We start from the raw sequence: 70,221 nt of genomic DNA on the forward strand, positions 1-70,221 counted from the left end.
GAAGAGTATGTTACATATACCTAGGTGAATGTTTATGTAAGTAAATAGGGAACTAATTAATTTCCACACTTGTGTTTGATGTGTTTTGGTGAGTAAATATAAGGTATTATTTGGTATATAAGTTATGGTTTGTGTTTGGAATGATTATAAATGATTTTGATATGATTTGGAAGTGTTTGAAAACATAATTTTTAGGTCCCCTGTCCTAGGTCTCGAGACATGTGAAGTGTGTCTCGAGTTATACAAACTTCGAAGCTAAAAATCTACAGTAATTGAGCCATGTCTCGAGACATAAGCCCTTTTGTCTTGAGACATGCACTAACTTGTCTCGAGATAGGACAACATTAAAGCTAAACTTCTACAGTGCCACGGTAATGTCTCGGGACATATAGGCCTTGGTCTCGAAACATACAAACCTACAGTTAAGAATTTTTATTCGAATTAAATAAGGCTTGAAACAAATTTTATATCCAATTAACCTTTATTAACAACCTAATTGTATTCAAAGTGTAAAAAAGTCTTGAATTCACTATTAAAAGTTCAATTTAAAAGTGTTTGAAATCGTAAATGTATGTTTAGTGTTAAATTAACATTCGTTGCATGAGTTCACTCGAGTAAGGGGTGCTAGATAAGCATAATACAAAAAAGGATAGGGACTTACAATAAGCTGAACAAAAGAGAAAAGTAAAAGAAAAGGAAGACACCATCTTCCCGAAAAAAAAACTAGCACGACCACTATTGACAACTCCCGTGGAATAACCACACCATCAAAACCTTCATGAAAGACCTTATTATTCTGGGATAAAATTGAAGAAGGAGTCAAGAGCTTAACAAGGAAGGAAAGGGAAGAGAGATAAAAAAAAAAAAAAGTGGTTTGTAGTGAGCTCTTAGCTACCTAACAAATTAAAAAAAAAATTGTGTTTGAGAGTTTAAGGAAAGAACCTTACAATGAATGCCAAATATAAATATATCGCTTAGGTTTTTTTATCAAGTTCAAAGAAGAAGTATAGAGTAATTTAGGGAAATATGTCATTATTTTTTATATGTGTTATTGAATCATAATAAAATTATTATATTTTGTTAAAATATATTTATTATACTTTTGCATGTATTGCATATTTAACGTTATTACTAATCTTAATTATTATTTAAGTGTTTGTTGAAATGGTGTTGCGAGTGTTGCAAGTCAATTCAACATCAATTCGACAGGGAATGTACTACTAATTCAAAATTTAAACAATAATTTAATATTATTATATAGTGTTTTATCTTTTAACATTTATATAAAATCTGTAAAAGAAAACTAAACCCATAATAAATCTAAAAAACATATAAATAGTGAGATGTAAACCTAAAATATCGAGTATTTGAAATCTTAAAATTAACATTTTAACCAAACACTCATTATTGTTTTATAAAACCTTTTACAGAAAATTTGTTTTTGACCATATCTTTGGTTTGCCATAGTTATAAATGATATTTTTTATTACTTTTAATATATATTCGTCACACATATTTACATATGCCCTAATTACAAATAATGCATAAATTACTTAATTGTGAATTTTTTTAAAAAAAATTAGGGTACAAGACACTTTAGATTTTAGTGTAAAATAAGCGTACCCATATATGATTTCAAGAATGCTCACCTACCCTTAAAGTTTGGAAAGAAATTTGTAAACCTCTTTTAACATTTACTTATTAAACAAATTTTAAATGACCAGACAATTATACCATTGTTTTTATTTCTCTATGTATTTTCTATTTAATTTATTTATTTCTCTATTTAAAATAATAAAATTTAATTACATATTAAAGTACTATGTAATTAAATATATTTGATTTCAATTAAAATTAAATATTTCAAATTTATATTTAAATAAGTTATATATTAACTTTGATATAAATTAATTAAATTATTTGTATAAAAAATTATTTGCAATTCACTGGTTGAGATTGTGGATGACAGGGAGCACATATGGTTGTATTAATATTAAATAATTTGTTGTACTTATTTTGGTAAGATTTATCATTTTAGCACGTTGAACTTACTAAGCTTCAATGAGCTTACTTGTGTTATTTTTTGTTCTTGTAGAAACTTTGAAGGTTGGATGGTCAGATCGGCACTCAAGTCACACTATCCACTCATTTTCAGTAGTTTTTGGAACGTTCATTTCAGATTATATGGCATGTAATAGGCTTGTATATCATTATTATTGTTTTGATATGTAAATTGTTATAGTATGATTTTTAGTACAAGTAGTTAACCTAATATGATTTGTGAACTAAGGAAGATGTTTTAGTGCAAATATATGGTATGTGTTAATGGAATGTTGTGATTGAGGTGCCTATGTTTGGCATATTGGTTGAATGTTTGATTGTGTGATTTAACATACTTTGAATGATAGTTCTTTTTGTTGTAAAATTGTATATACTTTGAATGATAGTTCTTTTTGTTGTTCTTTTTGAATGTTAGAGTCTAAGTAAGCTTGAAATGGTAAACTTGTTGTTTAAGGTTCATTTTGAGTTCACACAGCCTGAGACATGGGCATGTGTCATTTGATGAGTTCTTTAGGGTGCAAGTCAGTAAGTTACATAGCCGTGTGACCCTACTTAGAGAGTTACACGAGTGAGGACACGGGTTAGGACATGACTGTGTATCCTTAGTTCGATTTGTTACACAGGCATGCGTTTCAATAGTGTGAGGCACATGGCCTGGCCACACGGCTGTGTGACCCCTGTTTTGCAAATTTTGCATTTTTTACTAAACTTTCTAAACTATTTCAAATTGGTCCCAAATTGTTCCTAGGTTATTTTTAGAGCCTTGAGGGCTCAATTTAAGGGCAATATGCATGTGTATGGACGATTTATTACGTGTTTATAATATTGAATGGTATAATGTGTAAATGTTTCTGATTGTTTATTAATACTCTGTAACCCTAATACAGTGACGGAGACGGGTTAAGGGTGTTACACTAACACACGGCCTAGCACAAGGAAATGTACCCTACTTAGTGAGTTACACGGGTGAAGACACGGGCTGGGACACGGTCGTGTGACCGCTATTTCTAATTTTTGCTACTTTTCCCTAACTTTTCGTTTTGTTTCAAATTAGTCCTGAATTGTTTTTAAACTATTTTAGGGCTTTGATGGCTCGATTTAGGGAATGTATGTGATTTATCGGTTCATGATATATTTAAGTTATTGAATGTTATGATGTTTAAATGTTTCCGATTGTATGGTAATACTTTGTAACCCTAATTCGACAACAGAGCCAGATTAGGGGTGTTACAATAAATTATATATTAACTTTGATATAAATTCATTAAATTATTTGTATACAAAAATTAATTAGTTAAAAGCTCAATTGAAAAGAAATTGATTAAAATAAAAATAAAAAGACTCATTTTAAAATTAACTCTATGATTAAATTAAATTTCAAAGATTTAATAAGTACTTACATAAAAATGGTAAATTACACCATTAGTTGTTAAACTATGAGTAAGTTTTTGTTTTGGTCACTTAACTAAAAAAGTTACAATTTGATCACTGAACTATTCAAAAGTTTTCATTTAAGTCTTGGTTGTTAAAATCGATGCTATATGACTTCCTTTTTTGCATTACTTACACTAATCGAAAGCTCTCTTTTCCCTTTTCTTTTACAATTCAATTTTTTTCATGAAACAATTTTAGATGTTATGAATCTACAAATCAAAATCCAAACAACTTTTTTTCCAATTTTCGACATTGACTGTCAGATTGATTTGGATTTAAGGTATGTTCTTCTACTTGTCAATGGATACTGATCAACCGTATCAATTGTCAAAGCATTGCTTAGAGCTCGCTAGTGAAACTTTTTTTTTTTAAAAAAAGTTAACAACTTAGTGACTTAAATAAAAACTTTTGAATAGATCAATGACTTAAATAAAAACTTTCAAATAGTTCAATGATCAAATTGTAACTTTTATTTTTAGTTAAGTGACCAATATAAAACTTACCTATAATTTAATAACTAATGATGTAGTTTACCTAAAATTATTAAAATTATTAATATATATATAATTATGATTCATAATGGTTTTAAACAACAATTTTACATCCAATTACGCTTTATCTTAATGGTATGTTTATTGCTATTCTTAACTTATATTTATTCTAATTTATAATTATAATTGTAGGTGTAACTTTAAAAAAAACTTACATATATTAATTAAAAATATATTATCCATAATAATTTATAATTATATTTAATAATTAAAATATTTTATAACTAATTATAAATTTATTATGTTAATTAATTTTTTATATTTACTTCCTTTCATACGAGTGTAGCATCATATTTCCTAGTATTTGTTTTTTAATAAAATGCTTAGAATTACCAATAAACACCAACTCAATAACGCGCTTCAGCGCACTCGAACCCATGTCCTCCTGCATTGGCAACAATATTGATGTTAACTGAATTAAGACTCAATCAATTTTAATAAGAAATTATTAGATATAAATATTGAAGATAATTTTTTTTTTAACTTGCAAATTTTATTTTAGAAAAATTGGGCTTTGATCCGCCACGTTAATAAAATCAAGTCGATTTAAACCCTATTAAGCCCATATATAAGTTAAAACAAAGCTAGGGTTTTGTCTCCCCCTTGTTCGCATTTTCTTAAGAAGAACAACTTTCAGCGGAAACAGCCGCTTCCTCCAACATGGTTAGCTTCTTCCTCTTTTTTTGAACCTCACTTCGCTCACTTGGACTTGTTCCCACTCTTTACTTATTACTTCAGTTCTCATATTTCCTTTTGTTTGCTTTAAATTATCTTTTAAGATTTGTTTGATGAGTTTGTTGAATCACTGTATACTTGTACATATTTCTATAAAAAATTGAAAAAAAAAATGTTTCTTTTGTTTTTATAACGCTGATTTTGGCTTCTGGGTATTTTTGGGGTTATTTGCAAAATTATATTTGATTTTTTTGTCTGGTTAATATCTTATTACTGTTGTATGGCAATAGCAGCTTTATACTTCTAAATATTGTTTTACATGTGATGGAGAAATAAGAAGTTTAGTTGCTGAAATTGGAATGTTAGATCAAATGTTTGTTGTTGATTTCGTGTTATGGTATTTTTAAAATGGTTTGGGTTTCTTTGATTATTGGTTTATAATTGAGTTTTTTGAATGTGTCAACTCTCCTTTGTTTTAAATTTGGGTCCATATATTGTTTTTAATGTGAAAATTCTTGTGCTTTAAACAATATAAATTTTGGCTTTATTTAAAGTTTTCTTCTTACAGGCTAGAGGGTTGAAGAAACACTTGAAGAGGCTCAATGCTCCCAGGCATTGGATGCTTGACAAGCTTGGTGGTGCATTCGTATGTTGTTTTCCCGAGCTTTCTTTTGGCTTCCTTACCAGTCTGATGCTGCTTCATTTTAATTTTGTGTTCATTGTATTTGTTAATGCAGGCGCCAAAGCCATCGTCTGGACCCCACAAGTCGAGGGAATGTTTGCCACTTATTCTCATTCTGCGAAACAGACTGAAGTATGCTTTGACATACAGAGAAGTGATTGCTATTCTTATGCAAAGGCATGTTATGGTAGATGGGAAGGTTAGGACTGATAAGACCTACCCTGCTGGTTTTATGGGTATGTGGGACTTGCCATTGTGAATTAATTAAAGTACTTGTATTTTTATTCATATTATAAAGTCATATAAAGTAGGCTCTAGTATCTCAGATCTCTGCATTTCTTAGTAAAAGCCATTGTTGCTCTTCCTCTGCATTTTTCTTGAAATACCTGTATTGATGCATATATCCGGGCATGGGTTTGGGGATAAGACCTCCCAAATACATGTAAAATTTGGAAATATTGAACATACTTGTGTCAGAGAGGCATACTCGTAACTAACACTCATATTTGAGTCTGACTAAGTAGCTAAAAGTATTTTGCACTGGTCCAGGGTTCACTATTTTATCCTAGGTTTTGAAATTCATGGGTTATTACTGGTACCATGTACTTCACTCACTGAATCTTTTGGCTGAAATTCATGGCTCTTAACTGTCCCTTGTTTCTGACTACCAGATGTTGTGTCAATTCCCAAGACAAATGAGGACTTCCGTCTCCTGTATGACACTAAAGGTCGTTTCCGCCTTCATGCCATCACTGGTGATGAGACTAAGGTTTGTATTAATGGGACATTAGTTTGTTATGTTTCATGTTACTGTTCGATCTTCAGTATCTACTTTTACCCTGTTGTTGTCTTATAATGATTTGACATAGTTTTGTTGAATTAATACTCCGCAGTTTAAGCTCTGCAAAGTTAGGTCTGTCCAATTTGGCCTGAAGGGTATTCCATACCTGAATACCTACGATGGACGCACAATACGCTACCCAGACCCTTTGATCAAAGCCAACGACACCATCAAGCTTGACTTAGAGAGCAACAAAATTGTTGATTTCATTAAGTTTGATGTTGGGAATGTTGTCATGGTCACTGGTGGAAGGAACAGGGGACGTGTTGGAGTGATTAAGAACAGGGAGAAGCATAAGGGTAGCTTTGAGACAATCCATGTACAAGATGCTGCTGGACACGAGTTTGCAACTCGTCTAGGCAATGTCTTCACAATCGGTAAAGGAACAAAGCCATGGGTTTCGCTTCCCAAGGGCAAGGGTATCAAGTTGTCGATCATTGAGGAAGCGAGGAAGAGGCTTGCTGCTCAGGCTGCTGCTTAAACCTATCATATCTGGAGTTTTTTTGTCGAAAGACTTGTTGGATGAATGCTGGCTGGTCCTGTCCTAGCTTTTGCAGGGTTTATGGATTTGCTTTTTATTAATGTTTTTCTTTCTATGAATTTAGTTTAGTTACTCTTTGGTTTATGTTATATTTTAACTATCATTTATCACATTACAGTTCTATCTGAAATCTATTGTTTTACTTGGATTCGTCCTTTTCTTTTATGATGAGTTCCTTTATGCTAAGGCTGAGGCATGGTTTTTGAAACTGGACCAGTTGGTCGGCCTGAAAACTGTCCTGCACACGGGTCTGCAATGAGAGAGGAATCGGTTCATACGTGAACTGGTAAAAAATTGACCTGGTATTTTTATTTTCTGGTCCAAGTATATCCTAGCCCGAAACCCAAAAAAAGATTTTCAGCCCAAATAACTTAAAACCGGCCCAAAGTATTTAGCCCAAAAATCTAAAATTATAAAACAAGAGAAAAAAATAAAAAGTAAAATAAAATTAAAGGCAGGGGGTCGGGTTCTCTGCCTCTGCCCTGCTCTACTGGTTGCTCTCCTTTTCTCAAATGAAAATCTGAAATAAAAGAATTGAAAATTCCAGACTTAAAGAGTAAAGGAGGGGAGGGAATGGGATTTTACTTTGTAAATGAGAGTGAGGAAGAGAGAGCTTCTTTTCCATTAGTATAGACTAAATTTTGAAAAAAAAAATTCCACTTTCTCCGCCTCTTTGGTAATTCTCTATCTCTTTTCTTCCTCTTTCCCTACTGCCAAAGATAGTGTTAAAAGTTAGTGTTAAAAGTTTTTCTTTCGGTCTCTCCTACCTTAACTAGTGGTTGAGGGTTTAATTCTCACTCTGGGTATAGAGCAACTTTAAAATTTGTAATCAATATCTACCTTTTAATGGGCCTATGAAATGTAGAAAATTAGTTACTGAGATCGCTCCGATAAATTCTTTGAGAAAAAAAAAAACTTCCAGCTTCAGATTAATTTTTGTCAAACAAGGATGCATAAGCATTAAACAATCACTTCTATGAGTAAATTAGCGGAGCAGAAAAAAAAATCTAAGTAAAAAAATTATTAAATATTTGGGTCCAATCATTTATTACGACATCAACAGGCTTTGTCCATACACAACAGTTTCATTTACCTCCAACGAGGGAATGTTTCGGCAAAGTTGCCTTCATGGCTAAATAGAACAACAAAGAAACATAGTGACAAAATTTTGAACAACTTGTACTATTGTGTCTCAAAATTTCACATCAGTTGTCCATGTACCTTGCACACTGGGGTGTTTGGTTACATGCCTTGTCTTCAATTTCACCACCTTTCTTCCCAATGCGTTTCTTAGTCTGGTTGCATAAAGAAGGATATCTTCAGGAGTCTTATTCTTCACGCATACCACCCGCTCGTTTTTGTTCTCTGAGAAATTGGCAAGTTATATGTTTTAAACGGCTGAAGTGATTTTGGGAGAAAAACATGCATGTTCACATAGATATGGCTAAAAACCAATGCATGCGTGTATGCATTGTCTGAAACTCATCCAAGAATAACTTACTGTAAAAGCCCTTCAAATGTGGATGCTGCCCACGAATGAGCTCAGTAACCACCTCGAGCTGAGGGTTTTTCTCTTTAAAAGTCGGTAAGTCCGACTCCATAAATGCCCTGGCATACCAATGTCAAAATTACCATGAAATTGAGAGTGATTTTGGAGAATTCAGCATCCATTTAAAGGAGAGGAACCATATTTGTACATGCTTCTCGTTATTATTAATTATAACAGTTGAACTTGAGACTACCATGGCATGAGTCGAAACCAAATGTTAACAAACCATCCTATGGCCTTGTTATATACCTTACTTGAAAGGCATCTCAGTATTGTATCATTAAGTCATTAAAAAACTTATTCATGTGATAACGACTAGCAAAAGCAGTCCATTAGATCTTACCATCCCTGCAACATATTATTTTCAAGAATTCCTAAAGTCAATTCCCTCTCCAGCAAGGCCCAGAATACCCTCAGTCACAAGACAAAAGAAAAGGGTGGGAAAAGTGCTTCTCTCTTTCTTTTTATTTTGGTCCCAAAATACTTCAATGGACGATTAACAGCAAAGTTCAAATTTTCACTACTCTTTCACCAGGTAGCAGTGACCATCAGTGCATACACATGTAGAGAGATTACTTGAGTACCCTAATGTAACCCGAAGTGCTAAGCATTCAAATGTAGTTGTACAAATATTAAAGAAAGCAGCCTGTCTCAAGATGAAATCCATCATCATTCATGATATCCTGCTTAATCTATGAAATCCCACAACTTTGGTGATCACATATTTAATCACCTAAAACTAGATTCAGATCAGCCATAATATCATCAACTATCAAACCATCACATAATGTGCAGATGAAAGTGACATGAAGCTTAATACTAGCTTGATATAATGGTGTAGAAGCAAATTCATTCATTATTAGCAAATTAGCCAGCCTAAGTATAGTCAGAAGTGGTTCGGTAGTTTAATTTATGTATAGGTACGAGTCTCCACAGTGTAAACAAGGATGATACCTAAAATTGAAATGCAAATCTTAGCACAAACTCTAGGCCAAAAATCAAGAAAACATTTAACAAAAAGGGACCAGCTTTATTAGGCAAACAAAGACATGAAGAACACATTGCAATGTTCAGAAAAGAGAAATGCAACAAACATTGAAATTCAGAAAAGTACTTCACTCAAGAGGTGCCAAGCAAATTTACAAAAATTAATATTAGCCAGAAAGTTAAGAAGATAATACTCGAGGGGTTTATATAAAATTTAACAAGTGGAAAACAAGAAAAGTTGGATCATACCTGATGCCCCTGCTACTCCCTCCCCAATCACAATAGCTTACTATCAGTTTTTTAAGTTGCCAAACTCCTCGCAATGCCATCTGCATTTTCAAAACATAAACAAATTATTAAGTAATTATATGTTTAACCCATTTTTGTTTCTTTCTAAATAGCAATACAGCCAAAAACAAATGAATTACACCCTTTGTTTTTTGCCAAAATTTTCCATAAAATTTAGAATATAATCCTAAGTAAACGAAAAAAAGAAATGAATCCATAAAAATTCAAGGCACACTTCTGTTCCTGTTTCAGTTTGCAATTAAGAAATGAAGTTTCTGTATTTAATCAAAAGGTCTAGCTACATATTTACTCACAAGTGAACAAAGACAACAACTCAGTCGAATCCAAAAACATGAAAATATTGAAAGATAAAAGATAAAAGATCCTTGGAAACCATACAAGTTTGAAGAAAAGAGGAAGAGGATAAAAAAAAAAAATACAACCTTTGAGAGGGATTTGAAATTTCACTACAAGGAGCTGAAAGTTCTAAAAAAGAAAAACCAAAACTCAACTAATTCAATTTATTCAACCCAAACAGATATAGCCAAAAAAAAAAATCAAGGAAAAGGGATAACACCGGTAGCAGCGAAGCGGCAATGGCTGAACCAATGGTCTACAAATGAATAAAGAGTAGAGTAACCAATGGTCTAGAGATGTATGAGTGACTCACCTATGATGCCGCGAAGTTACCCTCAGTTGTGAGTCTCCAAAGTGAAGGATACGGCGAAATTGGCAGAGACAATAGAAAAAAGAAAAAGGAAAAACTAACTCCATAGGCCCAATAACTTGGGTTGAGACATTGTGTCTAACAAGATTTTAAGCTTATTAGGCCATTTCATTCTAATATTAACAAAATTTCGATTTGTTAGTATTGGATTGATTTGGATAATAATTAATTTTTTTATTTATAATTTAAACAATAATTATATATTTTTTAGGTTTCACTAGCAAAAGATAATATAAGAAAAGTTCGAACCATAAACAATAAATGAAGAATTGGACAAAAATCATTAAGTGAGAGGGAGACCACACATTACAATTGTATATGATAAAACTCATATTCGAGCCTTAAAAGTTTAGAAGTTAATTTTTGCTAAGACATCATTAATAAAATGAAAAAAAAAAGCTATTTTTCAAGTTTAAAACAATGAACCAAACCTATGGAATAAATTCAGATGGGTGCAATTATTTTCGATTTAATTTTAATTAAGATTATTTTGCTAAATTAAAAATTAAGTATTAAAAATTAAAGATTAGATTTAATTATCAAAATATTCTACCTTAATCATATTTTTACCCAAAATTTAATCAAACAAATCTTTACCTTTTTTTTTTTTACCTAAGTTAATCGGTGTTCCACATTCATTCAAATTTGAGTTATAAATATAATTACTGGTATAAAATATTTTTGTGGGTATAAACTAGACAGACAAAATTGCAGGAGTCATATATATGATTAACAATTACACTGTACGATAGTGGGAACCCAACCAAATGATTTAAACTCCCTCATCTAACTCAAAATAATCATTTTTTACAAATCCTCCACTGCCACTTTTTGTACGACTTACACGCCACACCTTGAGAACTCCATCAAGGCTCCCGGTGCAGATGGTGCAACCATCTTCAACCTCCTCCCCTGCATGTCCCAAAAATGCTGTCACACATCTGATGGGTCCCCTGTGCCCAACCAAAACGGCTAGACATACATGTTGACCATCATGTTCCCTGCTCCACACCCTGCTAGATGAGTCTGCTGACCCACTGATTACATAGTTAGACACACTGGCTAAACACATGACTGCATGAGTGTGACCTTGGAGCGCACCACCGTATTGCAGTTGGCCCGATGCCCAGCCTTTCAGCCAGTAATGTACATACCCGTCGGTGCAGCCACCGTATAAGACTCCCCCGTCTGCGGTTAGTGTTAGAGTTTTGACGGGTGAGCATTTGGCTGGTAAGGTTACCATGAGTGAATGTGGCCATGCACCTCGGCAAAAATTGCGCCGCCAAACTCTGACGGTGGCGTCATCAGAGGCTGTGTAGAGTATTCCATCGTCGGCCACCACGACGGCGTTGATGGGTTCGGAATGTGCAGGGATGTTCTCAATGCATTTGAAGTCTGATATTCTCCAAACTTTCACGGTTTTATCAACAGATGCTGAGTATAGGATGTTATCTGATATATTGATTGCCAGTGATGTTATTGGCCCCATATGCCTCGTCTGCAAACCAATTGATCAATGTCTGTCAAATTTGTAATAAAATCATATACAAAGTATACCTAAATTATGTAAAAATCACAAATGCTATAAACAGTAAAGGGAGGGAGCAAAATATCAATTTCTGGAACCGTTCATACATTAATTACTCATGCAACTGTAATTTCCTTATTTAAGAACTCACCATATCCATCTTTGAACATAAGTGTCAAACACGAATAATTAAAAAGAAAATAAAAAATCGAAGCAAGCATAGATTGAAACTTGAAAGCTAGCTGATTTTCTTTTCAATCTTCCCAACCATATCTCTCTGTGAACATTTATATAGTGAGAGAATTGTCAACGATGTCTGTTTTTGCAGTATAAATTAGTTGGTGACTACAATTTTCATCAGTGAAATGCCCTAACCTAATATTACTTGCTATAATAACTTAACCAAATTTTCAGAAAGTTAGTGCAATTTAAGGTCATAAAGAAGATAACCAATATCTATAGACAATAAATTGTGTGTCAAAGGTGTGAACTGTGACATGATATCCCCTCCCCCTTCGCCCTTCTTTTTCCATATCATTCTTCCTTTTCTCGGTCAATCAAAGTTCCTAACAACGTTCACATATAAGATCAATGAGCACTCTTTTCCAATTCATTATTCAATTTTATGCAGTATGCCCATCACATTACATGTTTATAGGAAGAAAAGAAACTTTAGATTGGAAATTTCAGTGCATCACATTTAATGCAGAAAGCTTGATATTTCTAAAATCAACTTAGGCAGATAGTAGTTGAGAGTTGAATTTAAAGGGACCCCATTTACTTTCTCTGCTCCCCCATATGCATGCTAAGCATTCACTCTCCCTATCATAAAGAACCCTTCATGTTCATTATTAGCCATGTTCCCCATTTTCAACCAAAACTCACCGGTCAGTTACCCCCACAACAATTCTACTTTAGTAGAATTCGAATGCATCTTGGACACGGGTATGGCTCTTACACGAATATATTCGAATTTTATAAGATTTCTATGTGCTTGGAGGGTCTCTGAAGGCTCAAATCCATTCCCAAAGTATTACACAAACGTGTTCGACGTCAGAGTAAAAGCAACTTAGCTTAAAATTGCTAAAACAAATAAATATCATAAATGCATAGAGCAAGATGAACAGCTAGCTTTAGGACATTACCATTTTATCTTTACTGGAAATGTAGCTCCGGACATAGCCACTGGTCCGGGGTATTGTTGCCAACTTGATATGCTTCAGTGTACCATCCCATGTTCTTCGCCACACCCGAATCTTGGTATCACCATAGGCTGCAAAAACCCTTTCATGGGATACCGCAAGAGCAACAACCGTGGATGCTTTAGTCTTTAACACTCCACACTCTGAAAACTCAGGCAACTTCCAAATACGTATCAAGTTTGTATCGGAGCCAGTGTAAATGATCCCATTCGAGATAGCTATGGATAAAATCTGGCCATCTTTTTTAAGGACCGAAGATAGGCATTTATAGGAAGCATCAAGGCTGATGGTGTGGTTTGAAGGATTGGGGTTGAAAGTGCGGAGAGGTGAGGATAAAGGAGAAGTGTGCAGAGAAGGAGTGCTGTAACGAGGTGGGGAGCAATGGAAACCATTGAAAGAGGCTTCTTTGGTGGAGAGGCTTCTCAAGAAGCATTGACCTGTGGCGTCTCTTAGTGCAAAAGAGTGGTTTGGGGGAGAGTTTGAAGGGTCTAATGAGGCCATCTTTTTGTGATGAGTTGTTTCTCTTATTGCAAAAGATGAGCAGTTCGGAGGTGAGTTGGGGAGTCCATTGAGGCCTTCTCTCTCTCTCCAGTGCAATGCAATTGAAAGAGCTTTGTAAATGATTTCTGTTGTGTGGACCTTATGGCTGTCTAAATGCAAAGAAAATACATTTAGTAGCGGTGATTTCATGATGTGAAAGAATGGTCATCAAATCTGTCGCAAAAACAAATGCTAGTACTGTCTCGAACATGTAGGCAATGTTACATATTATATTGTATTAATGACATTTCCAACTAAACTTCTGGAAAACATAAATCATACAGATTTTTCCTTAAATAATATAAGACTTCTATTCAAATTCTACAAACCCTTAAATTCGAAAAAATATATAATTAAACACACTTAAATAGAGGTATACATGGGCTGGGCTATCCGACCCGGCCCGAAGGCCAGCCCGAAATGTAGGAGGGTTTGGGTAAAAATATAAGCCCGAAAAATGGGCTTGGATAAAAAAATAAGACCCGTTTAAAAAATGGGCCAGGCCTCGGGTAAGGTATTTTTAGCTCGGGCCCGGCCCCAGCCCGAATTCACTAAAGGACAAAAAAATCTGCATATTTTTTTTATTTTTGAATGTTATTTTCTTGTTGTTTTCTCCATATTTTGCTACCATTTTACTATTATGTTGCTATTATTTTGTTGTTATTGTTTGGATATTGTATAAAATTTATTTTATTATTAATTTTCTTATTATTTTAAAGGCATTTGTTAAATTTTTATTATTTTAGAAGCATTTTCTTGTTAAGTTGCATTTATCTTAGTGTTATTTAAGTCTACATATTTTTCAAAATTTATTTTCAATTTGTTGGGAAATTTTTATTTTGATATTTTTAGTATTTTTGATGTATTATATATATTTAAAAATAATATAAAATAATATAAAAAATTAATACGGCCGGGCCGGGCCGGGCTCAGGTTTTAGTATTTTTATCCAGGTCGGGCTTGGGCAAAATTTTAAGCCCATTTTTTGGGCCCGGCTCTAGCCCAATAAATGGGTATGATTTTTTAGTTGAGCCCGGCCCGAACCCGGCCCATGAACACCTCTACACTTAAATTCATAATATTTTTTTGTCACAATAACATTTATGCTGTTTAATAAAACCCAATAAATTATTTCCTAGAGTTTCTTAAAAAAAAACTAATATATGAGTTTCATCTACAGTATGTTGAGTTTTGATAAAGATGGTGGAGTTGGATGATCTTGATACTAAAATTGTGATTTATAAATGTAATATTGGTCATAAAACTTGGAAGAGAATCGGTCCAGAAAAATTTAGGAGTAAGCTTAGGGTTGATCCTAGTATTAGAGGCGGATATAGGGGGCTGGCAGGGGCCTGGTGTAACAGCCCGTTTTTAGTCAAATCGGAACTGTGGTTTCGGGACCACAAATTTGAAGTCAAAATATTTATTTTATTATTATTATTTTAATGTCTACAACATGATAATAAGTTTGCGTGGAAATTTCGTTAAGAAATTTTATTCTTTGAATGCTCAATTCGGTAAAAAGGACTAAATCACGTAAGGTGCAAAATTAAGGTTCTATAAGTTAAAGGTGTTAAATAGTTAAGGAATTTTAAATTAGAGGTCCTTATGTCGTAAATAGACCATTTGAATTATAAGTGGACATAGATAGACATCATTTGGATGATATTAATGGTTTTTCATTAAGGTTAAAATAGTAATTAGCATAATAAACTTAAAATAAATAAAACAAAAAGCAAAGTTAGTGTCCATCTTCTTATTTGTTGTGAATTGAAGGGAAGAAAGGAAAAATTTTAGGGTTCTTCATTCGGCTAAGACAAATTCCTGCAATTAGATCAAGAAAAGTGAAATTCGGATCTAGATCGAGGGAAAACTAAAGTTATCGACTAATTGGCCTGTTTCGTCGTTTTTACATCCGATGTAAGTTCGTATATTATAAGTTTTGATACAAATGTATTTCATATGCTTTGATATTGCATAAATTGTGAATACAAGAATATGGATATGATCGATAGTGATTTGATGATGATTTAACATTCAAAACCCTAGTTGGACCTTAGGAATAGCTTAGGATACTAGTGACATGTCATTAGAGGATACATCGAGTTGGCTTCGGGCCATGATATTAGCACTTCGGGTGCGAGTTATACCGATTTGGCTTCGGGCCATGATATCAATATTTCAGATATAAGCTACCATGATTTGGCTTCGAGCCATGGTATAGGTACTTAGTGTGCGAGACTCTTGAGTATCCGACTTCTATTCCAAATGGTTCATCAGGTAAATGAAAGATGTGATTGAGTATGAGAATGATATGAGATGGTACAGGTACGTACGTGACATTTATAAGCTTTGGTGTGAAGAAACTTGTAAAGAATGTGATTAATATCATAATTGCGTATATGAAAGATTTGTTAGCTAATATATGCTAAATGTTGATATATTCAAATTGTTGATTTATAATCTTGAGATTGAATTAAGTTTATGGTATACGAGCTTACTAAGCTTTATAGCTTACTTTGTTTATTTTCCCATGTTTTATAGTGTTATCAAGCTAGCTCGGATTCGGGGATCGTCGGAGATTGCTTCACACTATCCATCTATCACTTGATACCTATGAATTTTGGTATTTTGAGTATATGGCATGTATAGGGACTTGGTCTTTTGGTATATGTATTTTGGCCAATTGTGTTGGCTTGTAAATATTAGGTTTGGTTTATATATACATAGCCATGTAAGTTGGCTTATAATGGTGATTTAATGATGTATAAAAGTGTGCAAATGACCTTTATTTAAGTTTAGTAATTGCCTTATAAATGCTAGTTATGATAGTATTTGATGCTTGTTGAAAATGGATATGTTGAATATCAAATGGATGATGAATTTATAATTAGTATGCTTATGAGTTTAGGTAATTTGATGCATGTTTGAAAATGACTATATTGATGAATGAAAAGGGTAAAATTTGGTATGTATTTGAATTGCATATTGTGATATGGTGAGTCTTGTATTTGTTGGTATTGAAATGGAATAAATGATGCTTGGTTGAAGTTGATTGATTGCTTATTTATGCCTTGTGTTGGTACCAATTGGTTTGGTGTAGGTGTGTACAAGTTTGGGTGGAAAATTGGCTTAGTAAATAGCCTATGTCTGTCCACATGGGCAGAGACACAGGCGTGTGTCTCAGCTATGTGTAACACACGGTTATGTTACACGGCAATGTGTCCCCTACTGTTGAATTTGAAACCAAGTTAGTATGCTCCACATGGCCTCACACACGGGCGTGTGACTTGGTCGTGTGGCATAAGTTAGTATACCCTACAGGTTTGGCACGGTCTAGCACATGGCTTGGCACACGGGCGTGTATGGCCAATTTTAGGGCACACGGGCTAGCCACACGAGCGTGTGTGTTGGCCGTGTGACCCAAGTCAAAAAGTTACACAGGGTTGGACACGGGCTGGGACACGATCATGTGATCCTATTTTGAATGTTCACATGGCCTGAGACACGAGTGTGTGTCTCTTGGCCATGTGAGAGACACAATAGGGGCACACGGGCATGTGGCCCCTGCACTTTGCAAAAATTTTCTAGGTGTTGAAAAATTTCCTAAGTTTTCGGTTTAGTTCCCAACCACCCTGAATGCATGTTTAGGGCCTCGTAGGCTCGTATTAGGGACACAATGATTGGTTGTGAATGAAATGTATATGATTTGATTATTTGTATATGAAATGTATGTTTGAATGCATTATAAGTCTGATAATGCTCTGTAACCCTATTCCAGCGTTGAATAAGGGTGAGGGGTGTTACACCTAGAGCCTCTAAAATGGAAAATTTCTATTTAGGTCCTTGAAATTTTTAAAAAATTTTAAATTAGTAAAAGTAAAATTATACTTTGGCGCTCCCTAAAATTATAAAAATTTGATTTAATCTTTTAGAAATTATAAAGATATAGACTATAAAAAATTAAAATTTCATTCGACCCCCTAGAAATTTGTTCTACCTTCGCCCTTGCTTAAGATCCCATGGCATGATATTTAGAATCATTGTTAAATTGTCAGATCTGATGTTTGTCCGTTGACAGTGGCAAATTCAAAATTTTTTTAGCGGGTCAAAATTGAATTATAGATTTTTGAGAAGTCAAATATAAAATTGATAATGTATTAATTTATTATTTTTGAAGGAGCTAAATAAAATATTTTATTTTTGGGAGCCAAAGTATAATTTTCCGTATATTAATTTATAATTTGATCATTTAAAGATACTAGAATTACAATTATTCAAAAAATTTTAGGGGGAGGGCTGGCTTTGTATCCGCCCTGTCGGCTGACTAATCTTTGATCTTAATTAGTTCGAGGTCTCGAACTGCTCAGATCTCCTGTCTAAAGGTCTTCATTGCTTTTATGGTGGTTGGCTATTTTGTTATGGAATAGTTTGCCACCAACTCCTACATTGCCCTTGGATTTGTCTCCATATCGGATTCCAGTAAATTTTTTCTGGTAGATAAAGGACAAGTTATCGGGATAATAAATTTATGTTGGCCTTAGATTTGAGTCATGTGTCATATGGTGATTGTTATGACGCTTGAGTCATATGGTGACTTGTCTTCTCTAAGTCCTTAGTGATTTACTATCGAGTTTCTACGAGAACTTGATTTTGTTTGGGATTCCATTGTACCTATTGTTTCAGGTCAGAGACTCACCGCATCAAGATTCTTTTTTTTTTTTTAATGCCTAAGGGTGCCGTTGGTTGAGAAGGTAGTGTGAACGTGTCAAGATCCTTTTTTTTTTTTTTTTTTGCTCCTAATTCATGTGGGGAAGACTGGTTCAAGCAATGAAATCTCTTTTTCTTCGTCATAAAAATTAGGTTTACTAGCTTCTCAAGGCTTGGTCTGGTATGAGATTGTGGTCCTCAACCATTTTTTTTTATTTCGGTAACTGCATTTAAGGTTTTGTTGGCCTTTATTTCTATGAGACTTATCCTCTACTTTTATGAAAAGAAATAAACTTACAAATTTATAAAATTATAAATTATTAATATAATAATATTTTAATATACTAAATTAAAATATAAAAGCTTTAATTCAATTGACATGGTTGTTGATTTAGAAGGATTATGGATAAAATTAGATATTGTATTAAAAAAATTACAATATAAAATTATATTTATATTTTATAAGTTTTATATTTAATTTATCTTATCTATCCACATAATTTTCAATATTATATTATATTTTAAATTAAATTAAAATATTAAATTTGCTAAAAAGAGCTTATCTTAAAATGTTAAAAATTAAAATCTCACACACACAGAAATATATTTTTATTTTTGCATGATTTTATGATTTTTCAGTAGTTATTATTATTATTTTTATCTCCAACACCAGTAAATGGGCATGAACCGTCTATCCTCATCATATAAATGAATTTCAACAACAATACACATCCAAATAAAAAAATAAAATTTAAAGAGATGTCACTTTAGTTCTTCATTTTCTAATATATCACAACCACTATAGAAATGAAATTAATTGAAAGAACCTCTAAAAGTTTTCTGAAAAATCACATATAAATTATAAGAAGAACGAAATAAATAGGAATGGGTGGTTATCATTAAACATTCTCTTAGGGTTTAAATGGGTGGTGCATTTACCTGCGATTAGTATAAAAATAACGGTAACGGTGAGATTAAATAATGTAACGATAGTGTAGTTTGAGATAAAAAGTAAACTAAACGTACAACACCCCACCCTATCGTCTATGTAAACTCACCCTTAATCTCCCCCTAGTCAAAAGTTCTAATACTAAATATATATATAAGATTATTTAATTTTTTATTATGAAATTAAGAACCACGAATATATGTAACATATTTGTTTAATAAATAAATATTCTAATAAAGATGTAATTGTGTATTTTTTAAACTACAAGGACTAGGTGTATTTTATTTATACCTTAGGGATAACTGTTTTTACCCAAACTTTTATTTATTTTTATTTTTAAATTTTATATTTACTTTTAAAGAGTAAATATAAATGTAAGGATTAAATTAACGAAAATTATTTTTAAATAAATTTGTTCTACTTTTTATTTTTTATTTTTATAAATGGTGTGTTAGCAACACTAATGACAAAACTTTGGTCTTGTATACTTGGCAACCACCTAGTAAAGGTTAGTTCAAACCAAATATAGATAAGGCGTCCAAGGGTGATTCAAAAAAAGCGAGTGCAGGTGCTCTTATCCAAGACCACAACAAGGATAGGGTAATTGGAACTTTTCACCACATTCCAAGAGCGGCGAGTGTGGAAGCTAAGTTATGGACTCTTACGAATGGACTTGTGATGGCAAGAGACTTGAACTTAGAAAACTAAGAGATAGAAGTTGGTGCTACTACTATCATATATTTTATGTCTAATGAAAATACTTATAATATCATTTTATCTCATTTGATGGATGGATGCAAGATGATCCTCTATACTATAAATTCTAAATCCTTAAGATATGTATTTCGAGAAAGAAACATGTACGTCAATGTCGTAGCTTGGATGGGGAGTGATTTCCAACCTCTATCTCTTTGGATGTTTTTACTTTTATCACTTATTTTGTCACTCTTTCTCTTTTTCTTTAGTATTTTTCTTTAGGTGTTGTTCCTACTCTCTCTCTCTCTCTCTCTCTCTCTCTCTCTCTCTCTCTCTTTTTGTAAGAGAAGAGTTTATTGGGTCTTAGAGATATATTGTAGACGAGTAGATGAAATATCCTTAAGGAATACGTCGAAGACGCTTCAAACTTAACTTTTATATTTTTCTATTTTTGCTTAAAATCTCCCAACATTCTCTATCGGTTCTCATGATTAACTGAGATGATTATCATTTTGGTATTTAATTGCTGTCTAGATGAGCCCTTCTTTTGAACCGTACTAATGGAATTATTTTTTATTTAGTAAATTTCGTTTCAAGTCTTCGTGACCCTAAAAGTGAAAGTATCAATTGTGGAATCTAGTATATGTAAATTAAGTACTTCTAAAAATGAATTAGAATTAAAATTATATATAAAAATATATCTAAACTATCTTGTTTTTTTAGTCAAAACTATCCTTTTTTTTAATATGACATATGCAAATAAAATGTGATACTATAAAAGGTAAGATATCATGTTATTGACATCGCTCTAACACCTCATAAATCATAACATGCCATGCTACCATTTAAAAGTATATAAAATCTATACTAATAATAAGCCTCAAGTCATTTTCAATGTTTTTAAAATAAAATTTTCTCTTCCTTATCGTTAGAGTTTAAACAATGAACAGATGACTAACCTCCAAGAAATTGATACAAGATTAAGCAAACTTCAATGGCTAAATTCTTGATTTCATTTATAATTCTGTTAATGTTTGTTATTCTGTTAAAACATTGTGTTTTGGTTATTATTAATGAAATGATGCGTATTGGGGAGGGGGTAACTGCTACAGTTAAACTCGTTTTAGATGTTAGTGAGATGGTGCGTATGGGGGGTAGGTCAGGCTGTCTCTTAGTACCGTTATTCACCCTTATTATCCAATCCATTTAGGGGAGGTAGTTAAGCAAAAATACACACAATTTTTCTTCCTTAAATTTCTCTTTCTTTTTTAGTTTTCTTCTCTCAAATTCTCATCCACCCTTCGATCTTCATTCTTCAAATCATCGATCTTCATCAAGCGTGTAACACCCCACACCCGTGCCCTACGCCAGGACAGAATACGAGGCGTTACCACACTTAAACACATGCATGCAATCAATTTCGAGTCATAAGAACTAGGTCCAATTTAAAACTTTTCCTTTTTAATCTAAAAGCTCCTAATATGGGCCTATGTAGCCCAAATCACGCTTTGGAAATATCCTGGGATTAATCCCAACATCTTTGAAAACATTTGAAAAATACTACTTGAAGCAGGGCACACGCCCGTATGGAAGGGCAACATGCTTGTGTGGTCATTATGACATGGCCGTGCTAAAGGCCCGTGTGGGTCACATGGCCTAAGCACGTAGGGACATGCCCGTGCCTCGAGCCCGCGTGAATTAAATTCTAAATTCGAACCTATAGGGGTTTTCACACGGCCTGACACACGCTCGTGTCTATGGCCGCCCGTGTCCCTCACACGGCCATAACACACCTGTGTCTAAAAACCTTGACATTTTGTTTCTGATGTCAGCATCCAATTAGGGGCACACAGCCAAGGCACAAGCCCATGGCCAGAGGCCGTGTCCTCCACACGGCTGAGACACACGGCCGTGTCTCTGCCTGTGTGTTTACTACCATGCATACTGACTTGTAAAAATTTACGTGCAGGGGATACAAGGCCATGCAACACGCCCATGGGGCTGACCGTATGTCACACACAATCTAGACACACGCCCGTGTGTCTACTCGTATGGACAATATAAGGCTATCTACCAAGCATTTTGCCACCCTAAAACACAATATAACTTCATCCATCATACCAAAATCTTACATAACATGATTTCTAAACCAAGCAATCATACCAACAACTTCACATTCATGAAAGACCTTCTTGTATTCATATAGAAACATTCAATATTAGCCATTATTTATGGCCTTAAACAAAATGAGTTAAAAACTAAAGTAAGCCAACACACTTGGCCGATTAACTATGATACAAAACTCAAAAGTCAAGATCCTATACATGCCATAATCAAAATAAAAGAACTAACTATACCAAGTGCTTCAGATGATAGTGTGACTGGCCTCTCCGACATAGGCGATGATCCTCGAGCTACTATGGTGACATTATAAGAAAATGGAAAAGAAATAGGGTAACCATAAAGTCTAGTAAGTTGCATGAAAATAATCATCAACTAATCATCATAAAGTGATATGCACATAACCCTACATAGCTTATTCATGAAAACCATAAATAGACGTAAGTACAACTTACTCGTCACCAGCTAATACAATTCATATTGCACATGTTAAGCCCATATCTCATACATTTCGAATAGGTACCTGTACCACTCATCACATGATCATAAATTTTCTCATTTCGATATAAATCATAAATCTCGTATTGAACCAATTGGAATACTATCAGATACTCCATAGCCCTAACATGGGTTAAGATGCCGACGCCATGTCCCAAACATGGTCTTACACTAGCTCTCAACTATCGGTACCGATGCCATGCCCCAGACAAGTCTTACACTGACACATAACAAGCTGACGCTATGTCTCAGACAGGTCTTACACTAGCTTGTATATCGTGAGGCTGATGCATGTCCCAAACATGTCTTACACTAGCTCTCATACTGTGGCCGATGCATGTCCTAGACATGTCTTACACTAGCACACAAATGACCCAAATGTCATAGCATGAATATCCGGTGATTCCTAAGGCTCAACCGAGAGTTCTACTACTTCAATTCTCATCATGCTTAATCATTTCCACAATAAAATAACTTATTCTGTAACAATTCATTCATTCATACATGATAAAGTGTAGTTGCATTATTTATACACGACTTACCTCGGATTACAAAATGTGGTGACTATTCGGCTTAGTCCGCTAGCTTTGTTTTTCCCCGGTCTAGGCCTAAATTTTGTACTTCTTGATCTAAAATGATAAAAAAATCAATAATTTAATTAGTATGTTAATTTAGATACTCAAAAATTTATAATTGAGAAAAATGACCATTTTGCCCCTAAGCTTTCACTAAAATAACCATTTTACTCCTAGGCCCAAAAATCGATTTTTATCGAATTTCCTTATTAGCCAAGCCTAACCGACCATTTATTACTCTTATGAAAACCTCAAATTTCCAATATTTCACAACATTTCTATCTATTTTACAAACTTTACAAAATGGTCCTATTAGGGTTTTAATGAGAAGTTCTTTCATAAAAGTTGTTCACTCAACAACCAATACTCATTTTCTTCCATAAAAACTCAGGAAACATGACAAATCCTTTCATGGTAAGTCCTTATACTATAAACCATTTCACAAAATAGTCCCCCCAATAGTTAGATTAAGCTTTAGAAGTTTCAAAAACACAAAAATTATCAAGAAAGACTACCAAGAAAACTTACTTGTAAGAGCTTAAGGTTACTGAAAATTTTTAAGCTTTCATGGCTGTTTTCTTGAGGGAAAACCGATGGATAAAGAAAGAGAGAGATGAGAAAATGTCAACTTTTTCCTATTTGTTTTATTTTATTAAATTTTATCACCTAATTTCACCAAATTGTTGACTTTTCTATTTATTTGTCTTCCATGGCCGGCCACCTCTGTCAAAAGGTTCTATTTGCAATTTAAAGACCTCCAATTACGGTTCTCTAGCTATTTGACATCCATAGCTATCAAAATAGGACTTTTGCACTTTATGCGATTTAGTCCTTTTTTCGCAATTAAGCATGAAATCGCTAAAATTATTTCACCAAAATTTTTATGAATTCATATAATCATGCTATAACACATAAAATAACATTTAAAATATTTTCTTCAACCTCAAAATAGTGGTTTCGAAACCACTATTCTGACTAGGCCCAAGATCGGGCTGTTACAAAAGGTATCAGAGACTTGTGTTCCTCATGGCCAATGATGGGGTGACTACTCGATTGCAGAAGGAATTAGAGTCGTTGCAGCATGAGTTGTCCCAGCTTGAGAGCCAATTTGATGCTAAGTTGGATATCAAACTGGATGCACACTTTAAGGAGTTTCGTGATGAAATCAAGGGAGAAATTCGAGGGTGAAATCTATTTTGAACTGCATTCAATTTTTGACCAGTATTTTGGAACACTGTCAAGGTTAGTCCAAGATCGAGGAAAGGGTATTTTGGGCACCCACCACTTGGTTTTCCTCCTAAGGAAGGGCTTGTGGTGTCACTCAATGTAGATCTAAACCATTCAAACATTCATTCTTGCACCAGTTCTGGAGCTATTGTGATTAGGGAATTTCAGTTAACCTATCTTCAATTCGACAGTACTAACTTTTGTGGTTGGTGGTCTAAGTTGGAACAATTCTTTGAAGCTAAGAACGTGGAAGAGATGACCAAGGTCTGAATAGTAATGTTGCATTTGGACGAACGAGCATTGGAATGGCATCATTTTTTTATCAACAACATGGGAGTCTTCAGCGCCTTACATGGGAGGTGTATGCTCAAACTTTTCAAGAGCAGTTTGGATCTCATAGACACTTGGATCCCATGAATGAACTCATGGCTCTTAAGTAAACAAGTTCCGTAGACCACTGTCATGATCAATTTGTGAGTTTATCAAATCAACTACGTTTTCCAGACAACTATGCCTTGAGTGTGTTTGTGTATAACCTTAAACCAGAAATTGGTCAATACTTGAGATTGTTCAAACCTACTTCACTAATAGAAGGGTTTACCTTAGCTCTAGAAATTGAAGATATAGTAAGACCTATACCTAGGAAAAATGCTCCTATGGGTACTGAGTATTCACCTAAACCCATATTGCCTGTTGTTAAAGGATATAACCAGAATGTGTCTTCTAGTTCTCTTAGGGGCTATCATACTGCCAAAAACCCTACCAAAGCCTTTTCTCAGAGTGAGATGGAGGAAAGAAGAAAGAAAGGTCTCTGTTTTTGGTGAATTGCTAAATACACCTTAGGACATAAGTGCATTAAGTTACAATTATTTCAGTTGGTTATTGAAGCTTCAAGTGAGGGGCGTATCAAGCCAAAAAAATCAACTTCTGAGGAGTTCCAAGACTTTCCAGAGAATCTTGAATCTTTCGAGGGAGAAGTTGATTCTGTTTCACCTGTATTGTTATTACATGCACTCAATAGTTCACAGGGCCATAATACAATACAACTGTCAGCTACTATTAGATCATGTGGAGTCATTATTCTTATTGATTTAGGTAGTACCCACAATTTTGTGGATTGTCAATTGATGAAAAGACTACACCTGTTTGTGGATTCTTTTTGCAGACCCAAGGTGATGGTTGCCAATAGAGTTGAGCTCGTAACTCAAGGGGTGTGTAAGTCAGTGTTATAGGAGCCCTAAAGGTACAAGTTCTTTACTAATTTCATGATTCTTCTAGTTAAAGTATATAATTTGGTACTTGGGGTTCAATGGTTACTTTCATTGGGGTATATTATATGGAACTTCTCCTTGTTAACTATGCAGTTCGAGTGTTTGGGCACCACATGCATTCTTCAGGGCCTTTTACCTGGAGAACTAAATGAAGTTATTGGTGCTCAACTATCTAAATGCTTTAGTATCTTGTGGTAGGGTTCCAGTCCTATGTTGTTTACTACTTCTGAGCAAACCACTTTAACACTATTTGATAAAGCCCTGAATAATGATATTGAATTATTGTTAACAAAATTCTAAGATGTCTTTCAGATCCCTACTGGTCTTCCTCCTATTAGACTACAAGACTAAAAAATACCCCTATAGGATAAGACACAAGTAGTCAAGATCAGACCCTATAAAAATCATGCTATTCAAAAAAATGAGATTGAATGACTTATCAAAGAAATGTTCGATACTGGCATTGTGAGGGACAATAATAGTCCTTTTGCTTCACCTATTCTCATTGTCAAGAAGAAATATGATAATTGGAGACTTTGTGTGGACTATAGATAACTTATCCAGTTGACTGTTAAGGACAAATTCCCTATTCCTGTGATTGAGGAACTCTTGGATGAATTGGAGGAAACAATTTATTTTACTAAGCTTGATTTAAGGTCTAGCTATCACCAAACTCGGATGTGGGAAGGGGATGTTCATAAGATAACATTTCGCACTCATAAAAGGGCATTATGAGTTCTTGGTCATGCTCTTTGGCTTGACCAATGCCCCTTTCACCTTTCAATCTCTCATGAATAGTATTTTTAAACCACTGCTTAGGAAGTCAGTCTTGGTCTTCTTCGATGACATCCTCATCTATTCAGCTGATTGATTTGCATATTGGTTTGAACAGTCTTTTAAAGAGGCTATAAAGGATGCAGGATGATGTGATGCTATGCAAAAAGAGATTTGTACTCTGAAGGATAATGACATTTGGTTTATGAAAACACTTCATCTTAGAAAGAAAACACTAGGTAGTAAGTGGGTGTACAAGATTAAATATAATTCTGATGGAAGTATTGAGAGACTTAAAGCTCGTCTTTTTGTTTTTGGTAATCATCTAGTAGAAAGTATTAACTATAATGAAACTTTCACACTGTGGCAAAAATGGTGATTATTCGGGCTTTCTTAGCTATTGTAGCTTTGAAAAATTGGGAGTTACATTAGATGGATGTTCATAATGCCTCCTTGCATGTTGGTCTTGATGAAGAGGTTTACATGAAGCTTCTTCCAGGTTTTTCTCCTAATAAGCTTGGAATACTTTGTCGTTTGCACGAGTCTTTGTATGGTTTGAAATAGACTCCTCGGTGTTAGTTTGCGAAGCTTGTTACTGTACTGAAAGGGTATAGATTTCTTCAATTATATTCTAATTATTCTCACTTTACATACGCTAAGGGATCTGTACGCATTAATGTACTGGTTTATGTTGATGGTTTGCTTATCTCTGAGAACGATTCCGCTGCTTTGAAAACTTTTAAGGGGTATCTCAATTCTTGCTTCCATATAAAAGATCTTAGTGTTTTGAAATATTTTTTGGAGATAGATGCAACTCGTACCTCTTTGGGGTTATTTATTTTTCAATGGAAATATGCACTTGATATTATTTCGGAGGTGGATCTTTTGGGAGCAAAGCTTGCAGGATCGCTAATAAAGCAAAATAATAAATTAGCGTATGCTAAAGGGATATTTTTTTTTATCCCGAGTTGTATAGATGGTTAATGGGTCATTTGATTTATTTGGCAATAACCGGACTTGATTTGGCATACTCAGTTTATGTTTTATCCCAATTTATGCATGAGTCGAGGCAGGAGCATTGGGATGCGGCTCAGCATTTTGTTCGGTACTTGAAAGACTCTCCTGGCCAAGGGATTCTTTTGAGATTTGATAGTGATTTGTCCTTGAAAGGATGGTGTGATTCGGATTGGGCTACTTGTCCGTTAACTCAGCGTTCACTTATTGGCTGGCTTGTCTTTCTAGGAAAATGATGGTCACCAAACTAACTATAATTATGACAAAGGCAAGCTCACCTATCGAATAATAGTATAGCTATGATGAGTAGGGAATATCGTATCGACGAGGACTAAAAGTACTAGTAATTACCATTTTTCTATTATTTAGCTGATAAATTGAAAGAATTGTTTTTAATCTAAATTTACTAATCTAATTTAACTAAGAACGCAACAGAGAATGAAATAGGGAAATAAACGAAGATAACCAATGAGATAGACAATACCCAGGAAAAAATCCACCTAGACTTCACCTATTATTATGAATCTGAATTAAACGATTTATTCACTTGTGTCTTGATCCATAGAAATCCCTAAATTATGTTAATATCTCTTTTGAGAGTAAAAACAACTGACTCTAGGTTGATTAATTGAAATCTCTTTCTAATTAAAACCCCTATTATCGCATTAACTCGATCGATAGATTCCCTTATTAAATTTGACTCTAATCCGGTAGATTTATGTCGTCCTATTTCTAGGATTTCATGCAACTCCACTCAATTATGCTAGATCTACTCTTAAACAGAGACTTTTGCTCCATTGAAATAAGCATATTAAACATGAATTAATATTCTAAAAATATTAAAACACGAAATAAGCATACATAATTAAGAACAAGAATCAAGTATTTATCATGTAAATCAAAGATCAAATAATAAGATTAATCATAGGTTTCATCTTCCCTTGGTATCTAAGGAATTTAGTTCATAATCTGAAATGAAAACCTCTCAAAATTAGGATAACAATAAGACATAAAGGAACTCAATACAACTTCTAAGGAAATTGAATGAAGATTTTCAATCTTGAGGGAGATCTACTTCTCAGTTGAATCTAGTGGCATTTTTCAAGTCTTTTCTTCGTTCTTCTCTGTGTGCCCCCTTAGGTCTTCTTCTAATTAGTATTTATAGACTTTAGAATGCTCAGAAAGCCTAAAAATTGAGTTTTTTCGTGTGTTTGGGAAACAAGGTACGAAACCGACATGGGATGGCACATGGGCATGTGGCTAGCCTGTGTGGCTCAAACGGACGTGTAGCTAGCTCGTGTGGAAATGCCCAGGCCGTGTGGATACTGAAAACAACTTTTTTTGCTCAATTTTAGCTTATTTTTCGCTCCTTTCGCTCCCCTATGCTTACTTAAGTATAGAAACATGAATTTAAAGGATTAGGAGCATCAAATTCACTAATTTGCATAATAAATCATCCAAAAATACATCAAGAATGAGATCAAAAACATGTTACTTTTATGGCTTATCAAATATTCCCACACTTAAGCGTTGCTTGTCCTCAAGCAAAATCCTCAACTCACAATTAAAAATTAATCTTTCTCAACTTGTAATTCTCATCAATAATGTTTCGAAATAATTCAAAAATAATCATACATTGATAATTCAACTAAAAGAGCACTAAAGATTCAAACAATCCAAGTCGACCATTTTTAAAACATGAAAACATAGGTATTTTCCCTTATCTAAGTAATTACCTTTAATTCAAAATTGACAAGAATTGACATCCTTGCTAAAGATTCACTCAAATCACTCAAAGTGTTTAAGGTTCAAGAATAAGTACTCAATAGTCAAACATGAAAAATTATTACCATAGGCTTGTATGAAAATCAAATCTCCACCACTATAAAATGATATGATACACAAATCAAAAGGTCTTTAAGAGGTTGTAATGGGGCTTAGGTTAAGGGTGTCGAAAAAGGCTGAAAAAGTTGGTTAAAATTGAGATCGAATTGATAAATTATCAAACTAGAAAAATAAAAAAAATACTGAATTAAAAACAATTACATAAATTAGGAATTATTCAAGAATAAGAAAATGAGTTTCTTCTCAAAATATGAATTTAACTGTTCAAGCTCAATTATAGAACTAAGTAATAATCAATATATATTGATATTTTCTATTTTTTTACAATAAGAAATAATTTAGCAAATTAAACAAAAAATCATAGTTAGGCAACTAACCAAATCAAATCTCGACAAAAAGGGAGTTGATAAAATGGGAAAAATCTCAACGAATAAAAAAATAAGTTATGGGTTAACATTAATGGGTAAATCAAGAAATGACGGGTTAGGCTCAACGGGGTTGATTAAGGGTTAATTATGTAGGTAGGCTTTCTATGGGATAAGTGGGTTAAAACCTAAGTGCCTTTATCATCTCAGTATATCAAATCAAAGCAAGTTCTAGAATAACAAATCAAATTGACACATTCATAACCAATAATAAAATGAGCAAGAAAAGTGTATGCTCTAAAAGCTCAAAATCTCTCAAAAAATTATGCTTCTTGATGTCAACTCGTAAATTTAAAACTTTAAGATAATACCTCAATTCAGGGAAACAACCTAAAATTTTTAATTCTAAAAATAAACTTATAATGCTTGATTCTCTCATGTCTTAAAGTTTAAAACAACCAATGCAAAAATATCTATGAATTTAATCCAAAACACATCAATAAAAATCACAAATTGATAAAAATTTATTCTAATAGAAGTATGAGAAAATTACTTAAACACAAGATATAATTCAAATATTTTCTAATTATTATATAAATAACCTCCCACACTAAGATGTACATTGTCCTCAATGTACAAACATATATAATCACAGAGTAAACAGAATATCATAAGAGAGGGAGAAAACTAAAACTACCCTGAATATTGGATGAAATCCCCAGAATAGTAAAAAGCGGAATTATAATGAAATCTAAATAGAGAGCATGATTCAAAGCAAACTAAAAAGAAAATAAACACAAATAGTGAAAAATATTAATAGGTTACTAACTCGATTAGAAACAACCATAAAAAATAAAAATATAATTCAAAAAATTAAAGCGACATTAGTTAAAGAAAATAACAATAAACACAAAAATAAAAATAAAAATAAAAATAAAAATAAAAATCAAACAAATAAACTTAATGGTCCTTATCATCAGAAAAATTGATGTCGTGAGTCATCGGCGTTAAGGAGGAGATATGGAGATGCTGACAGATCTGCTGCAATGCCGCGTCAATACTGACGAACCTTTGAAAGCAATACTGCTTGAAGCAAGTGAACCGCTCGGAGAGGTCTGCCAAAGTAGCAGCAGAAAAAATAGGACGGTGACTCGAAGGTGGAGGATGAGGTGGGCCCTCGTGATGGAGAGGAACATCATCAGTGAAGTCTTCGAGTTCATTCGGTGCGTCAAAATGAAATAATCTGTACTGAGGAGGATCCACTTCACGAAGCTACTTGATCATCCTCATATGTGTCATGCTCGATATTCCCTGTGGGGACATCTAGCTGACGAGTGTAAGCGTAGAGGACTACTCCGATGTGTCGAGGAGACCGAAATGTCGAGCAAGTCGAGTCACATAAGGGCTTAAACAGATAGGACCCTTCCTGTTGCGATCTGTCTGATAGCGGAAGGTTAGGGTGATAAAGTATGCTAAATAAAAAATATGCTCGGTGGCCATGCTCTATGAAAAATATGCATCGGTAGTACTGATGATTCCGGTGCTCTCTTTCTTACCAGTCAAAGTGTGAGCTAAAAGGGCATAAAGATACCATATAGCTAGAGGGAGAGAAGTCGCCTTTGAGCGACTCGCGTCATAGGATGGCATACATGCCGTAAGCTCTGTCCAACAACGAAAGGGCAAGTAATGAATGTGCCGACGTAGGCGGAGAAAGTTTTCGGCACTTATAAACTCCTCAGTATATAGTCGCAAAGTAGATCCGAACTCAGGGACACTTATTTGGCGCACCAAGCCACCGAGTCTGAAAGTGATGGTGCCTGGCTCATCATGAGTCATCATGACATGCTGTAGAATAAACGTAGAACAGAACTCCAAAGTAAGCTCCATGTATGTGGGCTCGATGATGGAGAAAAACTGATCCCACAGGGCTGTAGTAATAAAGGCTCGAACGTGATCAACTAACTGGACCTGCTCTAAGACGGCCCAATCAATACATCGGTCTAGGCCAAGTTGTCGCAATAGAAGGAGCTGAAATAATTCCTCCTGGGGACCCGTTGAAAATCAGAGATAAGGGTGGTGGGTCTCGGCGGAGGCGCTCGAGGAGAAGGTCGTACTAGGTGTCTTCCGCTTTCTTAAAGTGGGAACGATGACCTTAGACTTGCTGCTAGTGTTCGTCATGGTGTGCCTGAAAAAGTAAAAGAATTCATCAATAAATAAAGCATCACCAAACAAATAAAGAAGTTGAGAAACAGTCATGTAAATTAAAATACGAACTAAGAATCATCCTAAGACACGCATTAACATTCAAACAGCCGAAACTAGAGAATCGACTCCTAAAACACTATTTATTAAAATCAATTATAAAAAAATAATAATGAATAAAAAAGATGAAATGAAATGGAAAAACTAAAATGACAAGAAACCAATGAAATTCCAGTAATAAGAAAAATAAAATCACATAATATTGAGAAGAATAGAAAATTTGAAATACCAAATTTGGATACTAAGAACAATAATAATATTAAGAGAATAAGTGAGTAAATAATTCAATATAAAAACCCAAAAAAACATTAACTATCATAAGAATCTAAAGTAGTAACAAAAGAATAATTAATTACTAAATAAAAACTAAAAGAAAAGCAAGAACCAAGTATAACCGAAAAGAAAAATGAAATGACTACTACTACTACTACTACTACTACTAATAATAATAATAATAATAACAATAACAATAAAGAAATAAAATAATAACTAATAATAATTATAATAGATAAGAAATAAATAAATAAATAAATAAAAGGGAACGGTAAAAGAGGAAACTAACTGTAGCGGTGGTGGGGGTTGGGGGCGCGACGGTCAACAGGCATGCTGTGGAGTAAAGGCTACCGAGGATGGTGGATGGGGTCGGTTGGGCGGCTCGTCCATGTTGACTGGTGGTTGGACATTGAGAAGGGTGAAGGAGAGGAGAAAAGAGGGCAGCTTGAGGCACGAAGGTGGAATGGAGCTTGGTGGTTGTGTCGTGAGGGAGTGGAGGAGAGGAGAGAAAGAAAAAGAGAAAGGGTGAGGGCTTAGCGCGGCCTAGTGGTCGAGCTTGTGGCACGGGGAAAATGAGGGAGATCAGTTCGGCGGTGAGAAGGAGAAAAGGCGAAAGGAAGGGCAGTCAACGAGAGAGAGGGATGGTGAACGACGACCGAAAAAGAGGGTGATTGTAGGGAGCGACGGCTAGGGTTAAGGGGCTTGGGGAAGAAGACAAAGTAAAAAAAAATTTAGGGTTGGGGGTTAAATGGGGTGACACAGTTGTGTCTAGGCCCGTGTTGGGCTACACGGCCATGTCACACGCCCGTGTGGCTCTCTCTAGACCGTGTGCATTTAAAATACCAACCCAATCTTCATACGACCATGTCGCATGAATGTGTCCAACCTCCTTTGCTTCTCCCATGCCTGTGTGACCTTCTACACGCTCATGTGGCTTGGCCGTGTCTCGCATAGGGCTGTGTGCCTTACCCGTGTAACTTTTTGACTTGATTTAAAAATGAAAAAAAATAGCTTTAGGTTTTACACGATCGTGTCACATGCCCGTGTGGTCTATTTTAGGCCGTATCTCTATTGATTTTTGGAAAAATTAAGTCACAGGATCTACACGGCCAAGGACACGCCCATATGTTTAGGTCGTGTTGGTCATACGGCCAAGGACATGCCCATGTATCCAGGCTGTGTGAGTCATATGGCTATGTCGTCAGGCTGTGTAACTCACTGTCGAACCCCTTTTAGTGCACATGGCCTGGGACATGCCCCTGTGTCCAGGCTATGTAGGTCAAAGATCCATTTTTTTTAAATTTTGAAAATTAATTAATTTTAATAAAAATATATAATAAATTAAGAAAATTAGCAGTGTTAACACTCGGGTTGCCTCTCGAGAAGCACTTATTTAAAGTCTAAGCTTGACTTACCTCGCATTGTAAGGTCACAGTGGTTCGCAAAGTCAAAACTCCTCTTTCTCGCTATCAATTTTATCATCAAGATAAGGTTTAAGTCAAGTACTCTTTACCTTAAATGTGCCGAATTCAAAATGAGTTACCTCGACTGTACTGTATTGGAAGATATTCAGTGCCGTAAAAGGAGTTTCTTCGTTTACATTAAGCTCTAAAATGGCAATTCGAGGATCCGTTTTATCTAGCAGTACTTGGTCCCCAACCTTAAATTGGTTCGTTCCATTCTTATGCTCATCATGGCGTCACTTTGGTTCTACATCATGTATTATCAGTTTCTCCTTGACATGTGTCCTCCATTCGTCTAGTTCATTGATCTGTAGCATTCGTTCTTCATGAGTCATTCTGTTTCTGTCACATGGACTGGAACGTGGCTCCATCATGTTTTTTCAAGGGGTTTCCTGCAGAGAAGTTTGAGTCACAATGTTACTCATATTAACAGAACTCGTATAATCATCTCGATCACTGGATGTCTTAATAGAATCACGAACTTGGAGTGTAATCATGTCATCATCTACACGAAATATTAATTCACCTATACCAACATCAATAATAGTTCTAGCAGTTGCTAAAAACAACTGATCTAGAATCAAAGGTACGTCACTATCCTCTCCATGTCTAAAACAACAAAATCAACTAGGAATATGAATTTATCAATTTTGACAAGAACATCTTCAATAACACCCCTAAGAAATCTAATGGTTCTATCTGTTAATTGAATACTCATCCTAGTTTGTTTGAGTTTCCCAAGACCTAATTGTTTAAACATTTTATAAGGCATGACATTAATATTAGCCCCTAAATTAGTCAAAGCATTATTAACATTTAAACTACCAATTAAATAAGGAATAGTAAAACTCCCTGGATCTTTCAATTTGTTAGGTAGTTTATTTTGCAAAATAGACGAGCAAACTGCGTTTAGCTCCTCATGCAACGAATCATCTAACTTCCGTTTGTTTGTCAAAAGCTCCTTTAAAAATTTTACGGGATTGGGCATTTGTGAAATAGCTTCAATAAACGGTAAGTTAATATGTAGTTTTTTTAAAAGTTTAAGAAATTTACCAAATTGTTCGTTCGTGTGGTTTTTCTTCATCCCGTTAGGATATGGCACATGAGGTTTATATTTCTTACCGACTCATTAGGATTTGCCATACGAGGTTTATATTCCTTATCGACTGATTTTTGTTCATTCTGGCTTACCTCAACCTTACTGTTACTTACCATAATTTTTTGCCTCGGTTCTAGTTCATAACCCTTCTTCATCTCGAAAAGTAATTACATGAAGTTGCTCCCTTGGGTTGGTTTTAGTATTGCTAGGCAAACTACCCTGTGGTCGTTCTAAAATCAACTTCGCAAGTTGATCAATTTGGTTCTCGAGCCCTTGAATCGACGCTTGTTGATTTTTAAGTGCTTTTTTGGTGTCAAGTGTTTCGGAAGCTAGTTTCTAACACCGAGATAAACTTTGTCAACATCGCTTCAAGGTTCAAATTTTTCTCTTGTTGGTAAGGCTGTTGAAAGCTTAGAGGGGGTTGTGCTCTCTGATTTCCTTGACCACCTCAAGAGAAATTGGGATGATTTCTCCAACCTGCATTATAGATATTACTATAAGGGTTATTTTGAGGCCTAGAATTGTTAATTGATTTGTTCGTTCTGTGCTAGGACCGTAGGGTAGACATTCTAGATTGTTCATCCATTCTCCATTCATATCGCACTGCATCATTGGATGTAACTGCGTAGAACCATATAAATTATTAATTTTCTTATTTAATTGTTCTACCTGATTCGATAACATGGTGACCATATCTAGATTGAATACACTGGCTACTCTATTCAGCTTCATCCTCATGACTTGCCACTAATAATTATTCAGTGTCATCTCCTCTATAAATTCATAAGTCGCTTCAGGTGTTTTATTGTTCAGAGTACTACCAGCTGCAACATCGATTAACTGCCTAGTTGAGGGGCTCAAACCATTGTAGAAAGTCTGAACCTATAGCCATAGAGGTAACCCATAGTGATGGCACTTTCTCCATAAGTCCTTATACCTCTCCCATGCATCATATAGGGTTTCTAAGTAATTTGAACTAAGGAAGAGATATCATTCCTCAACTTGACCATTTTAGCCGGTGGGAAGTACTTCAGTAAGAATTTCTCGGCCATTTGATCCCATGTAGTGATTGAACCTCATGGTGAATAATTCAACCACTATTTAGCTTTGTTCCTCAACAAGAAGGGGAACAACTATAGGCAAATGGCATTGTCAAAAACGTTATTAATCTTGAAAGTGTCATAGACTTCCAGAAAATTAGCCAAATGAGTATTTGGATCTTTGTCTTGCAAACCATCAAACTGAACAAATTGTTGTACCATCTGAATAGTGTTCAGCTTCAATTCGAAATTATTCACAGCAATGGTAAGTCTCACAATACTTGATTCAGCCCCAATTAGAGTGGGCTTGGCATAATCGTACATAGTACTAGGAGAAGGATTCAAATTTGCTAGATTTGCAGGATTTGCAGCAACCACAGGAGGTAGTTGATTATTCTGATTATCTTGCATCTCCTCAGTGATAATAACAACGTCCTTTTGCTCGTCTACTATAGTCTATCAACTCTACCTTACTTCTCTACGATTTTTGCGAGCTGTACTTTCAATTTCGCTATGGAATAATAATGGTCCCGGCGGGTTTCTTCTAGTCATAAAGTAAAGGAACCTACTAGAAGCAAATAAAAGAAAAGTTAGAAAACAAAAATTAAACTAAAAATAAAAATATAATAAAAAATAAAAATGGCTAAATTAATAAAAATCGAGTGTTCCTAATATTTTAGTCCCTGACAACGATGCCAAAAACTTGATGGTCACTAAACTAACTATAATTACGACCAAGGCAAGCGCTCCTATCGAACAATAGTATAGCTATGGTGAGTAGGGAAAATCGTTTCCACTAGAATTAAAAGTACTAGCAATTACTGTTTTTCTATTATTTAGTCGATAAATTGAAAGAATTGTTTTTAACCTAAATTTACTAATTTAATCTAACTAAGAACGCAACAGAGAATGAAATAGGAAAATAAATGAAGATAACCAATGAGATAGACAATACCCAAGAAAGAATCCACCTAAACTTCACCTATTATTATGAAACTGAATTAAACAGTTTATTCACTTGTGTCTTGATCCGTATAAATCCCTTAATTATGTTAATATCTCTTTCGAGAGTAAAACAACTAACTCTAGGTTGATTAATTGAAATCTTTTTCTAATTAAAACCCTTATGGATGCATGAACTTGATCTATGGATTCCCCTATTAAATTTGACTCTAATTCGGTAGATTTATGTCGTCCTATTCTAGGATTGCATGCAACTCCACTCAATTATGCTAGATCTACACTTAAACAATGACTTTTTCTCTACTGAAATACGGACATTAAACATGAATTAATATCTTGAAAATATTAAAACACGAAATAAGCATACATAATTGAGAACAAGACTCAAGTATTTGTCATGTAAATCAGAGATCAAATAATAAAATTAATCATAGGTTTTATCTTCCCTAGGTATCTAGGAAATTTAGGTCATAATTTGGAATGAAAACATCTCAAAATTAAGATAACAACAAGATATAAATGAACTCAATAAAACTTCTAAGGAAATTGAATGGAGATTTTCAATCTTGAAGGAGATCCACTTCTGAGTTGAATCCGGTGGCATTTTTCGAGTCTTTTCTTTGTTCTTCTCTACGTGCCCCATTATGTCTTCTTCTAATTGGTATTTATAGATTTTAGAATGCTCAGAAAGCTTAAAAATTGGGTTTTTCTACGTGTTCGGGAAACAAGGTACAAAACTGACATAGGCTAGCACATGGGCATGTGGCCAGCCCGTGTGGCTCAAACAGGCGTGTAGCCAGCTCGTGTGAAAATACCCAGGCCGTGTGGATACTGAAAATACCTATGCTTACCTAAGTATAGAAACATGAATTTAAAGGATTAGGAGCATCAAATTCACTAATTTACATAATAAATCATCCAAAAACACATCAAGAATGGAATTAAAAACATGTTATTTTTATGGCTTATCAGACAATCTCCTATTTCATGAAAAACTAAGAAACGACATACTATTTCTCGTTCTTCTGTTGAGGCTCAATATAAGTCTATTGCTTCCATCACTTGTGAGCTCAAGTGGCTGAAGACCTTATTATTGAGCCTAGGTGTTCATCATCCTAAAGCAATTAGTCAATTTGCGTTGCATATTGCATAGAATCTCGTATTTCACGAGCGTACTAAACATATTGAAGTGGATTGTCACTTTGTTAGGGATGCAATCCATGATGCGTTGATTACACCTTCTTATGTTCTGACCTCCGTATAGTTGGCTGACATTTTTATAAAGGCATTTGGTAAACCGCAATTTGAATATATTCTCAACAAGTTGGGCATTCATGATTTGCATGCTCCAACTTGAGGGGGTGTTAGGATATTATTATGCGATATTATCTTTTAGCAATTTAATTCCTGATGAGATATTATAGGATATTATTATGAGATATTATCTCTTAGCAATTTGATTTCTAATGGAATATTATTATGGGATATTACGTAACTACTACTAAGGTCTATCAATAAAATTTAAGAGATTACCCAAATAGAATGTCCGAGAAGTAACGTTCATGGATTTAATGCATTGTCTTATAATATTTTAAGTGATAAGATTTCTTAGATTTTAAAGATCAATGATATCACTACTCAAGTTTTAACTTTTGATCTCTTAATTTACTTTATTTATCTCGGAACTTACTTTCATATTTCAAACTGTTATAGTATCAAATCAAATCCACATGTGATTAGTGTGTAAATAGGCTAGTGGTTCGGCAGACAGTTACAAGCTGGTATTTGTTATATTTCTGTTAGTAGCAGTTAGACTTGACTTTACTATATAAGTTTATATTGTAAACAGGTTAGAGGTGGAGTTAAAATTTCTTTACCTTGAGAATAATTTTTCTTCTCTGTAGTTCTATTTTTGCTATTTGTTCAGTGTTCTATCATGGTATCAGTCGCTTGGTGATCTTTGGGAATGGCTAACACGCACAGTGCTGAATCCGAATCTATTGAGCCTCATGGCTCAGTGTTCCTTAGTGATCGCGTGGTCACCTCATTTCCTCGACATGAGGTGGTCAAACTGGATGAAGGCTCGTTTGTTCAATGGCAGCAGCAGGTCCGACTGATCCTTTATGGCTACAGACTGTTTGGACTTCTTGATGACTCGTTGGTAGCTCCGGCGAGATTTGTTCAATCCTCCGATGGAGAGCTAGTTGTTAATCCGGCTGTTTCGGTATTTGATCAACAAGACAGTTTACTTACTTCTTGGTTGTTATCGACGATCAGCTCTTTATTTCTGTCCTCTTTCATGGATGTGCACTCTGCTCGTGATGTTTGGATCGTGGCGACAAATTTGTTTGCGGCCGATTCCAGTGCGAAGCAATCACAATTGCGCCATGAGCTTCATTCTCTCCGTAAAGGTAGCCTCTCAATTCGTTCGTATGTGAATAAGATCACAAGCTTCTGTGCTCTTCTTGCAGCGTCGGGATCTCAGATCTCGGAGGATGAACGGACGACGGTTCTTCTTGCCGGTCTTGCCTCTGAGTTTGATGCTATCATTTCGTCTGTCTCTTGTTCCACGAGCGTGCTGTCCTTTCAACGCATCATCGATGCCTTGCTCGAGTGTGAAGCTCGCCAAGTCCGGTTCACTCAGGAGGTGTTGGTTGCTGCGAATGCGATAGAGGGACCACCCCATCCACCCACGGCTGGTCCGTTTCGTGGCTGAGGCCGTTTGTCTGTTCGAGGTCAAGGGCGTTCGTTTCGTCCGAGAGTCCAGTGCCAAATCTGCAGTAGGTATAGACATCTTGCGTAGCAGTGTTATTATCGGTACAATCGTGATGAGCACTCGCCAATCGATGCACCGATGGTTCAACGAGGTGGTTCGGTGTCTGGAATGGTTGGGCGCAGTGATGATCAAAATGATGGTCAATTTGGAGCAAATTGTTTTGGTCAAAATTGGAGTACTTATGGTCAAAATTAGAGGCCATCTGTTTGGCCGAATTATGGCTTTCATAGTAGTCCCCCACGTGGGCCACATGCAGGGAATCCATTTATTTCCCATGGACCTAGGCAGTATGATAATCTTGGCCTAAATTCCTTTGGTAATGGGCGTGAATTTGATAATGGACAATATGCCGTGGGGTTCTAATTTAATAATGAAGCTTTGGGCCAATTGTGTGGTAACATGGATTCTAGGCCACGCGGGCCTAGTGGGTCCACTCGCTTCCGTCCCACTGATGGACAATTTGTGCCTGAGCCCTCTGTCAATTGTGTTGATGTTGATCACTCTTGGCAGACTGTTCGTAAGGCCCCCTGGCGAACAAAACTGCGTGCTCGTGTGTTTAGTGTTACCTTGTCCCCATATGATTCATCTCAATTTGTTGGGCTTCCTCCCAGAATTCCTGAGTTGCACGCTTCTGATTATTCTGGTGCTACCGAGTATGACTCCAATTTTAACTCTACTGATTCTTATGTTCCGATAGGAGGCACGTCCTAGTGTCCGGATTCGGGGGCTACTCATCACGTGTGTCGCAATGCTTCGGATTTGCATGGCACCACTCCGTATACAGGTAATTCATCTCTTTTAATGGGTAATGGGGTGTCCACTCCAATTTCCTCTATTGGGAGTACAACTATCCCTACAACGTAGAAGTTGCTCCATCTCTCGAATGTGCTATGTGTGCCAAGCATTCGGAAAAATTTATTGTCTGTCTCTAAGTTTGCTACTGATAACAATGTCTTTTTTGACTTTCACCCCTCATATTGTGTGATTAAGGACATCCAGACACAGGAAATCTTAATGCGGGGCCAAGTTCGTAATGGACTCTATCAGTTTCCAGCGGGATCGAGCGGTTCTCCATCTGCTCATAGTGCTATTGTTCAACGTTCCTCTACAGCCGATGATGTTTTTAGCTTGTGGCATAAGAGACTGGGTCATCCTGCTCCTAATATTGTAAAGGCCGTCCTTGACAAATGTCATATTACTGCAAATAAAAATCACCTTGATAATGTTTGTGTTGCGTGCCGAAAGAAAAATCTCGTAAATTGCCTTTTTCTTGTTCCAGTACTGAGTATGTTGATTTGTTTGAATTGGTTGTTTCTGATGTGTGGGGCCCGACTGTGGTTCTGTGTGAAGGGAATTTGTATTACGTTTCTTTTGTTGATATGACTAGTCGATTTACTTAGGTGTATCTAATCAATCGCAAATCTCAGAATGTCGAATGTTTCGGTCAATTTCAGAAGATGGTTCGCACACAGTTCGGGAAGTGTATTAAGAAATTTCAAAGTGATTGGGGCAGTGAATTTCGCTTTTTCTTGATCTTGGCCCGTCGAGATTCTTCATCGTGTTTTCGTCCTTTACACGCCCGAAAGCGAATGGTGTCGCTGAGCGTAAACATAGACATATTGTGGAGACTGGTCTTGCTCTTCTGGCCCAGGCTAATCTACCTATAAACTACTAGGGTTATGCGTTCTGTAGTGCCGTCCATCTTATCAATCGCTTACCCACTCCTGTCTTGGCTGGACGATCTCCGTATCAATGTTTGTTTGGTCACGACCCGACTTATGATCATCTCAGGGTGTTTGGTTGTTGTTGTTTTCCGCACTTACGCCCGTTTGGTAAACACAAGCTTGAGTTTCAGTCCCAACCATCTACATTTCTAGGGTATAGTGCACATCATAAAGGTTATTTTTGTCTAACGCTTGATGATAAGATTAGTCTCTCGACATGTGGTGTTTGATGAAGCTCAATTTCTATTTCCGCTCTCGTCTCCTACTAGTGCTCAGCCGTCTCCGGGTAATCCTACGTATGTTCCTGTTGTTCGCTCGTTTACCACTACGAACCCTGGTTTGTTTTTTGCACCTCTACCAGAGGGTACTCTAGGAAGTCCTGCTGGTGATTCAGGGACTGCTGTTCCAGAAGCGACTCCCTCATGGACTAGTATTCGAGACGAGGCTACCGTTACTTCTGTTGTTCCTGCTGAGCATGTCTCTCTCCCACCCATGACTACTACCAATACACATGGTATGATTACTCAGTCTAAAGCTGGAATTTTTAAACCTAAAGCTTTGTGTGCCGACAATATTGAACTTGAGCCAAGTTCTGTTGAGGAGGCTCTTGCTCATCCAGATTGGCGGTCGACTGTTCAAGCTGAATATGATGCTTTGATAGCTAACTCTACCTGGGAACTTTGTTCTCTTCCTCCTGGTCGAAAGGCGATTGGTTGCAAGTGGTTGTTTAAAATAAAGAAAAATCCTGATGGCATAATTAATCGTCGTAAGGCGCGCTTAGTGGCCAAGGGCTGTTCACAGGTGCCTGGCTGTGATTTTACAGAGACATTTAGTCCGGTGGTCAAACCTGCTACCATTCGTGTTATTCTCTCTATTGCTGTCACAAAGGGCTGGCCATTCCGACAAGTTGATGTCAATAATGCTTTTCTGAATGGTGATCTAGTTGATGACGTGTACATGCAGCAACCTCCAGGTTTTGTGTGTCATGGCTCTAGTGGTGAGACGCTGGTGTGTCATCTGACTAAAGCTTTATATAGTCTACGACAAGCTCCTCGTGCCTGGTTTGACAAGTTAAAACAGATTCTTGTTTCTACTGGTTTTACGTTGTCCAAATCAGATGCCTCGTTGTTTGTTTGTTCTACCTCTGATTGCACTTTGTATGTGCTTGTCTATGTGGATGATATTGTTATTACAGGCAGTTCCTCTGGTGAAATAGATAGTTTTGTTCAGCAACTACACAACAAGTTCGCTCTAAAGGATATGGGTGACCTTCATTATTTTTTGGGGCTTGAGGTCAATCGGTCTTCCTCTGGTAGTCTTCACTTATGCCAGCGCAAATACATTCGCAAGCTTCTTACCCGGAGTTCTATGTCTACTGCCAAAAGTGTTCATACCCCGATGGTCAGCTCTTCCATGTTACCAAAGGATGAGGGTGATTCTCTTGCTGATCCAACTGAGTATCGTAGTTTAGCTAGTGCCCTTCAGTATATTGTGTTAACTCGGCCTGATATTGCCTATGCTATTAATAGGGTGTGTCAGTTTATGCATGCTCCCACTAATCTGCACTTGGTAACATTAAAACGTATTCTTAGGTATTTGCGTGGTACACTTTCTTATGGCTTAGTTTTTCGACGGTCTGAGCGGCTCTCGTTGGTCGGTTATGCTGATGCAAATTGGGGGCTTGATTTTGATGATCGTCGGTCCACTACGGGATTCTGTGTGTACTATGGTCATACACCTATATCTTGGTGTTCCAAGAAACAGCAAGTTGTCTCTCGGTCTACGGCCGAGGCTGAATATCGTAGTTTAGCTGCTGCCGCTAATGATGTTGCCTGGCTAACTTCTCTCTTAACAGAGTTAAAACTAAGTTCTGTTGATCCTCCGACAGTGTGGTGTGATAATTCGAGTGTCGTTGCTATTGCAGCCAATCCAGTTCTGCACTCCAAGTTTAAACATGTTGAACTTGATCTGTTTTTTGTCCGGGAAAAGGTGGCAATGGCCAGTTGGTTGTTGGTGAAGTTCCTGCCTATGACCAAGTGACTGATATTCTCACTAAACCACTGTCTGTGTCGTTCTTTACTCAGTTTCGTAATTCTCTTCGGGTCGTTCCACTTGAGGATGTTGGATGAATGTTATAGTATCAAATCAAATCCACATGTGATTAGTGTGTAAATAGGCTAGTGGTTAGGCAGACAGTTACAAGCTGGTATTTGTTATATTTCTGTTAGTAGCAGTTAGACTTGACTCTATAAGTTTATATTGTAAACAGGTTAGAGGTGGAGTTAAAATTTCTTTACCTTGAGAATAATTCTTCTTCTCTATAGTTCTATTTTTGCTATTTGTTCAGTGTTCTATCACAAACTTCATTAATATTTATAAACAGAGACCGGATATTTTCTTTTTGAAAATGTTTAGCTTGTTTGATTTTAGTTCCTTTAGTTGTCTATATTATGGATGTGCGGGGTTTATGTTTCGGTTTGGGGCAGAATTGTTTAGGTATATAAGTTTCCAGCCTGGAAACCCAACTATATGACTACGTTTCACAGGGGGGTGGAATTTTGCGAATTCAGCTTCATCCAAGCCTGACTGGCTGTAATAACAGAAGAATAAAAAGTACAAAAAAAAAGATGAGAATGAAGCTGCGCAGTGGAAACAAAGGAAACAGGACAAGAGAAAAAAAAAAAAAAAAGGGCATAGCCACTCACTAAGTCAGGCTAAAGTTTGTCAACCGAATGGCAAATACTTGTACGTATTTACATGCATGTATGATTAAATATAGTTTTGCAAGAGATTACGATAAATCTGAACGCTTAGAAAAAGGAGATTATTCGGCGCACGTAGGAGAGCAAATAAAGTATTCCATCATAATGAAACTTCAATCCCTGTTCCTATGATTGGCAAGAGAGACAGGTATATATCAAGTTTATTTTGGGTTAGCAAGAAAGCTTTTCTAACGTTAGCCATAGCTTTTTAAGAGTTAAATATATATCCAAGCTTTTCTAGTTGTTCCCTGGATTCCAATGAGAAGGTCAAAAACATAAAATTTTTTACCATAAAGCAGGGAAAATCTTCTTCACAAGATGTGGATGGCAAATTATAGCTAACCTAACCAACTATAAACCACCTTTTTAATAATAATAAATAGCCTTGATTTAGGGTATCAAGTACCACAAGAAGACTCAAAAACAGTTAAACAACGATGGATCTGATAAAATAAAAGTAAGCACCACAAACTCAATTATTTAGAAGGATACCGACCTAAAGATGTAGCCCTTTGTAGCTCTGAAATAAAATACATAAAATATCTATGCCATGCTCAATTATTTAGCTGGGTGATGCACCAAAAAGTGCAGTTTTTGCTTCTTCCATTTTGTTGCAACTGATCTAGCATCAAGGCCAAGGTTGCTGAAGTTAATGATTCAGCTGAGGGTGAAGGTTGCTGAAACGCCCTTGGGCTCCTTCTGGCCAATCCTGTTGCTCCCACCAAGCTTCAGCGCATTGAATTTCTGTCAGTTTGGAAGCATTTGGCAAGATATGTGGAAGGCTTTTTAGATCTTCACATTCCTTGACCAGTATTGTCTCCAAAGAAGGCCATTCTAACGAGGCATCACAGATTGAAGATAAGCTTGTCAAGCCACATAGTTGGAAATTCTTCAAACTTGTAAAGGACGTTGATGCAACTGGACCTTCGGCTTCAATCTCTCTACAGTCCTCAACTTGAAGATTTGTTTCAATAATCTCTTGAATCCCTCTACAGTCCTCAACTTGAAGATTTTTTAGCTGCGAGAGTTGACGAACCATCTCAAGCTTGAAAAGTATTGTTATACTATCACATTCTTTTAATGTCAGAGTAGTGAGCGCCTTAAAGCTCTCCGATGATATCTCTCCCTGCCAGATACTCTCCAATTTTGGTAGCTTCCTTACATGCAGCTCTTCCAGGCATTCGAATGCTATTGCCAAGCTCTTTTCAATACCAGATGCTGAAATTGAATTTCCTGTAAGATTGGCGTCACCGGTTATGATGCTCTTCATTTCAGTACATTCTTCAACCGTGAAAACCTTCAGCTTCTTCAGCTCTTTGAATGCATCAGCAGGAAGGTTGTCTGTTAAGTTGCAAGCTGTGGTGTGACCAATCAGCTCAAATGAAATTGCTCGTTTAAGCACCTCAAAAACAGCCTCCGGGAATCCGTTTCCTCCAGAAAACTTGAGATTCTCTTCAGCTGAGAATTCAAAGACTGTAGACGCCGAACTATCGTCTTGACCAATAGAGATATTGAAAGATCTGAATTTTTTGTCATTTGATTTTTTGTCATTTGATTTTTCGTCATTTGCATTCCATGATTTACTGTTCCGGGTGAACCATACAAAAGACTTCATGTTGGTGAAGTAGAACTGAAGATGCGTCAGTTCTTTCAGCTCCGTGATTTCACTTCCAATTACATCAGCGTTTTCTTGCCAGGTTTTGTCAATAGGGCTGACATGAATACTCGACTCTTCTAGCTTAGAAAGCTTTTCAATAACTTTACAAGGAATTATCTTTCCTTTAGTGTTTTCTCTTTTGCAGTTGAGACACTTAACGCCCATACTACTTTCTGCTGTGGCCTGGTTTTGCTGGGCAGCTTCTTTGAATATAATTCTTAAACATTTTAGATTTCCCAATTGTCCAATCTCACTTGGCAAAGAATAGATCCCAGCATGATGTACAACAAGGATTTGGAGATTTTTGAGAGCCCTTATCTCCCGAGGAAGCTGTACTAACAGATGGCAGTTGTATAGGAAGAGCCCTTTGAGATGTCTTAATCTGGTTATGGATGAAGGAAGTTCTCTGATTTTTGTTTCCTGTAAGCCCAGAAGTTTAAGGTCACGCATGCGTGCAAAGAATTGCTCCGGTAAGTGGCTGGTGTTATTTTCATGAAGTAACAGTGTTACCATCCCTCTACATTCTGGCTTTTTTGGCAGCAAGGACAGGTCCGTACGAGCGAATAGGACTCTATTTCCATGTATCCATTCAAGTTCTTTAATACTTTTACCATTTTCAACAAAGACACGTTCACTTTTTTCTTCATTTGCGATCTTCAATGCTGCCTTCTGGAACCACAAAAACATCTTGAAGTGTTCCGACGTTTCTCCTTTTTGCAGCAGAAATTTGTCCACAAAATCATCCAGTATGGTATACCCTCTATCACGTGCTTCACACAGCCTTTCAGGTTCCAAAAACTGCTCTGTTGACCAGCACTCAATTATATGATCTCCATTGATATTTTCATCTAGAGGGAAAATTGCCCAGTAAAGTAAACAATCCTTATACTCATCAGTAGGAAGCTCCTTATAAACAATTTTGAGGAAGTTGTAATATTCTTGAAATTCCTCCCATCCTTGCATATTAGGACATTGCAGTTGACGCTTCACATCCCGCCACCGTTTAGGGTCGTCCTTTCCTCGTAGACATCTGCCTATTAAATTGAGTATAGGCGGCATGCCACCACACAATCCAATAATTTTTTTTGCATCTGGTCCTTTCATCCTTTCCGAACCCACTGCTTTCCAGAAGAGCATTGTTGCGTCCTCCGGGGACAACGGCTTAAGTGTCATATCGATATCAGTGTGACCAGTATATTTGTCTCTGCATGCGAACACTATTCTTCCATATTCATGGTCAGAATGAATCCCAACTTCCTTGAGATTAACCTCCGACAAAACGTCATCAAGAAACAACAAATATTTTTTTGTCCGTAGCTCCTCAGATATCACAGTTTCTCTTTCTCGATGATGGGTGTCTTCATTCCTTCCTTTGCCTAAAAGATCCCAAATATTTTTTTGTTTGCTTTCTGTTGTTTCAGTGGCAGACAGATAAAAGATGTGGTCAAACCCAAAATCACAAGATTTTTTTACTATGTCACGCACAGTTTTCATCAATGTTGTTTTCCCTATCCCAGCGGGTCCCATTATGCAAATTCTCTTCGATCTACTATCTTTTAACCATCCTAGCAGTTCTTCCACTTTCTCTTTGAGTGATGAATGCATAACTATTGTTTCTTGATTTTCCCACACGCACTTGTGATTTTGACGTTGACGAGTTGGTGTTGGCATTCTGCGTATGTTTCTCAGCTCATTGTACTCTCTCAGCTCATTGTACAGAGAAGTTGCCTCATTTGTGTTCTTCACAATACTTTTTCCAAGCTTATACAAGTGACGAAATGGACATAATCCGCACAAGTATGTGACAGGTTGTTTCTCCACTCTTCCAATTTCGTCTATTCTTGTCGCCACATTTCGAAGCAAGGTATTCAATTCATCCGACCTGCGTGAACTATCAGTATCGCTTTCAATATCCCGCTTTTTATCAACCAGCATTTTTTTGGCCTCCTTAAGCTTATTCCGATTACTATTGATATCCTTTACATATGCATAATTGCGCAATAACCAGTTGCAGCTGCAGCTTAGACAAATTTTTACTACCTCTATAATTGCTCTGTTAGAAAAAAAAATAGTAGAAATGGATTAACACCCTCTTTTGACAAGTTGTTACTACCTCTGTAATTAATCTATTAGAAAAATGGAATAACATTTGTGGCATGAAATTACTTTCTAAGCTTTATTTCTCCCAAATTGCACAATGCTGAATCATTCATTTAACTAAATTATTTAGATCATGGAATTAAAATTTTATTTTGATTATAAATTCTCTATATAATATCATCACTATCTAACTTTTCTAATGGTTAATGTATATTCTTTTAAATGAAAGCTATAACTTTATCAAATTTAGATATTATTTTATAGTATAATTGTTAGAGTTGTATGACCCAGATCTTTATTAAATAAAATAAAATATGATCTAGATCCTTATTAAAAAAATAAAATATGGTAACAAAACAAGGGGATCTTTATAGGGCTTAAGGTCAAGACCGTATAGAACTACACTTCTTCTATTTGACATTAATTAGAATAAGGTTTTTCAACATTTAAATAGATGTATGTAGTCTAAACTCCTCTTCTATCATTCGCTTTTCAATATTAGGGTGCGTTTGTTTGCCTGTATATGATTTTCCGGAAAATATTTTTCTCATTTTACACTGTTTGGTTGCTTGAAAATATTTTACACGGTAAAACATTTTCAGAAACACGGGTAAAATGGGATGCTTTTGGGGAAAATGACTTACGATTTTTTTCCAGTAAGACATTTTCTAAAAGCTCCCCTTGGTCGCTTTCATCGTCTTGCATATTCCTTCTTCTTCATCTGTCCAGGTACTTTCTCCTCCTAGTTCTTATGTCTTATTCTTTAATAAATATTTCATTTTTTTCCTTAGCTTTTCCATATCTTCTCTTCTTAGGGCTGCTTTTTTCATTCCCCCTTTGTGCCGTTCTTCATCTTCTTGCTTCTTCTTCGTCAAGGTATTTAACATCTTCATTCCTCCTGCTTCTTATTATATGCTTCTTGTTTGATTCAACTATTTCTTAACAAAATACTTGTGGAAAATCAATTGATTTTCAACCCATTCCTAGAAATTTTCTAGATCTTATCGATTTAGGAGCAGAGAGAAATTATTAGCATGTTTTAACGGAAAATTTACACGATTTTAATCCACTCAAGAGGTAACAACGTTAGTACTAAATTCTTTGCTTTCACTAAGGGATTGCATTATTCTTTCGTGCTTTCAAGGATAAATCCCTCTTTTTCCCGTTTCTTTCTCTTTTCCCGATTAACACCTCTAAATCCTTCTCTAGCCCAACACCCACCGACCACCACCATCATCGTTAACAACTCCGGTCACCACTGACCCATCATCGTTCACCAATCACCATTGTTGCTTCTTGACTGCCAACCCGAAGGTAACACCACCAATGGTGGATTTTCTTTCTTTCAACTGTTTGTTTTTAAAGCTCTGCCTTTGAAAAAAAATGGGTTTTTGAAGCAATGAGATTGGTTGAAAATGCATTTGAAAATGTAGGTTTCCATTTGTCTCTTAAATCTGAAGAATTTAACTGATTTAGTTAACTGATCCTACATTTTAATCATTTATCCATTTATAAATCAACTATAATACTGCATTTTACCTTTTGCTTTTGCTTTTGCTTTATAGTAGTTTCCGTTTCATATAGTAGTAGTATCAACCAAATGGAATCTAAATGTTTATATGAAAGGAATCAATTAGATGAGTAAAGAATGTTATAGTGAGAAATTATGTCAAAACAACATACTAGTTAAGTCATGTTCTTTAGAGTTGCACTTTAATTTATATGTCTCCACTGCTTTGAAAAATCTTCCTTATTTGATGTCTTGAATTTCTTACTCTCTTGATCAAGATGGTGGAGATGAATTCACTCTTTTTTCCATATAGATGTTACTATGCTAGTATATCTTACGAGAGAGATCTAATATGTAAGATAAATCTATCCACAATTCTTGCATGCTCCTCGCTTAGTAGTCTACCACTAGCCTTTTCTCCTTTTCTTTAATATTTGCTTTTATTCACTGAAGCACGTGAGTTTATCGCCACGAGAGCTCAAAATAATATGGTCTATGTTTACCTCGGTGACCTAGGTCTGCAACAAGAAATTTGTCTCTTAAATTGAAAATGTAGGTTTTCTAGAATTAAAGAAAGAGTGCTCTTACCATTGCATCATAACTACGATATAGCGCTCTTACAATTGAATGTACAGTTATTTACAACATGTCACCCTCAAAAAATTAAAAGAAATTGTGATGTCTTAGAGTTGTTGGCTTTTGGGAGTTGGGATAATTAAGCACAAATGGAAGATATTTAACATTTATATTTTCCTCTCTCCAAAAACAACAAATTTATGAATTTAAAGCTCATCTCTTGTTATTTATTAGATTGCCTCAATCATTTATTGCATGAAAATGAAACATTCAATCAAAGAAAGGAAGAGGCGAACTAGTCATAGATTTTGATATCAATGGAGATCAACTACAAAGCCAAATCGATCGAGAAGTAGTAATAATTTTATATCGGTGAATAGTAAATCTAAGATCGACAAGCTAATAATATTATTACAGATGCACATGATGATATTAGACATGTCTTAACTATAAGGACCTTATAATTAGTTGCTTAATGTATTATCTATAGGTACTTTGGATGTTAAAGTTATGCTTAATGTATTACTTGGATATTGTTATAGTCATGTTCCTAAAATAAAGTCAATATTGTATTGTCTTTTCATTTCAAATATCAAAACCATTAAATCAACTGTAAGGTTTAGCAATGGGCATTTTGCATTTTGCTTCACCGGTTTATTAACTAAAAACTAGTACAATAGTGAGGATAATAAAAGCTCAAGAATTGGCTTGTCGCACTTGATGGACATTCACCGGTTAATTGGTTTTGAGGATATTTTGTATAAATATAATGATAGCACCAATACTCTTGATTGATGATTCTTTGAAGATTTTTTAAAGTTGGTTGCTCATGTAGATGAGCCTTTTTACTAAAGACATTTGAAGTTTATGTTTCGATTTGATTTAAAGTTTGTCTTAAAAGAATTAGCTATTTAGGATTGGTAAAGTTCAAACTTATGCCTTGATTAAGAAGCTTTAAACATTTGCTCTAAAACGATGGATTGATTAAATTGGTATTAATCTGATTATATAATTTAGCTTTGAATATAATTGGACCTAATTTGCTCTAAAACTATTGGTAGCTTATAATTGTCCCATTATATTGATCTTTAGTAATATATGTGATCTTATGAAAAGTTTACGTATTTTTTGTAGTAATCAAATGTTTGTGTGGTATTATTTTGTGTAGATGGATCGTAATCAAGATCAAAATGCAATTGTTGCAGTAGTGGCTTCAGTTTTAGCTTTTGGGGTTCTCTGGATTAAAATATTAAAAACTAGGAAGGAAATTACTTCTCACCCTCGTGTGAATCGAGATTATGAAAGAAAATTATATTAATAGTATTTTATATAGTGGTGACCAACATTGTATTGATGTGATAAGGATGAGACCAATTGCATTTTTAATTTGTGTGATATTCTTAGTAGAAATAATTTGTTACAATCAACTAAATCGGTGAATATTAGGGAGCAAGTAGTTATATTTTTACATATAATTGGTCATAATGTAAGGTTTCGAGTGATAGGATCTAGATATTATAGATCAATTGAGACAGTTCACCGTTACTTTAGGGTTGTATTGAGAGTGTTTTAAAGTTGTATAAGCTAGTTATTAAATTACGATGAGTCAACTCCTAGTGAAATTAGAAACAATCCAAGGTTTTATCCTTATTTTAAAGATTGTATTGGAGCATTAGATGGAACTCATGTTCGTGCATCTGTTCCACTTAGTATTCAAGGAAGATTTAAATGGCAGTAAAGGGGACGACACAAAATGTTTTGGTGCCATTACTTTTGATTTGAAATTTTCCTATGTTCTAGCTGGTTGGGAAGGTAGTGCACATGATTCTCGTATTTTAAGTGATGCACTTTCACGCCCAAGAGGATTAAGAATTCGAAGGTAAGAATTAACATTAAATACCAACTAGTTCTAGTAAGCTCATAATTTATTAGTAATATTATATTTTGTAAAATTGTAGGTAAATATTATCTTCTTGATCTTTGGATACTGACATCCGAAATGGATATATTACCCCTATCGTGGTGTCCGATATCATTTAAAAGAGTTTAGTGATCGGGGCCCGAAAATGCAAAGGAACTTTTTAATCTTCGTCATTCATCATTGCGAATCACCATTGAACGTGTTTTTGGGATTTTGAAGAAACGGTTTCGTGTATTAGATCTTTGAACCATTTTGGAATTTTCAAACTCAAGTAGATATAGTTTTGGCTTGTTGTATTATTCATAATCATATAATGGGAGTTGATCCTAGTGATTTACTTAATCAAGGATTATTTGAGGAGCGACTACGATTTGATAATACCAACTCTTACGAGCGAGAAGAAAGAGAAGAAGCAAGAGAATGGTCGCTAAAAGAGACGAAATTGCACAAACTATGTGGGTTGATTATATGACTAGAAATATTAGGTAGTTTTAGGGTTTTGGGGTTATTTTTCTATGTTATGTATGTTTTAGTATTAAAATTATTTTTTTGTTAATGTTGGTTGGATAATGATATTGAAATTTTAGTTTGTTGGATTTTGAAATTATTATGTCTTGAATTTGTTAGATATTGAATTTATTATGTTTTAAGCTTGTTGAATTTATTATGTTAGATATTGAATTTATTTAGTTGGATAATGATATTGAAATGATTGACAATGAAAATTCTTAATGTAGAATGGGTAAGGGCAACAAAGAAGGGACCTCCAAGCAATTCAGTGGACAAAACCGATGGAACATCTTTTCTTGAAATTCTAGCAGAGGAGGCTCGAAAGGAAATAAGCCTTCTAATTCTTTCAAAGCAATTTCTATTAATCGAGTTGCCAAAGCTATTTCGAAAGATTTCAAGTCCATTGCGATCTGAAGCATGTGGAAAATCATTTGAGGATGTAAAAACCGGTGGCGATTATATGCACAATTCGGGTGAAAGTGGTTTTGGATGGGATGATAACTTGAAAATGATCACATGTGATAGAGCGACATATGATGCAATGATGATGGTAATATATGTATATATATATTAAGTATATTTCAATTGTTTTTACTTGTTATTCTAATTGTGTTTATCCAACAGCACACAAGAAGTATGAACCATTTTGAATAAAAGCATTGATCATTATGATGAAATGGCTTTGGTACATTGGCAAAGATATGGCAACAGGAGTTTTGCGAACATTTCTGATATAGATTTGGATGATGATAATCAAGATTCAATGCACGTAGATTGCGAAAATGAAGAGGTTGAAGAGGTAAGAATAAAAGTATCTTCATCGGCACATCTAAACGTAAAAGAAAAAATACTCAAGAAAGTGGCGTTGATGAACAAATTAAATTTATGGGTGAACAACTTGGCAAAATTGCTAATGCTTTGGAACAATTTCTCGCGGATAAGACACCACGACTTTACGAAGAATTGATGTCGATGGAGGAGGAAGGATTTGATGATGACTTCACGTGTTACGTGTTTGACTATCTAGTGAGTCATGAATCCGAGACCAAAGCTTTTTTAGTTAAAAGTAAGAAGCATAGAAAAATTTGGCTTCAAAAATTTTCGCAAGGTTGAAGATATTGATACTTTTAATGTGGTGTAATATTATAGATATGCACTTGGACAATGTTGTTATTATGTGGTGTACTACTAATTATGCATTTGGATAATATTATAATTTCTACTATTAATTGTGGTTTGGAAGCTAATTTATAATTATTTAACTCTGGCTGGTCTCAATTTACTCTCGATTAATATTCTAGCTTATAAATCTTTTGGTTGTAATTAAATTTAATTTGATATAGATAAATTATATTCAATTTATTTATAGTTTTATTTGATCATTATTAATGGAAATAATTATCATTATACCTCTTAAAAATATAAAATGGACGAAAATATTTGTTTCACTTCATATTATTTTACAAATAAAGTCATAGAAATTTAACCAAAAATGATGATAATAAATTATTAATAATTGAGTATTATTATATATTTAATTTAGCTAATTTATTTATAAATAAATCATTGCAATATATGTAAAACAATTTAAAATATAAATTTATTAATATATATATATAAATTTATTAATATATGTAAAAACAGTTTTTTCGGAAAATATTTTCAAGAAATCTGCCAAACAACAGAAAATATTTTACACAGATTCATCCAAACACCAGAAAAATAAATCATTTTTCAGAAATCATTTTCCAGGAAATCATTTTCCAGAAATCATTTTCCAGAAAACATTTTACCTGCAAACAAACAGAGCCTTAGTAAATTTTTTCTCTTCTCTCCATGGTTTTTTTCTAAAAAATTTTCACATAAAATCTGTGTATTTTACTTTTCTTTTTTTATTACTTTACAATTGTTTTACATTATCATTGTCGGCATCTATTATATCAATAATATTATTTTATTTATTATAAAAATCCTTAATTTAATCTCATTAACTAAAACCACTGGGAACTTACAATTGAAGAGAAAAAAATCCAAACTCTTGAAGTTTAAAATCACTTAAGACAAACAGCATTGTGAACTTACGCTTCCATCCTGCTAAACTCGCTCCACTTTTGAGCTTCAATTTACAAAATCCTGAATACAAACATAAAAACGTCAGTTAGGTTTTTTTTGTTGGGCTTTATCATTATATATCTACAATTTGTAAATTAAAAAAAAAAGTAGGACTTTTGAAAAATAAATTAGACTAAGGAGAATATTTTTTATTATCTGTTATATTCTTAAATTGATATTTATAAAAAGGAGGTATTTAATAAAAACAAACGTGACATTTTCAATTACAAAATCAAGAGCACATAAACAGTAAAAATAAATATCGAAATTATTTACACAGTTCAACCTCAATTTATGTCTATGAAGCTTTGCCTAGAGCAATAATTCATTATTTTTTTCACAATACAACCAATAATTCAAATCCTAACATCGAATTAACTCTCATCAATTTAGCGGCCTTACCATTGTATAAAAACTTGATCACTCTCCCATTAAGTTTCCCCCTCAAGCTTAGTTTTGCAATACAAGATACTCTCTTGATTGCTTACAAAAACAATACGCATATAATTCGTCCCTAATTTGAATAAATTTGTGCTCTTTCGATCTCTCAAAATATTTTTAACCTAGACAAAATTTAAGTTTATATTCTATTTAAATTTTGTTTACCTAATAGTCATGGTGTAACATTTTTTTATAAACATTAGATAATCTTGATATAATATATGTATATTATCTAACCATATTAATGAGCTGTTTTTGGAGCTATTACATTAGCATAAAGGTGTTTTGATTAGAAAAAGCAAAATGCGTATTCGGAGAAACACTAAATAGCTCATTGGTAGGGGAGACAGACGGCCTAATTCAAATCACTCTCCTGATAGGCAATTTCCATGATGTAGGCATTAGTGAAGCAAGCAAAGGAACCGAATTCCTCACAGAATAAGCCCATAATGGGTCACCATTCCATATGTATCTCAAGGGAAACAGAAAGGTGATATAGACTAGGTTGCAATTGAAAAAGATATATGTATAGATCAGGTTGCCTTCATATCCCACTTTTACTCAGTTATGCAAACAAGCAGGTTAAACTAGTCCTAGTTTAAGTGATCGTGTATCTTTATTAAGTGATCGCACATTATAGCGAACTTATTTAGACTATTTCAAACTTTTTATCAAACAAATTTCTCAACAACGAAAGAAAAGAAGTGTTAAAGCAGCAAAACATCATTAAATTGCAGCAATTGGAGGAGCATACCTGCAAAAGATGAAGAGCACTGAGGATCCTCTCTCGGTTTACCTGTGTGACTTAGCTTAGGTAAATAAAGTATCACGAAATTAATTAGCAAGTCAACTAATGCGAGCAGAAGCAGCATAAATGTGTCTGAGTACGGGTTGGATTTAAGGTTTGGATGGAGGAAAATGACTCCTTGCCTTTGTCATCCATTGTATTAAATGACATTTCGACCCCTCAATTATTGCTTCTCTTGATTTTAATATATATTATATTCAAGGATGCGTGGGTGGATCTATGGCTTTTAGACTTTAGTATTTCCGACAGAATCTTTTTTTTGATCTTTGGCTTTTAGTTTTACCGACAAACAAATTTCGTTTGAGTTTAAACGCGTGAGAGTTACCTCTACTCTTTTTAAATTTAAATTTAAATTTATATTAAATCTTTATACTATTTTTATTTAATTTTTTTCCATCTGCTATCTAATTTATTGTTAAAGTTATTAATGTAGTAATAAAAATAATAAAATTATTATGAATATCTTATTAAGTGGATATCTATCATGATAAAGATAAAGTTTTGATATACTTTAAATAGTTATTAGAATTAGATCTCTATTTTTTTTTATACTTCTTATCCCTATAAATAGAGACTCTGATGAAGCATTATAATGATCCCTTTTAATCAATAAAGTTCATTCTCTGTTGCTTTCACATTTTCTTTGTTCTTATTCTCTCCATCTTTCTTTATTTTATAACACATTATCAGCACGATTCTCAAATTTTTTTTCTAAACCCACCTCATTCTTATTTTTCATTTGATAACCCATACCTCAATTGCTTTATATCTTTTTCTAATCCCATGTTGAATTGCTTTCATTATTTTTCTCACTTAGCATTCAAATTGGTTGATTGGCTACCCAAAAATTGATGAAAAAAGAGGGGTTCAAACTTGTGCAGCGATTTGCTTAAAATTATTGAGAGGAATCGAATTTAATTTCTCTATCAACTTAAGTGTTTTTTTTAGTAATTATAATGTCAAATCTTGCCAAACTTGAATTTGCTGTCCTAGACATCTCAGGCAATAATTATTTTTCATGGGTGTTAGATGCTAAATTCACCTAGATGGTAAAGGTCTAGGGAATACTATAGTAGAAAATAAAGAAGCATCTAACCAAGACAAGGCAAAAGTAATGATTTTCATCCGTCATCATCTACATGAAGGATTAAAAGTGGAATATCTCAAGGTGAAAGACCCTCTTGAGTTGTGGAAAAATTTGAAAGAAAGATTTGACCATCAGAAAACAGTGATCCTCTTTAAAGCTCGTTATGATTGGATGCACTTACGGCTGCAAGATTTTAAGACTGTAAGTGAATACAATTCAGAACTTTTCAAATTAGTTCTCAATTGAAATTATGTAGAGAGAACATAACTGATAAGGATTTGTTAGAGAAAAAATTTTCAACCTTTCATGCTACTAATGGGCTTCTGCAGCAACAATACCATAAAAAAGGTTTTAAAAAATATTCTGAATTGTTTTCATGCCTTTTAGTGGCTAAACAAAATAATGAGTTGTTGATGAAAAATCATGGAATTCGTCCCACTAGTACTGCACCACTCCCTGAAGTGAATGTTGCAGTACACAGTAAATACGGAAATGAAAAATATAAAGGTCGCGATCGTGGTCCTGGTTATGGACGTAGTGGGGGACGTGGCCGAGGACATACTAGTAACACTATCATGATGTTCATAATAGTGGTATTTCTAACCACCAGAAAAAGAATAGAAATGAAGGACAAAAATAGGTGGTCAAAATAATTCTTCAAAGGTTATTGAGAATTTATGTTACCGATGTGGTATGAAAGGACATTGGTCACGTACCTGTCGTACGCCTGAACATTTAGTGAAACTTTATCAATCATCTATTAAAGGGAAGAAAAATAATATTGAGACAAATTTTATATCCAAAAATGATGAAATTGAGGCAAAAAAAGAGGGTGATGTAATTCATGGCCTTAATGATATAACACACCTTGATGTGACAGATTTCTTTGAGAATCATTAGAAGAGTTGGTGTTATTTTAGCATTTTATATTGTTTTTAAGTATGTTTCATTTTTTGCAAAGGAATAATTTGGTGTTGTTATGTTATTTTAAATATGTTCATTTTCTTGATTAAAAAAAGTTTATTTATTTACTTATTTTGCAAGTTATACATATTCAATAAATATTTGCAACATTTCTAATATTATATTTTATTTATTTTTTTGAAGAATATGAATGATCAACAAAATTTTGTTGGATCCAAAATCAATGGAGACATATGTTTTGCTGATAGTGCTACCACACAAACGATACTCAAAGAGAAAAAATATTTTTCTCATTTAACAATAAGTGATGCTCATATTAATACAATCTCGGGTAGTTCAAAACTTATTGAAGGCTCCAGAAGAGCAATTTTATTATTACCTAAAGGTACAAAATTTGTCATTGATGATGCTTTATTTTCCACTGAGTCTCAAAGAAATTTATTGAGTTTTAAAGATATTCGTATTAATGGATATCATATTGAGACTATGAATGAGAAATATATTGAATATCTATATATTACAAATGTTGAATGTGGAAGAAATGTGTTTTGGAAAGACTACCTACTTTTTCATCAAGTTTATATTATAAACATATTAGTGCAATTGAGGCACACGTTACTACAAACCAGAAGTTTGTAGAACCACATACTTTTACTATTTGGCATGACCGGCTAGGCCATCCCAGATCTATTATGATGCGAAAAATAATTGAGAATTCAATTGGGCACCCATTAAAGAACTAGAAGATTCTTGAATTCAAAGATTTCTCTTGTGATGCTTGTTCTCAAGGTAAACTGATTATTAGACCATCACTAGCTAAAGTTGGGATTGAATCTTCTGCATTTCTGAAACGTATTCAAGGTGATATATGTGGGCCTATTCATCCACCATGTGGACCATTTAGATATTTTATGGTTTTAATAGATGCATCTAGTAGATGGTCACATGTATGTTTATTATCGACTCGTAACTTGGCGTTTGAGAGACTACTTGCTCAAATAACTCAATTAAGAGCACAATTTCCAAAATATGCAATAAAAACTATCCGTCTTGATAATGCTGGCGAGTTTACATCTCAAGCTTTCAATGATTATTGCATGTCAATTGGGATAAAAGTTGAACATCCTATAGCTCATGTTCACACACAAAACGGTTTAGCTGAATCGTTTATCAAACGCCTCCAACTAATAGCTAGGCCATTACTTATGAGAACAAAGCTCCCTATTACAGCTTGGGGATATGCTATTTTGCATGCAACAGCACTTATGCGCATCAGGCCAACAAGTTATAATAAATACTCCCCATTGCAATTGGCTTCTGGTCAGGAGCCAAATATTTCCCATCTTAGAATTTTTGGATATGCAATATATGTTCCAATTTCTCCACTACAACAAACAAAGATAGGTCTTTAGAGGAGGTTGGGAATATATGTTGGTTATAAATCTCTTTCTATAATTAAGTATGTTGAACCATTAACTGGAAATTTATTTACTGCACAATTTGTTGATTGTCACTTTAATGAAACAATATTCCCAACATTAGGGGGAGAGAAAATACAGCTGGTAAAAGAAATTACATGGACTGGATCATCATTATCTCAATTAGATCCTCGTACAAGTCAATGTGAACAAGAAGTTCAAATGATCATACATTTGTAAAACATCGCCAATCAACTGCCAGATTCATTTACTGACCTAAAGAGAATTACAAAATCTCACATACCACCTGAAAATGCTCCAATAAGAATTGATATCCCAATAGGGCAAACTGTTAGTGCAAAAGAAAGTAATCCATGCCCAAAGCGGAAGACCGGTTGGTTCCAAAGATAAAAATCCTCGTAAAAGGAAAGGAGGAGCAAATACTTAAGGTGATTATATTATGGAGACAAATTCCCAAGAAGAGGCCAAATATATAATTAATTATAATCATAAAACCCCAGAAGGGATTCAGGTACCTAAAAATGATGATAACGAAAAGATCTCGATAAGTTATGTTACTTCGGGGAAAAGATGGAACCAAAAAAATATAGTTGTCGACAACAATTTTTCATATAATGTTAATATGGAAGTAGAAAAAGAAAATGATGATCCTGAGCAAAAATCTATTGATGAATGTAGAAATAGAAAAGATTAGCCAAAATGGAAAGATGCAATTTAAGTAGAATTAAATTCACTTTTTAAACGTGAGGTTTTTGGACCTGTAGTCCGAACACTTAAAGGTGTAAAGCCGGTAGGATATAAATAGGTATTTGTGCAAAAACGAAATGAAAAAAATGAAGTCGTAAGATACAAAGCATGGCTTGTAGCACAAGGATTTTCACAAAGGCCTGACATTGATTATAAAGAGACATATTCTCCTGTAGTGGATGCAATCATGTTTAGATATCTTATTAGTCTAGCAATACGTGAAAAACTCGATATGCATCTAATAGATGTTGTACTTGATAGTGAAATTTATATAAAAATCCCTGAAGGATTTAAGATCTTTAAAGAATATAGAGTTTCTAGGGGAAATTGTTCGATCAGATTAAAGAAAAGTTTATATGGATTAAAACAATCTGGACGTATGTGGTACAATTGTCTTAGTGAATACTTATTAAAAGAAGGTTACAAAAACTATCCAATTTGTCTATATGTCTTTATAAAAAGGTTTGGATCAAATTTTGTGATAATTGCTGTTTATGTTGGTGATCTAAATATTATTGGAACTCCTGAAGAGCTCTAAAATACAGTAAATTGTTTGAAAAAAGAATTTGAGATGAAAAATCTTGGAAAAATAAAGTTTTGTCTTGGCTTATAAATCGAGCATTTAAAAGATGAAATTCATGTTCATCAATCAACTTATACGGAAAAGATATTAAAGAAATTTTACATGGATAAAGCACACCCATTAAGTACTCCGATGATTGTATGATTGTTAGATGTGAATAAAGATCAATTTTGTCCTTACGAGGATGGTAAAGACTTTCTTGGTCCTAAAGTACCATATTTAAGTGCCATAGAGGCATTGATGTATCTTGCAAACAACACAACGAATTTCTATTTATCCCGTTCATCTTATCAATTAAGCCAAATACACTACATCATATGAGCATCAAGCAAGTATGGATATTTATCACAACATGACCTTTCATCTCAGGTGTTATCACTTATATATATATATATATATATATATATCATAAACTTTTATTCATACTTTTCTAAATCGAGACTCATCATAATCGTAATTTTATTCAAACACCTTCGCATCATATTGAACATGGTCAGTGCAGCTCGGTTGGAGAGTACCTCTGTCTAAACAAGACGGTGCTCATACGCGTCGGGAGGCATCACACTATAACGGATCCGTGGCATGTATAGCTAGACTCTTACACATGCTAGGTTAGTCCAAGAACCGACTAAATCTACTCTGATACCACTAAATGTAACACCTCTTACCCGTATTCAAGGTCGGAACAGAGTGCGGGGTATTACCAAACTTAACCATACACATAGACGAAAACCGGGCCATAAAATTTCATTTAATTCAAAACTTTTTGAACACATGCATAGACTCATATTTAAAGACATATAACGTGGCATAAATGAACACTTACACATCCATAATCATGCAATAACATGTCTTTCACTTTACACATGTTTGCTTACCATCCTGTATATAATATACATTCTTACATTAACTAGAACTAGACATGCTAAATCTTATTCTCATTTTATACCATCATAACGTAGTTACCAATTTGTCCATTAAACATCCATATTCAAGGCAACATTACTCCTTTCCATTTAATTCATGATCCACTGGCCTGTATTTAATTTACCTGATATATTACTAATCATGCATAACAAACGAAGCTAACTATATCATCACATCAAAACATAAGACTTGGCACGATTAATTAAACTTATAAACCATAATGGATAAGGGCCACATTTCATGATCATATACGATAACTCAATGCAGACTGATACGTATGGTCAAAATCATAATAAAAATACATATCACAAACCAACTTCCTATACATGCCACTCACTTGATATTTCTAATACTTGAATTAATCCTCCCAAAAATGATAATGTGATAGTGTGATTTTGCCTCTGACGATCTCCAACCCCGAGCCGACCTGCCAATACTAAAGAAATGGAGAGGATGGGTAAGCTTTACACTTAGTAAGTTCTTATGAAAATAGTAAACAATTACTACCATGCTTTTTAAGATAAAACACTATAATTGTACAATTACACATATTCAGGTTAAGCTGTGTTATCGAGTTACAGTTACTAAATCATTCATATCTGAAGCTACAAAACTCCAAATTTAGTTTATTTAATTTTTCTTGAAACTAGATTCATATATCTTTCTCCCATAAAATTTCCATAATTTTTTGTTAGGCCAATTAGTACAGTTTATTAGTTAAAGTTTCTCCTATTTTAGAGTACGACTACTCTGACCTCTGTGCACTACGAACCAAATTTCTCCCTGTACAGAATTCCAACGACCATGCCGTTTGTTTCCCTTAAAAATATACTCAATAAGGAATCCATGAATGTAAGGTATGACTCTTAATAATTTTTGTACAATTTATGGTGAATTTCTAAAGTCAAAATAGGGGATCTCAAATCCATTCAGACCCTGTTTCACAAGAATTCAAATATCACTTAATATAGAATTCTTTTGCTTCCCCTGTTTCTTTCATGTGAAAATAGACTCATTAAGCTTTATTTTCATATATCAATTGCATTTTTATTCAACTTCCACAATTTTTTTAGTAAATTTTCAAAATCACGCAACTGCTGCTATCCATCACTGTTTTACTACTAAAATTCATTCTTACATAATTCCACTTAATCCATTTTGTCTTATCGAAGTTCACCCAACTATCGAGCACATTACTCATAATTTTCATAAACATATACCTGCACTTATTCATCATATAATCATGTTCATATGTATTTTTACTTAATCGACTTTCCCGTTGAACTCTTCGGAATAATAACTGATACTAAATTGCTTGCACATATTCTCACACTTGTAGCCAAAGCTATCTGGTACGTATAGTAGCCTGCACATAGTACTACACATGCGACCAATTATCCGGTACACGTAGTAGCCTGCACTTAGTACTACACACGTGACCTAACCATCTGATACACGTAGTAGCCTGCACTTAGTACTACACACGTGATCGAGGTTATCGGGTACGCATAGTAGCCTGTACTTAGTACTACACATGCGACCTCACAATGGATCATTCGTATCGTTTCTATTCCGAAGACTCAACCGGGAAATTTCTCACTTTTCAACATGTTACAAATTTGTTCATAGTCCTTTTTTTCAATTTTCAATATACAACAAATAGTCAATCTATAGGTAGCCACATTTCATACAATAACAAAATATAATAAAATAAAAATAATTGATAAATTATTTACGTACAAACTTGTCGAAATCTCATCAGGTACAACCGTGCAACAATTCATACAACCCAAGTAATAATAATTTAACACTCAATTCATGTAACAATAATTTTCCATTCAATTTCACATGACACAACAAGCATTACAATTTTCCATATCATACATACTATCCATTAACTTCTCTTAAACATATTAAATCATACAATTTATGCCATATCAATAGAGAATTACAATTCAGGCATGGTATTGCATTATTATTAACACACGAACTTACCTCGATCCAGAAACGGCAATTTACCATTTTAGTCCATAACCTTATATTTTCTCGATTTAAGCCCGAATCTCGATTTCCTTCATCTATAATATCACATTTAGCCTAATAATTAGTCACATTATTCATACGGGTCCAAAAATCATATTTTTACAAATTTTCAATTTGACCCCTAAACTTTTGCATATTTGCACTTTTGCCCCAATGTTCGAAAATTAAACTTCATCCTATTTTCTTATGTTTTATGACATGCTGATCATTTTTCCCTTCTATGGCAACATCAAATTCTCACTCTAACATGTGCTTATGACTATTAGGTATTTTTACCGATTAAGCCCTTTTACTCGTTTTCACTTAAAACCGAGTAGCACAAGTTGTCTAACATAATTTAAAACCTCATGTTATATCATAAAACACCAAAATACACAAATTTCAACTATGGGTATTTTTCCAAATATGAACCCTAGGTCGAATTATTGCTAACATAAGCTAAATCGAGCTACCGGGATTTCAAAAACATAAAAATCATTAAAAACGGGGCTTGAAATCACTTACTATGAAGCTTGAAAGTTGAAGAAACCCTAGCTATGGAGAGAGAAAAATTTGGCAGCAACATATGGAGAAGATGACCATTTTTGTGTTATTTTTCCCATTTTATTTCATTTAATATCAAAATGACCAAAATACCCTTCCTTACTAAACTTTCAAAAATTCCATCCATGTCCAAATTTTTGTCCATAAACTTAGAAATTGGTCAAATTTCTATTTAAGACCTCCTAATTAATATTTCAAAGCAATTTCATACTAGAAACTTCTAGAATGCAAGTTTTGCAACTTATTCAATTTAGTCCCTAACTTCAAATTAAGCACTTTATGCATAGAATTTCTTCACAAAATTTGCATACAATCATGCAATCATATCATAAACCTCAAAATAATCATAAAATAATTATTTCTATCTCGGATTTGTGGTCATGAAACCACTATTTCGATTAGGCCCTAATTTGGGATATTACATGAAAGTTTACCATTCTTGTTGTCAATAAACATCCCACCAGACAATATTCATGTTCCACTGCCCAAATCTCCTTCTCCTCATCATTTATTTTCAAATTTGTTAAATCGTCCTCTATCATAATGATTCAGCAATAACTAGATAAAACTCCTATACTCAATTAACCAGAGTTGTACGCCTTAATTACCCAAGATCCAATCCTTAATTAACCAGAAAAAACAGAAGTCCTAATTGCACCTGCAACCCTAGTAGACCAAATTAGAGAAGAATTGCCATTGCAACAGAGAAAAAAGGTTTTTAGGCTCCTTTTCGAACAAAATTAAGTAAGCTATTAAAATAAATTATTTGAGTTGATTTCGTTAAAGATAATTTGACAATACAAAATAAAAATTTAAATTTTAGAAAAGAATAATTTAATTAATTTCAATATTATAATAGCAAATCAATGGACACTATTAAGTGATAAAAATGACGACAATTTATCTAATTGATTTTGATATTTAAAATTTTAACATCCCGACAATGAGATAAACAAGTATAATTTGACAATTTTAAAATATAATTTTAGTTTCTATTTTTTACTTTGATGCTTAAACAAAATAATTTTTTTAGGTAACAAAAATGAAAATGAAAGCATAAATATAATAAAATATGGGTGCATTTGTATAGTAAATTATGTATTCAACTTTTGAGTAATAAATTTCAAGCATTTCTTTGTGACTAATATGAAATAGGACTAATTTACCTAAAAAGGCCCATTTCCAAGTATATTTAAGGAAATGGGCCGATTTCAGCATTATTTACCAGAAAGGGCTGGTTTTGGCAAAACGCATCTACGTAGGACCATTTTAGGGGGAAATTTCTAGCAAATCGCGCCCTTGGGAGAGCATTTTTGCCATGTCAGCACAAAACACGCTGACGTGGACGCGCTTTACTGACGTGGCAAAAACACTCCCCTAGGGGACGTTTTGCACCGTGTTTTTTTATAGGTTAGGGATTTTTGCATGTTTAGTCCCCTAAGGTTTTTTAAGGTTTTTAGGTTTAGGGTTTGCTAAAATAATTTAGGTTTAGAGTTTAGGTTTTTGTTAAAATAAGTTACGATTTAGGGTTTTAGTGGATTTTAAAAATAAATTAGGATTTAGTGTGATTTTTTAAAAAATAATTAAATTAGGGTTTATGATTTTTAAATAAATTAAGTAAATTAGGGTTTAAGGGTTTTAAATAAATTAATTAAATTAAGGTTTAGGGTTTAGGTTAAATTTAAATAAATCAAGGTTTAGTTTTTTAAAAATAATATTGTGTTTATTTTTTAACAAAATTGACTTTTTTTATCCTGCAAAAATAGTTTTGAGAAGATGTTTCTGAACAAATAGTGTCAAAAATGCTTCAAATAGGATGCACTGTATGCAAAATTACTGAAAAAAGCTCCCAAGTGGACGGTCTTTTTCTACAGTAGTTCCTGAAAAAATAATTTTGAGAAGTCGTTTCTGAAAAAATAGTGTCAAAAACGCTTCAAGCAGGATACAATGTCAGCAAAATTTCTGAAAAAAGCTCCCATGTGGATGCTCTTTTTCTACAGTAGTTCATGTTTTGCCTTAGGCTATAATCGAGGCAAATTTCATTCTCAGGTCACATAAGTTACAGCAAGAAAAATTAGAGAGGCTAAGCTGAATAGAAATTGAAGATGAGTGAACGTATTAGTGCTGTTATTTACTATGATGATGAGGTCTGTGACACCGAGAACGGCATTTTTTGTTTATCAGAGAACACAACGCAAATGGTTTTTAACCAGAGTATAGATTTTACAAAATTTCGTAAAAGAATTAGAAGCAAAATCTTTGGGACGACGCCAAGTAGGGTTTCTTCTATTAAGTATCGATTTTGTGCTTCAATTGATCCCGTGACATATGACTCATTTGATATCAAAGGTGGTCGTAGCTTTGAGGCGATGGTGCAGACTCATCTCGCTAGTGTGTAACACCCTTAACCTGTGTCCGTCGTCAGAATAGAGTTACGAAGTATTACTGGAGTTTTCAGAACATTTACAAATAATTCATGTCAATTACTATTCATTTTCCGAGATTATTCATAATTTCCATTAAATGGACCTTCGAGGCCCAATATGAGTATTAGAATCAAGTCGGGACTAAATCAGGAACTTAGAGAATTTTTCGATTTCAAAATTTTTCCTAAATGCAGGGCACACACACCCGTGTGATCCTAAGACACGCCTGTGCTGTAGGCCATGCTTGACCCGGTGTAACCCTTTGACTTGTGCCACATGACCAGTCACACGCCCGTGTGCTAGGCCGTGTGGTTAAATTTAATTTTTCAAAATTAAGTACAGGTTTCACATGGCCAAGACACACGCCCATGTTCTGGGTCGTGTAGTACACACGGTTGAGATACACGCCCATGTCTATGCCCTTGTGCTCAATTCTGAGCATTCTGTTTCTCAAATTTAAAAGGTAAGGGACACACGGCCAAACCACATGCCTATGTACCAGGCCATGTGTCACACACGGTCAAGACACATGCCCGTGTGTCTACCCATGTGGACAAAATAAAGCCATTTTCTAGCTTTATTTATCACCCAACCCTTACCAATAACCTACACCAAAATTTACATTCATATACCAACCAATTCAAGCATCATAACCAAGTTAATTCTAACATCTAACATGGTATATCAATATATGCATACATATTTACAATTTTATCTTTAATAGATATATTCATTTAGCATAACTCAATCAATCCATGGTATAACTATATTATTACCATAAAATAACCTTAATAGATATACCAAAACATAACTATCACTAGTCATTCCAATGGCTAGATTACAAACAACATTTATAAGCCAATAATGGCCAAGTTACCTATACATGCCATTATACCAAAATAAGTTTACTATTTATACCAAAACAAGCTAGTGGATAGTGTGATGATGCACTAACCAATCTCCAACCTTCGCGAGCTTCCGAGCACTATCAAACAGAGAAAATAAAACCTAGTAAGCATTATATGCTTAGTAAGTTCGTATAACAGGAATTAAACTTACCAATCTCATTTATTAAAATTAAGCATATAATAACATGTTTTCCATCAACTTAACAAATTGCCTAAACATATACACTGAATCAAACAAGTTAGTTACATAAGTCTCATGTATATCAAATAAGCATAGATGAGCTCATCATGAAACAATTCATCAGATTACTCAGAATCATTCAAAATATAATTATATTTATTTCACCACTTTTTCTTATTAAGAGTTTTATCCGTTGAATTACTGAAATATCGATGGATATTTAAGTAGTACACTCAACGTGTACATATCTGTAAACCATCAATTCATAATTAAGAGTACCCATTAGGACACATACTCAGGGAGCATACTCTCGAGCCACATGTCAGAATGCTCAAATAAGCCATGTAATCATGTAACAGGACACTTATTCGAACTAATCAGGAAACTCATAAGAGTTTTCACTTAGGAAGCTCATAGAGCCTTTCAGATATCTCTGAAGAGATAATATCAGGGAGCTTCGAATAAGGTAACAGAGAGCTCAAGTGAGCTTAACAGGACACTCATGAAGAGCTACGTTTGTGTCCGTATTATACACCGGATCACAACCGATCGAAACATGTATCAAGATGCTCACAAAGAGCTGAGGTAATGTGCAACAAATGTAAAATCACTATCGATCAGGATGTTCATAGGAACTATATATATATATCAGAATGCTTGAGAGACTATATCGAGATTATTCATCCGAGCTAAATCTCGTCTGCAGCATATGTAGAATCACATTTATATAAGGGAAATCACATGTATCCATCGATTTTCATTATTCAAACGGAGTTTAACATCTTAATGACATTTTCTATCATATGATCATTTATGTATTTATAACACTCATATACATCACATAAGCATTTACCTCATCCAAACTAAATACAACATTCAATTCAACATGTTAATATGCATAAAAAAGTTACACGAACTTACCTCGATAATAGTTTGTATAAGAAAATCTACTAATCTGAAACTTTCTCTTTTCCTTGATCTAGCATCAAATTTGACTTATCCGGATCTATATAAATGAATTTAATCATCAATATAATACAATTCATACTCAACTATATTCAATTTACACTCTAGAAAAAATTACCCTTTTGTCCCTAAACTTTTCATAAATTTCAATTTCGTCTCTAGGCTCAGAAAATGAAATTCATGCAATTTACTCCTTATTCCAAGCCTAACCAAAATTTCAGTATAAAATTTACAGCACATGTATTCTATAAAATTCAGAATTTTTCTTCAATTTTCACAACTTTACAATTTAGTCCCTAAATCACAATTTCATCAAAATTCACTTTGTAAAAGTTGTTTATATATCAATAACTTTTCATATTCTACCATAAATTTCAAATTTCCAACATATTCATCCATGAAAAAATTTCTTTACTTTGATAACTTTTCAACTTGATCCCCAGAATAGATAGATTAGACTATCTCGGTTTTAAAAATATAAAAATTACTAAAAATGGGACTTGAATGCTTGCCAATTTAAGCCAAGAAAGCTTGTTTTCTCTTTCTTAGGGTTTCCATGTATATTTTGGGGAAGATGATGAAAATAAGATGATATTATCTATTTAATTTAATTATCATCTTTTAATTTTGTCACTTTCCAATTTAGTCCTTAGCCTTTTCTAATTTTTCCATGAATGAATCATCAAAAATATCTACTAACTTTTATTTAATGGTCTAATTACCATATAAAGGCATCAAGTTTTGAATTCCATAGCTATTTGATCCTTCTAGCTAATAGAATCTAACTTTTGCATTTTATGCAATTTGGTCCTTTTCGTAATTAAGCATATAATCGGTAAAATTTTCTTATCAGAATTTTCATATGATATTTCTATCATAATACGAACCATGCAATAATATCAAAATAAATTTTCTTTTCGGTTCAGATTTGTGGTCCAAAAACCACTGTTTCGATTTCACTAAAAATGGGTTGTTACACAGTGGATCACTCTATCTTGAGTTATATGTTCAATTTTCATTACCTAATGAAACATTTTCAACTTCAACATCAACTGCTGTTCGAGAGGAATATACAATCCCTACCCGACACTCCATTAGTGGAAGGCAAAATACAGAAGTGCCCGTGTTTGGTGGCAGTATGGAAAGCACAACTCCTGCACGACACTCGGTTAGTAGATGGGACATGCACATCGGTGGGTCAATGTTCAATGATGGAAATACGTATTGGGGAATGGCATCAACTTCTAGTGTTTGGCAATCCACATCTGATTAGAGACACGAAATGTCCACAAGAAAGGATGATATACTCCCCACGACGTCCACTGGTGAGGGGACCTCGTAAGTTGCAGATGATGGTGGGTTGGATGATGAGTCCAATGTGGATCCACCTCAAGAGCCCGGCCCTAATGGTGCAGAAGTTGTATTATTTTTTGAACCGGAGCCTGTTCCATTCGAACCTAAAGATCTTGAAGGGGGTTCAGATGAAGAAGAAGAAGATTCGCGATTCAAGGCTTACTCGCCTCCAGCCCGCATGCATAATGTCGATATATCGGCAGATGATGCATTAGAGTTTCCAGATCTACCACACAAAATGCATGATCGTACAGGTTCGTCATTGGATTCAGGTGAATTGGAAGTTGGTAAGGAGTTTTCTAGTAAGGATAGTTTTCTTGGTGCTTTGAAACAACGCAACATCAATCACGGGGTTAACTACAATGTGGTTAAATCCAAATCCAAGAAGTTTGGGGCCAAGTGTGCAATGCAAGATGGTACATGTTCATGGAAAATCATGGCTTCTT

General features: G+C 34.5%; 4 protein-coding genes and 1 non-coding gene across 8 annotated transcripts; 2 read left to right on the top strand and 3 right to left on the bottom strand.

The window, feature by feature from the left end:
* Positions 1-4,589: 4,589 nt before the first annotated feature.
* On the top strand, positions 4,590-6,915 carry LOC108489713 (40S ribosomal protein S4-like). The gene is made up of 5 exons (XM_017794419.2): positions 4,590-4,709; positions 5,290-5,367; positions 5,459-5,639; positions 6,075-6,172; positions 6,297-6,915. The coding sequence occupies exons 1-5, from the start codon at positions 4,707-4,709 to the stop codon at positions 6,723-6,725; spliced, it is 789 nt and encodes a 262-aa protein (XP_017649908.1). The 5' UTR covers positions 4,590-4,706; the 3' UTR covers positions 6,726-6,915.
* Positions 6,916-7,805: 890 nt separating this feature from the next.
* On the bottom strand, positions 7,806-10,427 carry LOC108487549 (54S ribosomal protein L51, mitochondrial-like). 3 transcript variants are annotated; one of them, XM_017791921.2, is made up of 4 exons: positions 10,280-10,427; positions 9,571-9,650; positions 8,287-8,393; positions 7,806-8,150 (listed from the first exon to the last, which is right to left on the bottom strand). In XM_017791921.2, exons 2-4 carry the CDS (start codon positions 9,648-9,650, stop codon positions 7,978-7,980), a joined length of 360 nt encoding a protein of 119 aa, XP_017647410.1. In that variant the 5' UTR covers positions 10,280-10,427; the 3' UTR covers positions 7,806-7,977. The 3 variants fall into 3 exon arrangements, with proteins under 3 accessions (XP_017647410.1, XP_052875878.1, XP_017647411.1); XM_053019918.1 differs by lacking the exon at positions 10,280-10,427 and adding an exon at positions 10,187-10,255; XM_017791922.2 differs by lacking the exon at positions 10,280-10,427 and adding an exon at positions 10,053-10,162.
* A 553-nt stretch (positions 10,428-10,980) lies between these two features.
* Positions 10,981-13,781, bottom strand: LOC108488625 (protein JINGUBANG-like). Its single transcript, XM_017792915.2, has 2 exons — positions 13,010-13,781; positions 10,981-11,834 (listed from the first exon to the last, which is right to left on the bottom strand). The coding sequence occupies exons 1-2, from the start codon at positions 13,754-13,756 to the stop codon at positions 11,109-11,111; spliced, it is 1,473 nt and encodes a 490-aa protein (XP_017648404.1). The 5' UTR covers positions 13,757-13,781; the 3' UTR covers positions 10,981-11,108.
* A 19,913-nt stretch (positions 13,782-33,694) lies between these two features.
* LOC108487453 (disease resistance protein SUMM2-like) lies at positions 33,695-55,828 on the bottom strand. 2 transcript variants are annotated; one of them, XR_008272183.1, is made up of 3 exons: positions 55,595-55,815; positions 54,370-54,420; positions 33,695-34,041 (listed from the first exon to the last, which is right to left on the bottom strand). XR_008272183.1 is itself a non-coding variant. In XM_017791805.2 (3 exons), exons 2-3 carry the CDS (start codon positions 54,375-54,377, stop codon positions 44,663-44,665), a joined length of 3,069 nt encoding a protein of 1,022 aa, XP_017647294.1. In that variant the 5' UTR covers positions 54,378-54,420; positions 55,595-55,828; the 3' UTR covers positions 44,353-44,662. The 2 variants fall into 2 exon arrangements, 1 of the variants encoding a protein (XP_017647294.1); XM_017791805.2 differs by lacking the exon at positions 33,695-34,041 and adding an exon at positions 44,353-47,723 and having other exon boundaries at positions 55,595-55,828.
* On the top strand, positions 35,647-35,752 carry LOC128282750 (small nucleolar RNA R71). Its single transcript, XR_008273105.1, has one exon. It is a non-coding gene; the product is annotated as a small nucleolar RNA R71 (small nucleolar RNA).
* Positions 55,829-70,221: the final 14,393 nt, after the last annotated feature.

The sequence above is a fragment of the Gossypium arboreum genome, chromosome 10, assembly GCF_025698485.1.
Source record: "Gossypium arboreum isolate Shixiya-1 chromosome 10, ASM2569848v2, whole genome shotgun sequence".
In the NCBI taxonomy this organism is placed as follows: domain Eukaryota; kingdom Viridiplantae; phylum Streptophyta; class Magnoliopsida; order Malvales; family Malvaceae; genus Gossypium; species Gossypium arboreum.

Coding starts and splice junctions, on each gene's coding strand:
- LOC108489713 (XM_017794419.2), top strand. Junction 5,640..6,074: donor CTACCCTGCTGGTTTTATGG/GTATGTGGGACT, acceptor TCTGACTACCAG/ATGTTGTGTCAATTCCCAAG. Junction 6,173..6,296: donor TCACTGGTGATGAGACTAAG/GTTTGTATTAAT, acceptor AATACTCCGCAG/TTTAAGCTCTGCAAAGTTAG.
- LOC108487549 (XM_017791921.2), bottom strand. CDS start 9,650: ATGGCATTGCGAGGAGTTTGGCAACTTAAAAAACTGATAGTAAGCTAT. Junction 8,394..9,570: donor GGGAGTAGCAGGGGCATCAG/GTATGATCCAAC, acceptor TTGGTATGCCAG/GGCATTTATGGAGTCGGACT. Junction 8,151..8,286: donor ACATTTGAAGGGCTTTTACA/GTAAGTTATTCT, acceptor CCAATTTCTCAG/AGAACAAAAACGAGCGGGTG.
- LOC108488625 (XM_017792915.2), bottom strand. CDS start 13,756: ATGAAATCACCGCTACTAAATGTATTTTCTTTGCATTTAGACAGCCAT. Junction 11,835..13,009: donor TTTCCAGTAAAGATAAAATG/GTAATGTCCTAA, acceptor ATTGGTTTGCAG/ACGAGGCATATGGGGCCAAT.